The following is a 72,089-nucleotide window of genomic DNA, read 5'->3' as shown; positions in this document are numbered from 1 at the left end:
TAATACTGCTCCTATGTACAAGAATATAACTACTATAATACTACTCCTATGTATAAGAATATAACTACTATAATACTACTCCTATGTACAAGAATATAACTACTATAATACTACTCCTATGTACAAGAATATAACTACTATAATACTACTCCTATGTACAAGAATATAACTACTATAATACTACTCCTATGTACAAGAATATATCTACTATAATACTACTCCTATGTACAAGAATATAACTACTATAATACTACCTGCTATGAACAAGAATATAACTACTATAATACTACTCCTATGTACAAGAATATAACTACTATAATACCAATCCTATGTACAAGAATATAACTAGTATAATACTGTTCCTATGTACAAGAATATAACTACTATAATACTACTCCTATGTACAAGAATATAACTACAAAGAGAAAAAAAAATTATAAAGTAGCTCACCCTTGTCGTCCTTTATAGTATCAAGATTGGTGCACGACCCTATTCTCCTTGACTCACCGGAGTGAATTTGTACAAAATAGTTCTTTCAAAACCGCAGCTTTGATGTAAGGGTCCGCAACTCGGAGCTTTTAAAACAACTTCTTTATTTCATCTTCTTAAAAAATCAATTCGCCACCTTAGGCTGAGGCACACATTCATGGACAACACATAGTGAAGACAAAATAGACACTGGACATAGTGAATTTAAAAATCTCTATGAAACTGACGCGTTTCGGAACGTCCAAAGCGTTCCTTAATCATAGTGAAACTAGCCTATGAATACTACTATAATACTACTCCTATGTACAAGAATATAACTACTATAATACTACTCCTATGTACAAGAATATAACTACTATAATACTGCTCCTATATACAAGAATATAACTACTATAATACTGCTCCTATGTACAAGAATATAACTACTATAATACTACTCCTATGTACAAGAATATAACTACTATAATACTGCCTCCTATTTACAAGAATATAACTACAATAATACTACTCCTATGTACAAGAATATAACTACTATAATACTACTCCTATGTACAAGAATATAACTACTATAATACTACCTCCTATGTACAAGAATATAACTACTATAATACTACTCCTATGTACAAGAATATAACTACTATAATACTGCTCCAATGTACAAGAATATAACTACTATAATACTGCTCCTATGTACAAGAATATAACTACTATAATACTACCTCCTATGTACAAGAATATAACTACTATAATACTACTCCTATGTACAAGAATATAACTACTATAATACTACTCCTATGTACAAGAATATAACTACTATAATACTGCTCCTATGTACAAGAATATAACTACTATAATACTACCCCTATGTACAAGAATATAACTACTATAATACTACCCCTATGTACAAGAATATAACTACTATAATACTACTCCTATGTACAAGAATATAACTACTATAATACTACTCCTATGTACAAGAATATAACTACTATAATACTGCTCCTATGTACAAGAATATAACTACTATAATACTACTCCTATGTACAAGAATATAACTACTATAATACTACTCCTATGTACAAGAATATAACTACTATAATACTGCTCCTATGTACAAGAATATAACTACTATAATACTACCCCTATGTACAAGAATATAACTACTATAATACTACCTTCTATGTACAAGAATATAACTACTATAATACTACCTCCTATGTACAAGAATATAACTACTATAATACTACCCCTATGTACAAGAATATAACTACTATAATACTACTCCTATGAATCGTCTGAATCATCTCCATATATAACCTGAGTGTCCTTATTACACACCCTCAGTCTGTTTGGAGGAGATCACTTGACGGTCTAGTGTTTTCTGTTATCAGGCGGTATGTGGCTCCTGTATAGGTAAATAAATAGACAATCTTATGACTTTGTTATAAAGCTCAGGTGTTGTGTAACCCGGATATTGTGCACCGCAGACGATACATGTGATTGGAACATTGTGTATCTTATAATCACCTGGATCTTCAGGGTTTATAGATAGGAGCTGTTTGGTAAGTACTTGCATACTTGGCTTCACTCAGGCTCACTCTGTGTTACAAGGGTCAGAGGATATTGAGTTGATGGATCCCTTTAGAAGTGGATGATCTCCTGCAGGAACAGAGGATCGGCTGTGTAACATCCATCAGACTTCATACTACGGGTGAGTCGCGTGGTCCTAATACACACTAGATAGTCTGTCGGTCATACTGGTGGGTCAGACAACTTTTGTGTATGGGCATCTGAAACATGACTATAGATGGGCATGGTGGAGGATCAAGTAATGGTCTATAGGTGGTCATGGTAGAGGATTAGATAATGATCTACAGATGGGTATGATGAAGGATCAGGTAATGGACTATAGATGGGCATGGTGGAAGATCAGGTAATGGACTATAGATGGGCATGGTGGAAGATCAGGTAATGGTCTACAGATGGGCATGGTGATGGATCAGGTAATGCTCTACAGATGGGCATGATGAAGAATCAAGTAATGGTCTACAGATGGGTAGGGCAGAGGATCAGGTAATGGTCTACAGATGGGCATGGTGAAGGATCAGGTATTGGTTTACAGATGGGTATGGTGGAGAATCAGGTAATGGTCTATAGATGGGCATGGTGAAGGATCAGGTAATGGTCTACAGATGGGCATGGTGAAGGATCAGGTATTGGTTTACAGATGGGTATGGTGAAGAATCAGGTAATTGTCTACAGATGGGCATGGTGAAGGATCAGGTAATGGTCTACAGATGGGTATGATTAGGGATTAGGTAATGGTCTACAGATGGGTAGGGCAGAGGATCAGGTAATGGTCTACAGATGGGCATGATGAAGAATCAAGTAATGGTCTACAGATGGGTAGGGCAGAGGATCAGGTAATGGTCTACAGATGGGTATGGTGAAGAATCAAGTAATGATCTACAGATGGGCATGGTGAAGGATCAGGTAATGGTCTACAGATGGGTATGGTGAAGGACCAGATAATGGTCTACAGATGGGTATGGTGAAGGATCAGGTAATGATCTACAGATGGGTATGGTGAAGGATCACGTAATGGTCTACAGATGGGCATGGTGAAGGATCAGGTAATGGTCTACAGATGGGCATGGTGGAGAATCAGGTAATGGTCTATAGATGGGCATGGTGAAGGATCAGGTAATGGTCTACAGATGGGCATGGTGAAGGATCAGGTAATGGTCTACAGATGGGCATGGTGGAGAATCAGGTAATGGTCTATAGATGGGCATGGTGAAGGATCAGGTAATGGTCTACAGATGGGCATGGTGAAGGATCAGGTATTGGTTTACAGATGGGTATGGTGAAGAATCAGGTAATGGTCTACAGATGGGCATGGTGAAGGATCAGGTAATGGTCTACAGATGGGTATGGTGAAGGATCAGGTAATGGTCTACAGATGGGCATGGTGGAGAATCAGGTAATGGTCTACAGATGGGTATGGTGAAGGATCAGGTAATGGTCTACAGATGGGTATGGTGAAGGATCAGGTAATGGTCTATAGATGGGTATGGTGAAGAATCAGGTAATGGTCTACAGATGGGCATGGTGGAGGATCAAGTAATGGTCTACAGATGGGCATGGTAGAAGAATAGATAATGGACTACAGATGGGCAGGGTGAAGGATCAGGTAATGGTCTACAGATGGGTATGGTGGAGGATCAGGTAATGCTCTACAGGTGGGCATGGTGGAAGATCAGGTAATGGTCTACAGATGGGCATGGTGGAGGATCAGGTAATGCTCTACAGGTGGGCATGGTGGAAGATCAGGTAATGGTCTACAGATGGGCATGGTGGAGGATCAGGTAATGCTCTACAGATGGGCATGGTAGAAGATTAGATAATGGACTACAGATGGGCATGGTGGAGGATCAGGTAATGCTCTACAGATGGGTATGGTGGAGGATCAGGTAATGGACTACAGATGGGCATGGTGGAGGATCAGGTAATGGACTATAGATGGGCATGGTGGAGGATCAGGTAATGGTCTACAGATGAGCATGGTGGAGGATCAGGTAATGGTCTACAGATGGGCATGGTGGAGGATCAGGTAATGGTCTACAGATGGGCATGGTGGAGGATCAGGTAATGGACTACAGATGGGCATGATGGAGGATCAGGTAATGGACTACAGATGGGCATGGTGGAGGATCAGGTAATGGACTACAGATGGGCATGGTAGAAGATTAGATAATGGACTACAGATGGGCATGGTGGAGGATCAGGTAATGGTCTACAGATGGGCATGATGGAGGATCAGCTAATGGTCTACAGATGGGCATGATGGAGGATTAGGTGAAGGTCTGGGGACACCTACTATAAGAGTCAGCGACCATCATGAAGCTGAGTCGGTCAGATCCTGCACTGTACCATGTGACACCAGTACCAGGTGACCTCTGCCCTCTTGTAGATCATTCCTGGGGCAGCTGCAGAGTCATACGGTCAATATAAAGGTCATGTTGGACTTTGTACCTGCAGCCTGTGCACTGTCGGGCGGTATACAGCTGGTCACACCAGGCTTTCATCATGGTCCTGACTCCTTGCAGACTAATGGTGCAGCACTTACAGGACGTTTACATACCGCCCTATAGGTGTATATATAGACCTGTCACATATGTGGTAATGTCTCAGGACTACGGGATTAACACTTCACTTCCCACAATGCATTCATGTCCAGTATCAGCGCAATAGGTTGTGGTTGAGGTTTAAATAGGAACTAATTGTAATTTAACAACTGGAGGTCAGAATACAAAGGGTTAACTAATACTAATCCCCTAATACAGAGCCTGCCACCCCAACCCCCTCCTACCATTATAATACCGGGGTCTTCACGTCAGGCCCCTGTGTGCACCTCTACATCCCCTATAGATACACTGCTGATTTATATGCAGAGGCAATATCAGGACATGACCAGCAGGGGGCGCTCTCTCCTCCGTCCCTCTCCCTGTGTACGTGCTGCTATTTTTATGTTGTTAGGACTGATAAGTGCGGCAGGACATGTAGTGGAATGATAAGGCCGACAGCGGCATGTGTGGCTGACAGAGGCGGAGGCGGCTGCACAGAGCTGGCACTCCTACCAAATCTATGGAACTGGCGGGACCTGAGTCAGTAGTCCAGGGTGGCCCGGGGACTTTCTGCAACTCTCAGATTCAATTGCTGGTGGATAAACACAGTCACCACTAGGGGGAGCTCACTACATACAGATTATACAGTCACCACTAGGGGGAGCTCACTACACACAGATTATACAGTCACCACTAGGGGGAGATCACTACATACAGATTATACAGTCACCACTAGGGGGAGCTCACTACATACAGATTATACAGTCACCACTAGGGGGAGCTCACTACACACAGATTATACAGTCACCACTAGGGGGAGCTCACTACACACAGATTATACAGTCGCAACTAGGAGGAGCTCACTACATACAGATTATACAATCACCACTAGGGGAGCTCACTACATACAGATTATACAGTCACCACTAGGAGGAGCTCACTACATACAGATTATACAGTCACCACTAGGAGGAGCTCACTACATATAGATTATACAGTCACCACTAGGGGGAGCTCACTACCTACAGATTATACAGTCACCACTAGGGGGGAGCTCACTACATACAGATTATACAGTCACCACTAGAGGGAGCTCACTAGATACAGGTTATACAGTCACCACTAGGGGGAGTTCACTAGATACAGATTATACAGTCACCACTAGGGGGAGATCACTACATACAGATTATACAGTCACCACTAGGGGGAGCTCACTACACACAGATTATACAGTCACCACTAGGGGGAGCTCACTACATACAGATTATACAGTCACCACTAGGAGGAGCTCACTACATACAGATTATACAGTCACCACTAGGGGGAGCTCACTACACACAGATTATACAGTCACCACTAGGGGGAGCTCACTACATACAGATTATACAGTCACCACTAGGGGGAGCTCACTACACACAGATTATACAGTCACCACTAGGGGGAGCTCACTACACACAGATTATACAGTCGCAACTAGGAGGAGCTCACTACATACAGATTATACAATCACCACTAGGGGAGCTCACTACATACAGATTATACAGTCACCACTAGGAGGAGCTCACTACATACAGATTATACAGTCACCACTAGGAGGAGCTCACTACATATAGATTATACAGTCACCACTAGGGGGAGCTCACTACATACAGATTATACAGTCACCACTAGGAGGAGCTCACTACATACAGATTATACAGTCACCACTAGGAGGAGCTCACTACATACAGATTATACAGTCACCACTAGAGGGAGCTCACTAGATACAGGTTATACAGTCACCACTAGGGGGAGTTCACTAGATACAGATTATACAGTCACCACTAGAGGGAGCTCACTAGATACAGGTTATACAGTCACCACTAGGGGGAGTTCACTAGATACAGATTATACAGTCACCACTAGGGGGAGCTCACTACATACAGATTATACAGCCACCACTAGGAGGAGCTCACTACATACAGATTATACAGTCACCACTAGGGGGAGTTCACTACATACAGATTATACAGTCACCACTAGGGGGAGCTCACTACATACAGATTATACAGTCACCACTAGAGGGAGCTCACTACATACAGATTATACATCACCACTAGGGGGAGTTCACTACATACAGATTATACAGTCATCACTAGGGGGAGCTCACTACATACAGATTATACAGTCACCACTAGGAGGAGCTCACTACATACAGATTATACAGTCACCACTAGGGGGAGCTCGCTACATACAGATTATACAGATACCACTAGGAGGAGCTCACTACATACAGATTATACAGTCACCTCTAGGGAGAGCTCACTACATACAGATTATACATTCACCACTAGGAGGAGCTCACTACATACAGATTATACAGTCACCACTAGGAGGAGCTCACTACATACAGATTATACAGTCACCACTAGGGGAAGCTCACTACATACAGATTATACAGTCACCACTAGGAGGAGCTCACTACATACAGATTATACAGTCACCACTAGGGGGAGCTCACTACATACAGATTATACAGTCACCACTAGGAGGAGCTCACTACATACAGATTATACAGTCACCACTAGGGGGAGCTCGCTACATACAGATTATACAGTCACCTCTAGGGAGAGCTCACTACATACAGATTATACAGTCACCACTAGGGGGAGCTCACTACATACAGATTATACATCACCACTAGGGGGAGTTCACTACATACAGATTATACAGTCACCACTAGGAGGAGCTCACTACATACAGATTATACAGTCACCACTAGGAGGAGCTCACTACATATAGATTATACAGTCACCACTAGGGGGAGCTCACTACCTACAGATTATACAGTCACCACTAGGGGGGAGCTCACTACATACAGATTATACAGTCACCACTAGAGGGAGCTCACTAGATACAGGTTATACAGTCACCACTAGGGGGAGTTCACTAGATACAGATTATACAGTCACCACTAGGGGGAGATCACTACATACAGTATATACAGTCACCACTAGGGGGAGCTCACTACACACAGATTATACAGTCACCACTAGGGGGAGCTCACTACATACAGATTATACAGTCACCACTAGGGGGAGCTCACTACACACAGATTATACAGTCACCACTAGGGGGAGCTCACTACACACAGATTATACAGTCGCAACTAGGAGGAGCTCACTACATACAGATTATACAATCACCACTAGGGGAGCTCACTACATACAGATTATACAGTCACCACTAGGAGGAGCTTTGTACCTGCAGCCTGTGCACTGTCGGGCGGTATACAGCTGGTCACACCAGGCTTTCATCATGGTCCTGACTCCTTGCAGACTAATGGTGCAGCACTTACAGGACGTTTACATACCGCCCTATAGGTGTATATATAGACCTGTCACATATGTGGTAATGTCTCAGGACTACGGGATTAACACTTCACTTCCCACAATGCATTCATGTCCAGTATCAGCGCAATAGGTTGTGGTTGAGGTTTAAATAGGAACTAATTGTAATTTAACAACTGGAGGTCAGAATACAAAGGGTTAACTAATACTAATCCCCTAATACAGAGCCTGCCACCCCAACCCCCTCCTACCATTATAATACCGGGGTCTTCACGTCAGGCCCCTGTGTGCACCTCTACATCCCCTATAGATACACTGCTGATTTATATGCACCACTAGGAGGAGCTCACTACATACAGATTATACAGTCACCACTAGGGGAAGCTCACTACATACAGATTATACAGTCACCACTAGGAGGAGCTCACTACATACAGATTATACAGTCACCACTAGGAGGAGCTCACTACATACAGATTATACAGTCACCACTAGGGGAAGCTCACTACATACAGATTATACAGTCACCACTAGGAGGAGCTCACTACATACAGATTATACAGTCACCACTAAGGGGAGCTCACTACATACAGATTATACAGTCACCACTAGGAGGAGCTCACTACATACAGATTATACAGTCACCACTAGGGGGAGCTCGCTACATACAGATTATACAGTCACCTCTAGGGAGAGCTCACTACATACAGATTATACAGTCACCACTAGGGGGAGCTCACTACATACAGATTATACATCACCACTAGGGGGAGTTCACTACATACAGATTATACAGTCACCACTAGGAGGAGCTCACTACATACAGATTATACAGTCACCACTAGGAGGAGCTCACTACATATAGATTATACAGTCACCACTAGGGGGAGCTCACTACCTACAGATTATACAGTCACCACTAGGGGGGAGCTCACTACATACAGATTATACAGTCACCACTAGAGGGAGCTCACTAGATACAGGTTATACAGTCACCACTAGGGGGAGTTCACTAGATACAGATTATACAGTCACCACTAGGGGGAGATCACTACATACAGTATATACAGTCACCACTAGGGGGAGCTCACTACACACAGATTATACAGTCACCACTAGGGGGAGCTCACTACATACAGATTATACAGTCACCACTAGGGGGAGCTCACTACACACAGATTATACAGTCACCACTAGGGGGAGCTCACTACACACAGATTATACAGTCGCAACTAGGAGGAGCTCACTACATACAGATTATACAATCACCACTAGGGGAGCTCACTACATACAGATTATACAGTCACCACTAGGAGGAGCTCACTACATACAGATTATACAGTCACCACTAGGAGGAGCTCACTACATATAGATTATACAGTCACCACTAGGGGGAGCTCACTACATACAGATTATACAGTCACCACTAGGGGGGAGCTCACTACATACAGATTATACAGCCACCACTAGGGGGATCTCACTACATACAGATTATACAGTCACCACTAGGGGGGAGCTCACTACATACAGATTATACAGCCACCACTAGGGGGATCTCACTACATACAGATTATACAGTCACCACTAGAGGGAGCTCACTAGATACAGGTTATACAGTCACCACTAGGGGGAGTTCACTAGATACAGATTATACAGTCACCACTAGAGGGAGCTCACTAGATACAGGTTATACAGTCACCACTAGGGGGAGTTCACTAGATACAGATTATACAGTCACCACTAGAGGGAGCTCACTACATACAGATTATACAGCCACCACTAGGAGGAGCTCACTACATACAGATTATACAGTCACCACTAGGGGGAGTTCACTACATACAGATTATACAGTCACCACTAGGGGGAGCTCACTACATACAGATTATACAGTCACCACTAGAGGGAGCTCACTACATACAGATTATACATCACCACTAGGGGGAGTTCACTACATACAGATTATACAGTCATCACTAGGGGGAGCTCACTACATACAGATTATACAGTCACCACTAGGAGGAGCTCACTACATACAGATTATACAGTCACCACTAGGGGGAGCTCGCTACATACAGATTATACAGATACCACTAGGAGGAGCTCACTACATACAGATTATACAGTCACCTCTAGGGAGAGCTCACTACATACAGATTATACATTCACCACTAGGAGGAGCTCACTACATACAGATTATACAGTCACCACTAGGAGGAGCTCACTACATACAGATTATACAGTCACCACTAGGGGAAGCTCACTACATACAGATTATACAGTCACCACTAGGAGGAGCTCACTACATACAGATTATACAGTCACCACTAAGGGGAGCTCACTACATACAGATTATACAGTCACCACTAGGAGGAGCTCACTACATACAGATTATACAGTCACCACTAGGGGGAGCTCGCTACATACAGATTATACAGTCACCTCTAGGGAGAGCTCACTACATACAGATTATACAGTCACCACTAGGGGGAGCTCACTACATACATATTATACATCACCACTAGGGGGAGTTCACTACATACAGATTATACAGTCACCACTAGGGGGAGCTCACTACATACAGATTATACAGTCACCACTAGAGGGAGCTCACTACATACAGATTATACAGTCACCACTAGGAGGAGCTCACTACATACAGATTATACAGTCACCACTAGGGGGAGCTCACTACATACAGATTATACAGTCACCACTAGGAGGAGCTCACTACATACAGATTATACAGTCACCACTAGGGGGAGCTCACTACATACAGATTATACAGTCACCACTAGGGGGAGCTCACTACATACAGATTATACAGTCACCACTAGGAGGAGCTCACTACATACAGATTATACAGTCATCTCTAGGGGGAGCTCACTACATACAGATTATACAGTCACCACTAGGGGGAGGTCGCTACATACAGATTATACAGTCACCACTAGGAGGAGCTCACTACATACAGATTATACAGTCACCACTAGGAGGAGCTCACTACATACAGATTATACAGTCACAACTAGGGGGAGCTCACTACATACATATTATACAGTCACCACTAGGAGGAGCTCACTACATACAGATTATACAGTCACCACTAGGGGGAGCTCACTACATACAGATTATACAGTCACCACTAGGGGGAGTTCACTACATACAGATTATACAGTCACCACTAGGGGGAGCTCACTACATACAGATTATACAGTCACCACTAGGGGGAGCTCAATATATACAGATTATACAGTCACCACTAGGGGGAGTTCACTACATACAGATTATACAGTCACCACTAGGGGGAGCTCACTACATACATATTATACAGTCACCACTAGGAGGAGCTCACTACATACAGATTATACAGTCACCACTAGGGGGAGCTCACTACATACAGATTATACAGTCACCACTAGGGGGAGTTCACTACATACAGATTATACAGTCACCACTAGGGGGAGCTCACTACATACAGATTATACAGTCACCACTAGAGGGAGCTCACTACACACAGATTATACAGTCACCACTAGGGGGAGCTGACTACATACAGATTATACAGTCACCACTAGGGGGAGCTCACTACATACAGATTATACAGTCACCACTAGGGGGAGCTCAATATATACAGATTATACAGTCACCTCTAGGGGGAGCTCACTACTGACTTCAGTTTATAACTGTATACGGTAAACTGGAGGTTTGGAGCTCTGTATCAGAGAAATCTGATCATCGAGCATTATAAAGATTTAGGGTAAAGAGTATTAAAGGGTTACACTGAATACAGGGTCAGTAGTAACAGGGGCGGATCCAGGGCCGGGCGAGCCGGGCAACCGCCCGGGGCCCCGCGGCGCGGCCGGGACCTAACAAAATGGTCCCGGTCGGCATGTTCCGACTCCAACTGAGCTCAGCGTTAAAGCAGGAGCTGAGCTCACAGCTCCTGCTTTAAAGGCCTATGTATTCGGCTCATCGGCGGTAGGACGCCGATGAGCCGAATGCATAGGCGTTTAAAGCCGGAGCTGTCACAGCTCAGCTCCTGCTTTAACGCTGAGCTCCGGCCTCCGGCATTTGTAGCCGCGATGTGATGACGTCATCACATCGCAGCTACAATATGTGTATGAGGGAGAGAGCTGCGAGGGAACGAGGAATGGTGAGTGTGTGTGTGAGTGTGTGAGAACGGCATGACAGTGGGACAGATGGAGGGGGGAGAACAGCATGACACTGGGGCAGATGAAGGGGGGAAGAACAGCATGACACTGGGGCAGATGGAGGGGGGAGAATGGCATGACACTGGGGCAGATGAAGGGGGGAAGAACAGAATGACACTAGGGCAGATGGAGGGGGGAGAATGGCATGGCACTGGGGCAGATGAAGGGGGGAAGAACAGCATGACACTGGGGCAGATGGAGAGGGGAGAATGGCATGACACTGGGGCAGATGGAGGGGGAAGAATGGCATGACACTGGGGCAGATAGAGGGGGAGAGAACAGCATGACACTGGGGCAGATGAAGAGGGGGAGAGAACAGCATGACACTGGGGCAGATGGAGGGGGGAGAATGGCATGACACTGGGGCAGATGGAGGGGGGAGAATGGCATGACACTGGGGCAGATGGAGGGGGGAGAATTGCATGACACTGGGGCAGATAAAGGGGGAGAGAACAGCATGACACTGGGGCAGATGGAGGGGGGAGAATGGCACGACACTGGGGCAGATGGAGGGGGGAGAACGGCATGACACTGGGGTAGATGGAGGGGGGGAGAACGGCATGACACTGGGGCAGATGGAGGGGGGGGGGAGAACAGCATGACACTGGGGCAGATGGAGGGGGAGAACGGCATGACACTGGGGCAGATGGAGGGGGAGAACAGCATGACACTGGGGCAGATGGAGGGGGAGAACAGCATGACACTGGGGCAGATGGAGGGGGGGGGGAACAGCATGACACTGGGGCAGATGAAGGGGGGGAGAACAGCATGACACTGGGGCAGATGGAGGGGGAGAACGGCATGACACTGGGACAGAGACGGGGGGGAAATGAAACTGTGGGCAGATAAAGGGGGAGAATGGCATGAAACTGGGGACAGAGATAGAGGGGGGGGGACATGAAACTAGGGGTAGATGAAGGGTGTATATGAAAATGGGGGGGAGATATAATTTATGGGTGACTGTAGGAGGATTATACTGTGTGGAATCACATGAAAATTGAATGAGAATGGGTGGAGTCAACATAAAAGTGGGTGGGGCCTAATTTGCTGCGCGCGCCGCACGTTTTGTTCTCTCTTTCTAGTCTTCAACAGTTGGGAAGTACAGGTTAGAAGTGCGAGACCCCCAGTAAGTAGGGCCCCGCCAAAGTCAATTGCCCAGGGCCCCGCAAACCCTGGATCCGCCACTGAGTAGTAAAGAGGAATCCGTCCGGTCAGAGATGATTGTGGCCATGAACAGTGTGTCAGTAGTACTGGACATGCACTGCAGGGGGCAGAGTTCTGTATAATCGCCCCCTGCTGGTCGTCACCTCTCAACAGAAACTAATTGGTTTCTCATGTGAGTGTAACATAGAGAGAGAAACCAGAGAATCCACAGCATGCAATACACAAATACAGGACACAATACACAAGTACACAGGACACAAATACAGGACACAAGTACAGGACACAAGTACAGGACACAATATACAACTACACAATTCACAAAGACACAGGACACAACTAGACAATAAATAACTACACAGGACACAACTACACGATCCATTACACAAATACACAGGACACAAGTACACAACAGTGCTCAGGACTGTGCTTTGTTATGCAGGAGATAAGGGGCTGGTATGAGGAGGAGGAGGAGGAGGAGGAGGAGGAGGAGGTGTGTCGTGTCGCAGCGCTGGGAGTTCTTAGCTGTGTCACACTATTACACACTAGTTGAGCTGTTACATTGTTACGAGAGGAGCTGCTGTGTGAGCGCTCCGGACACTGCTCTGGACTCCTTCTGCAGACTCTCGGAGACTTTGTCCTCTTCAGGACCCTCTGGAGTGAGGTAGGTGAGGACTGAGGGACGGCGGAGACCATAGAAAGTCTATTAGAGGAGGAGGATGATAGACGGACAGAGGTAGGGGAACTACAACCCCCAGCAGGACAGGCTCAGACCAGAAGGAGAGTCCAAGTTGTAGGGCAGAGGGGTGAACATGGAAGGGACACAATATACAGATAGACTGGAATTGTCTGTATAAACCTTCAGCTAGAGCTGAGTACAACGCTACAGAATATGGTGGTGCTATATAATAATTGGAATAGTATGGACGTGATATCTGGAGGGTAATGGGCCAATCTATAATCCAGATTATCTATCTATCTATCTATCTATCTCCTATCTATCTATCATCTATCTATCTATCTATCTATCTATCTATCTCCTATCTATCTATCTATCTATCTCCTATCTATCTATCTATCTATCTATCTATCTATCTATCATCTATCTATCTATCTATCTATCTCCTATCTATCATCTATCTATCTATCTATCTATCTATCTATCTATCTATCTATCTATCTATCTCCTATCTATCTATCTATCTATCTATCTATCTCCTATCTATCTATCTATCTATCTATCTATCTATCTATCTATCATCTATCTATCTATCTATCTATCTATCTATCTATCTATCTCCTATCTATCTATCATCTATCTATCTATCTATCTATCTATCTATCTATCTATCTCCTATCTATCTATCTATCTATCTATCTATCTATCTATCTATCTCCTATCTATCTATCATCTATCTATCTATCTATCTATCTATCTATCTATCTATCTATCTCCTATCTATCTATCTATCTATCTATCTATCTCCTATCTATCTATCTATCTATCTATCTATCTATCTATCTATCTATCTATCATCTATCTATCTATCTATCTATCTCCTATCTATCTATCTATCTATCTATCTCCTATCTATCTATCTATCTATCTATCTATCTATCTATCTATCTATCATCTATCTATCTATCTATCTATCTATCTATCTCCTATCTATCATCTATCTATCTATCTATCTATCTATCTATCTATCTATCTATCTATCTCCTATCTATCTATCTATCTATCTATCTATCTATCTATCTATCTCCTATCTATCTATCTCCTATCTATCTATCTATCTATCTATCTATCTATCTATCTATCTCCTATCTATCTATCTATCTATCTATCTATCTATCTATCTATCTATCTAATCTATCCGAGTTCTTCTCGGGCGTCCCTGGTGATGATGTTTCTCACCTTCCTCTTCCTCGCTGTGTTTCTTCTTTGCAGTCACTTCCCATGTGGATCTTTCTATGTAGTGCGGTATTGTTCTTGTTCTAGTCTTCAGTAGTTTGGTGTGTGCGGTGTTATTTAGTGTGCTGTATTCGTGTGATTACATTACAGTCCCATACTACCTGTAGCTATATCCTTTCACAAGGGCAGGGAATTAACCTAAAGCCTATGGAAATGGGGCTGGGGTGGTCGAGTCCTGGTAACCCGTGTCCAAGGTGAAGTACTAGAGCTTGTTGTACAGCACACATAATACTGCCATACAGTGCAAACGTAATAGAGCTATGTGCAACACAGACAATACCACTATATAGTGCACAGATACTATTACTATATACAACTAACATAAGACTGCCATATAGTATACAGATAATATTACTTATACAATTAACAAAATACTGCCATAGAGTACAAAAGTAATACAGCTAAGTACGAACGCACGTAATACCACCGTATATTGCTCAGATGCTATTATTTATGACAACTGACATATTGACATTATACTGCCATATAGTGCACAGGTAATATTACTATATACAACTGACATTATACCATCATAGTGCACAGATAATATTTCTATATACAACTCACATAATACCGCCATATATTACAAAGATAATACTGCTAATACATCTCACATAATACAGCTATACAGTGAAAGATAATATTGCCATATACAACTCACATCACATCACCATATAGTACAAAAGCAATATTGCTATGTAAAACTCACATAATACCGCTATATATTGTAAATATAATATTGCGATTTATTTTTCTTACATAATACTGCCATATAGTGCCCTTGTAATATTTATTTTCCATCTATCACAATTTGCAGGACTGATATTACTCCCTTAAAGAGCTATAATACCGCCCTATAGTACCCACATTATACCACCATATACTTTCCACATAATACTTCCCAATAGAATCCGCATAATACCTCCATACAGTATCCATATAATGCCACCCTTTAGTCCCCACATAATTCTACTATATATACTTCCGACATAATACCGCCCTATAGTTCCCACATTATGCCACAATGTATTTCCCACATAATACCGCCCTATAGTTCCTACATTATACTACCATACACTGCTAAATATTACTAGAAGTTTTCGACCCCCTAAACCCGTCCCTGTGAGCGGGCCCCTCTTTCTAACACTATACGGTTGTATAAACTACTAGCAGATGTGCGCCCTTCTCATGGGGCTGACGTGCCGCCTGTGCGGATGTAATTACGCCCCTGTAATCAATATTTCGCCGCGCCATTGTTCTCTCGGATGTGTTTAGAGGCATCTTTCATATGTTTACTGGTAAAACGTCTGGGGGGGGGGGACGTCCGCCATGTTGATGTTAATCACGACGAAACCCTGAATAAGGCCATTGATGGGCGAGTGGCGGCTCTGCCTGTGTAATGGCCGCCCCTCTTTGTACCTTTGATCCCAGTCTGGCATTCATTAGCCCGGGACTCGCTGGTCTGGGCCGGGGATCGGCTGACAGAACACGACAACAGTGTGTAAGGGGAAGTGAGTGGAGATGTAAAGCAGAACCCCAACCCCTCCCCTGGCCTGAGGCCCCGGGGCCCTAAATAATCTGATGTTGTTACCTGAGAACCTTCCCTGGCATGTGCTAGGAACAAGGCGAGCTGCAGTGTAAAGCAGGGTGGACCAGGCCGCAGGGGGGTAATCGGCCATTTCCCGGGTCCAGCCATGTTTGGGGTTGTCGTCACGTTGTGAAATGTTATCTATAATGCCCCGTGGGAGTTTAGGGACATATGGCGTCTGACACCTATAGCGACATCAGGTGACATGTGACCCTCCGCAGATCCTCATTGGTGATGGACCAAAACAGCGTTGTAACCCAACTCGGCCCTGTCCGTTTACCTCGAGGGCCGAAACCCCATTAATGTTCCAAATCTAAACTCTTACACCTGTACAAAGTGTTCGAACCTCCTCCCGTATTGTGTATTCAGCTCCTATGCAGGGCTATGCCTCTCTATAGTAACTGACGACAGTGAAAATGTCATATCGGCCAATGTCCTATTTTTCTCTGCCGCCATCTTGGCCCTGACCCCGCACAGTCGAGCCTCTTTCCTCCGGTTGTCGCCAGCACTTCTCGCCCTCTCCGGCCTCTTTTGTCCTGGTTTTCCTCGCTGTTTTCCCCTCTTTTTATGATCGCGCCGCCCCCCGCAGTAAATCACAATGGAGGCTTTTCAGCTCCGGCCACATGAATGGCCAACTGTGAAATTGTGTGAAAAGGCGAAGTGTTGAGTCCTCACCGCCATCGCCACGCCGCGGCCCCGGCATAAAGCATTCCCATAAAAGTCACTTAGGGTTTTTATCTCTCTCTCTCGGGCCATGGTAGGAAGATTGTGCGGGGAGATGGAGGGCGACGCTCTGCGAGTCTGCTCAGTTGTCCGTCAGAGACTCGCACGGGACTGATATACGGCACAATGGCGGCACACCTGGGGGCGGTCACATGACTTCTGTCCTGGGTCTCATTCACATAAACGTATCATGGAAACTTCTAGAACTTTATAATATTGGGGAGTATTCAGGGACCAGCCTGTGTTACTGATAGCAACCAACCGCAGCGCAACTTTATTGATCAAATGGGCAACAAAGATGGCTGCCCATTCATGATCTCTGTTGCTGTCAGTGACTGGAACCTGCTTGTTCTCCCGAAACATACAAAAGGGGGTGACCTCCTGGCATAGTGGGCGACGGGTCATATCATATGTCACAAAAATGGGGTGATATTGGTAAAATCATTGCCTGCCCCAGGAAGAGACGTTTTTGGGCGGGGGTTTGCCTTAACCCCTCTCCTTTTTAAGATGGAACAAACTGAATTTGTCAGGACTGTTTTTACAGATTCTTCACCAATTTGAGTTTATTGACAAGTATGAACAGGCCCCAAATAGGACATAAGGCCAGCATGGACAATCCCTTTAAGAATGTACTACCCCTTTAAATAAAAGGCAAACCGAAACTAATTTACTAACCTGTCTCTGTCGCCCGTTGCAACCAATCACTGCTAAGCTTTCGTTTTATACCCTCCTCTTTAAAGATGAAAGCTGCGCTGTGATTGGTTGTTCGGGGCAATGTAATAAATAAATCTGCCCCATGTTTTATGTCGTACGAGGCCTAAAGTGGGCGGAGCATGACATGGGGAGTCTGGCTCATCTTGTGTCATGCTCCGCCCCTTTGTCATGCACGCGGCAGTCAGTTTTGATGTGGAGTGTTCCTTTAAGGACTTGCAGGGTTACGCGAGGCGGCGACAGGTGACAGACATCATGGTCTATGCAAAAACATAAAGTGAAACATGGAAATCGGCTTCGCCCTGTGACTAGTCAAATCTCTGACAGGAATCGTCGCCCTCCGTCCGGTCACATGAAGAACCTGTTTCCAGACAAGTCTTCTCATGACATATATATATATATATATATATATATATATATATATATATATATATATATATACACTCCTCCTCGCCCTCTTCCTGGCACATGAGCGCTTATCACGGAAGTGCAGGCTTGTGGTGAAACTGTCACTTGTACTGACAACTGACAACCCTGTGAAGACCTTCTGAAATCAGTGCCGTGGCCAATGGACAGATTCTTCCCCCCACCTCGGGGTCACGTCCACATTAGGCCACTGCTCCTGTCATGTGACCCCAGATCGCCATGTTGTCCTGTTGTCTCACTATGACCCCGGGATGTTGCAACTGTGACTTTGGTGCAAAATATCTGCCCCATTTTCTTACGGCTACAACTCTGTTCACTTAGTCGCAGGACAACATGGCGATCTTGGGTCACATGACAGGAGTGGCCCCGTGACCCTAGTTCAGGGGCTGGCGACCTTTGACACTTCAGCTACTGTAAAACTACAACTCCCAGCATGCTCCATTCACAACAACTGGAGTACTGAAGGTCCCGACCCCGGCTCTAGCATGTAGAGGGATAAGGGATTTGTCTAAGGGCCCCCGCCACCTCGGGGCCACACGCTCAGTTTACATGAGACATTCTTATGTCCTTCACATTGGCTCTGTGCAGGGAATTATTGTGCAAAACAAATGTGAAACCAAAACTGCTATTAGGCTGGGGTCTGGAATTCCCCTTTAAGTCAGCCGGGACTTGCCGATTTCATAGCCCTGTGGTCACCATGCTATTCAGGAGACCCCCGTCTTACAGTTGTGGATGGAGTTCCCCTTTAATTCGGACATATCCATGCCCCTGCCCCGTCCCTTTAATATTACTGTGATAATTAGAGGGCAAATTTCACCCTGATAAGAGGAATACGGTAATACTCACACACCCATGGCTGACTCCTGGGCCAAAGGTGCCTGCCGCACTGCTCAGTGGCGGTCATCCGGCTGTCACTCATGTCAGCTGACACGTCGTAAACGGAACATTTGTTGCGGAATTATCTGCATTTTTTACCCCTGAGTACTACTACACCCAGTATAATCTGACACTGTGAGCACTTGACGCTGGATTTCCCAGTGACAACCTCTAATCACAGCCATCACCATGCTCACAGAGTTGTCACCCAGCTCTCCGCATAGCCTGAGAGCCATAGAAGACTACTTTGTTGTGCAGAGTTACAAATCCAGCTTTTCTGGCGGTGTGTCAGTCTACACTGTTGTTCTGGCATTCTATTCATGAACCAGGGGGCCTAGGATGAGCAGTGCTGCAGCTCTCTGGTGCAGAGAAGGGCATTGTGCGAGGACAGAGACGTGTTGGCGGTGCGTGACTTGTGACCGCGCTAAATTGGACAATGAGATTAGGAACTAGAAATGAGATAAGCCGCGGAATCAGGAAGTTATTTCTAGATAAAGTGGTAGGAGGGGGCGAGGGGGCGGGCGAGGGGGTGAGTGAGGGTCCTCCAGCTGCAGAGAGCCACCCCATGTCCAGGTGACATCGGCTGTGATACTACAACTCCCAGCATGTCCGTCAGTCCTTTTCAGGATCTCCCCTGCGGTCAGTGACTGGTCACCTGTACAGACATGAGCTGGGGGTTTGGATGGCGGGGGTCCGTGCTGGTAGGGGCAGGATGTTGGTGGTATTAGTGAGTACACAGATGTGGATGTGACCCCCTCCCCGATGGCGTCCTGCGGTTTTCCACTTGCGGTCATTCCTGGCTGTGTTTATCATACAAGGTGATTGTTTATCTCCTGTGTGGAGGAAGAACATGGCAGGAATGACGCGATGACATCATCAGATTGACCGCACGGTATCGCTGAGGTCAGCGCTGTCTCTCTCACATTCTCACCACACTGCTCTCCTGAAATCCTCTGTGCTGCTGTGCTCTCTGCTCTCAGTTTATGACATCCCACTCTTCTCCATTCACTTCCTTCCTTATGAACTCTATCCTCATTCACACCACATGAGTGGACAGATCACAAGCTCCCAGCAGATCAGCACACGCCTCTCCTGAAATCCTCTGTGCTGCTGGGGTCCACGGTCCTCTCACCTACATGCCCTTCAGGTTACCTCCGTTCACTTCCCGTCACATGCAGCCCTGTCCTTCCTAACATCATCACATGTGACAACCTCCCACACTAACCGCCTCTCCTGAAATACTCTGCACTGCTGTGACCTCTGCTTCTCCACCTGACTGCTATGTGTAGGGCCCTTCTGCACCTGAGCTGGACATATGACCCGGGGCCGGGGTGCAGGCTTGCCATGTACTGTACTGGATGGCAGGCGGTCCTGTCAGGCTGTCACTGGCGGGCGGTCACATTGTCGCTGCCCTTCCTTGAAAGGTTTCCATGAATAATATTTGCTTAGAGCTGCGGTATTTGGGCAGGGGGGGGGAGGGATGTAGTGCGGTGCTTGGCCCTGTAAAGCTAACCTGGACGGGCAGGGGAGGGCCCCGGGGGCCACACTGGATGGCACCAGGAGCCAGGTCAGGGCTGCCTGTCTGCTTTCTAAGATGCCATTTGGCCCCTGCCCGTAGCCCCTCAAGGGGCCCGCGACTCCTACAAGGTTTGTTCTCAGTAGTTAAAGGAGTTGTACAGGATTACAAGAACATGGATTCTTTCTTCCAAAAATAGCACCACCCCTGTCCGCAGGCTGTGTCTGGTATTGCATGTCTTTTCAAGTGAAGTAAGTGGGGCTGAGCTGCAATACCAGACACAACCTTGAGACATGTGGCGCGCTAAAGCAGACGTGTTTTTCCAATGTACTGATGTATCCCATGTATTTGCCATGCAGGAGCCTAGGAAAGATGAGTGAGAACTGTAATGGCACATCCTTACTGGGCCCTATGATTCAGGGGCCCCCTCAGCCGCCCTGGATTAAACAGGACAGGAAAATTATGTTATGTGGGGAAGGGAGAGGGTAACAATAACCGTGAAGCCTGCAGCCGCCATGACGCACGTGTCCCCCTCATGGGTTTGGTGAGATGTTGTATATTATTAGGATGTTGGGCGCTGTTCACACACATACCAGACCAGGACAGTATTGGTGTCACCGGAGGGTGGCATGGCCTCCGCCTCCGCCTTATACACATGTAATAACAGGGCTGGCACCAGGTTATTATTAGCTGTAGTCTACGGACACCGCCATTACCAGCCGGTCCCTCGCCATTGTTGTCATTCCTCCCTGGGTTACCACATATCCGCCGTGCCCAGATACAATCTGTCCTCCACTGTATACACTGACTACCTGTATACACTGCCTACCTGTATACACTGCCTACCTGTATACACTGCCTACCTGTATACACTGACTACCTGTATACACTGCCTACCTGTATACACTGACTACCTGTATACACTGCCTACCTGTATACACTGCCTACCTGTATACACTGCCTACCTGTATACACTGACTACCTGTATACACTGACTACCTGTATACACTGGCTACCTGTATACACTGACTACCTGTATACACTGACTACCTGTATACACTGGCTACCTGTATACACTGCCTACCTGTATACACTGCCTACCTGTATACACTGACTACCTGTATACACTGCCTACCTGTATACACTGCCTACCTGTATACACTGCCTACCTGTATACACTGACTACCTGTATACACTGCCTACCTGTATACACTGGCTACCTGTATACACTGGCTACCTGTATACACTGACTACCTGTATACCCTGACTACCTGTATACACTGACTACCTGTATACACTGGCTACCTGTATACACTGACTACCTGTATACACTGCCTACCTGTATACACTGGCTACCTGTATACACTGCCTACCTGTATACACTGACTACCTGTATACACTGCCTACCTGTATACACTGACTACCTGTATACACTGCCTACCTGTATACACTGCCTACCTGTATACACTGCCTACCTGTATACACTGGCTACCTGTATACACTGCCTACCTGTATACACTGGCTACCTGTATACACTGACTACCTGTATACACTGCCTACCTGTATACACTGACTACCTGTATACACTGCCTACCTGTATACACTGCCTACCTGTATACACTGGCTACCTGTATACACTGCCTACCTGTATACACTGGCTACCTGTATACACTGACTACCTGTATACACTGCCTACCTGTATACACTGCCTACCTGTATACACTGGCTACCTGTATACACTGCCTACCTGTATACACTGGCTACCTGTATACACTGGCTACCTGTATACACTGACTACCTGTATACACTGCCTACCTGTATACACTGACTACCTGTATACACTGACTACCTGTATACACTGCCTACCTGTATACACTGCCTACCTGTATACACTGCCTACCTGTATACACTGCCTACCTGTATACACTGACTACCTGTATACACTGCCTACCTGTATACACTGGCTACCTGTATACACTGCCTACCTGTATACACTGGCTACCTGTATACACTGGCTACCTGTATACACTGGCTACCTGTATACACTGCCTACCTGTATACACTGGCTACCTGTATACACTGGCTACCTGTATACACTGGCTACCTGTATACACTGCCTACCTGTATACACTGGCTACCTGTATACACTGACTACCTGTATACACTGCCTACCTGTATACACTGGCTACCTGTATACACTGGCTACCTGTATACACTGGCTACCTGTATACACTGCCTACCTGTATACACTGGCTACCTGTATACACTGACTACCTGTATACACTGGCTACCTGTATACACTGGCTACCTGTATACACTGACTACCTGTATACACTGACTACCTGTATACACTGCCTACCTGTATACACTGACTACCTGTATACACTGACTACCTGTATACACTGCCTACCTGTATACACTGACTACCTGTATACACTGACTACCTGTATACACTGGCTACCTGTATACACTGCCTACCTGTATACACTGGCTACCTGTATACACTGACTACCTGTATACACTGCCTACCTGTATACACTGACTACCTGTATACACTGACTACCTGTATACACTGCCTACCTGTATACACTGCCTACCTGTATACACTGACTACCTGTATACACTGACTACCTGTATACACTGACTACCTGTATACACTGACTACCTGTATACACTGCCTACCTGTATACACTGACTACCTGTATACACTGACTACCTGTATACACTGGCTACCTGTATACACTGACTACCTGTATACACTGCCTACCTGTATACACTGACTACCTGTATACACTGACTACCTGTATACACTGGCTACCTGTATACACTGACTACCTGTATACACTGCCTACCTGTATACACTGGCTACCTGTATACACTGCCTACCTGTATACACTGACTACCTGTATACACTGACTACCTGTATACACTGGCTACCTGTATACACTGACTACCTGTATACACTGCCTACCTGTATACACTGACTACCTGTATACACTGCCTACCTGTATACACTGACTACCTGTATACACTGACTACCTGTATACACTGCCTACCTGTATACACTGACTACCTGTATACACTGACTACCTGTATACACTGGCTACCTGTATACACTGCCTACCTGTATACACTGGCTACCTGTATACACTGACTACCTGTATACACTGCCTACCTGTATACACTGCCTACCTGTATACACTGACTACCTGTATACACTGACTACCTGTATACACTGCCTACCTGTATACACTGACTACCTGTATACACTGACTACCTGTATACACTGGCTACCTGTATACACTGACTACCTGTATACACTGCCTACCTGTATACACTGCCTACCTGTATACACTGGCCACACCTCTTCCAGCTCCCCTTGTATTCTGCAGCCTGGGGTTTTGTTGCCTAGCAAGTACCTACTTCCTGTCAGGGTGACCACCATGTCACTGCATGTAACGTCTTCCTTACAGGTAGTCACAGGAAGTTGTATCCTCTATAATTGATGTGTTACCAGGACACAGAGAGAACAGAGGGAGCGCACATGAGGACGGACCCCCAATATCCATCAGAGGGGCAGATTGTGCCACTTATCAGGGTCTTTTCCACCTCACCTTTCCCTGCTAAACTGACATTTTCTCTGAGCTCTGATGAATCCATCTTGGTCTTCCAAGACGGATCTACTTTCTTGTGTCTATAGAAGTCTATGGAGGGAGGAGGAGCCCAGTAGAGACAGTCAGGGATCTAGAGGTAGAGAATGGCGCGGGTGCTGTATGTCCACGATATGCCGGCCAGGCGGCACGGGGGCTCAGTGGTTAGCATTGCAGCCTTGCAGCTCTGGAGTCCTGGGTTCAAATCCTGCCAAGGGCACCATCTGCAAGGAGTTTATATGTTCTCCCTGTGTTTGCATGGGTTTACTCCTACACACCAAAGACTTACTGATAAGGAATGTAGATTGTAACAATATCTGTACAGCGCTGCGGAATATGATGGCGCTATATAAGTAAGCATAATAAATAATAAACCCTTATACCTATTCCCTGGCCTGTCCTTGTATTACACCCTTCCCCCCCCTGTATGGCTCACTAGTAACACAGGCCTTGTGTGATTGGTGCAGACATGGGCTCACCACTATGCGTGTGCAGGGGCTCCTGGCACCTAATGGGTTAACCCCAGTAGATGGCGCCGTAGCCAAGAGCGCCCAGTGCAAACAGGTAGAACAAACACTGGCCCAGAGTCAATGCCAAGGACATCACCGGGAAGCGGAGGACACCCCCCCCCCACTGACCTGTGTCCATAGCCGAGGGAGATCTATCTACAGTATTATCTATCTATCTATCTATCTATCTATCTATCTATCTATCTATCTATCTATCTACAGTATTATCTATCTATCTATCTATCTATCTATCTATCTATCTATCTATCTATCTATCTATCTATCTATCTATCTATCTATCTACAGTATTATCTATCTATCTATCTATCTATCTATCTATCTATCTATCTATCTATCTATCTATCTATCTACAGTATTATCTATCTATCTATCTATCTATCTATCTATCTATCTATCTATCTATCTATCTATCTATCTACAGTATTATCTATCTATCTATCTATCTATCTATCTATCTATCTATCTATCTATCTATCTATCTACAGTATTATCTATCTATCTATCTATCTATCTATCTATCTATCTATCTATCTATCTACAGTATTATCTATCTATCTATCTATCTATCTATCTATCTATCTATCTATCTATCTACAGTATTATCTATCTATCTCCTATCTATCTATCTATCTATCTATCTATCTATCTATCTATCTATCTATCTATCTACAGTATTATCTATCTATCTATCTATCTATCTATCTATCTATCTATCTATCTATCTATCTACAGTATTATCTATCTATCTATCTATCTATCTATCTATCTATCTATCTATCTATCTATCTATCTATCTATCTACAGTATTATCTATCTATCTATCTATCTATCTATCTATCTATCTATCTATCTATCTATCTATCTATCTACAGTATTATCTATCTATCTATCTATCTATCTATCTATCTATCTACAGTATTATCTATCTATCTCCTATCTATCTATCTATCTATCTATCTATCTATCTATCTATCTCCTATCTATCTATCTATCTATCTATCTATCTACAGTATTATCTATCTATCTATCTCCTATCTATCTATCTATCTATCTATCTATCTATCTATCTCCTATCTATCTATCTATCTATCTATCTATCTATCTATCTCCTATCTATCTATCTATCTATCTATCTATCTATCTATCCATCTCCTATCTATTTATCTATCTATCTATCTATCTATCTATCTATCTATCTATCTATCCATCTCCTATCTATCTATCTATCTATCTATCTATCTATCTATCTATCCATCTCCTATCTATCTATCTATCTATCTATCTATCTATCTATCTATCTATCTATGTCCTATCTATCTGATATATTTTGGTCCTGTTCCTCTGCGCTCTCGCTTTCTCTCCGGGGATTCTGCGTCATTTACATGTTATTAAACAATCGGAGGCGGATAATACTTCCTGTTCTTACGAAACTCCTGGATCTGCATCTACTGCTCGGATGTTCTCGTGCGGACTTTCTCCGCCGTCAGTCTTCTGTGTATTAGAGTACTGTGCAGCGTCTGTCGTACACGTAGCTAAAGCGGCTTAGCTGCAGATGTAGCAGAGCTGAGCTTGTCACTTGGTATCAGTTTGGTTATATTATATCTCAGTATCCCCTCCTGTGTCAGTCATGGAGGTCTGGGAAGCTGAGCTATGTGTCGCTGTATGACATAGTGACCTGCGATCTTCATTCCCTGCCTATAAGTGACTGCAGCATCATACAGCTCCCCATAGCTCAGCTCCCAGGATCCAGGCGAACACACTGGGGTCACCTGCACCGACACCCGGGTACTGAGCCTTCATTTGGAGTCAGCCTTGAATTATCCTACCTGAAAGGGTTAAACAACAAATTTAGCTCTGCTACATCCTCGTGTAGACACCTATTCACACACACACACGTGTTGGGACAGGCATGAAATTAAATAATAGCATTGTTTGACCTGGGAAATTAATAGGAGTAACACCCAGCGAGTGAGCGAGTCGCGGCGACACCCCCAGGCTGGGACATGGGAGAATTTTATTACAATCCATCCCATGACGGCTACAACCTGGGCTGCAAGTTACGCCAAGCTGGTCGAGCAGCTTCGGTACTAACCCAGGAACCGCGGCAGATGTAGCAGAGCTGAAGTAGTTGCATTCAAAAACATATAATGGAGGAGCAGGCACCACGGTGGGCTAGTTGTGGCCGCCGTATCAGTAGTCACCCAGAGACAAACGTAATGAAGTAGGTGAAAGTGGAACCAAATGACAAACTCATCTCACAGGTAACTAGCAGGAGTGAGGGGTGTGCGGAGCCCCCAACACCACCCCCTCCCCAGACAGTAAATGTGGATGTGCACATTAAGCCTCATTAAGCGCTAACAATAAGAGGTGATTCCGGAAAAATCCGGGGATAAGCCATCATGTTTCCTTAATGCTTCATTAGAGACTTATTCAGGGACTTACCGATTCACTGCTCGGGGTAAATTTGGGAGGGGATGATAGATTCTATACTATAGAGGAAAGCATGGTGAATATAGTGAGATGGAAATATCTATCTCTCCATGTTATTAGCAGTATGGCCTCTGGTGGGGTGATACAGGAGCCCATGGCGGTCCCCGAGACTCATCATCCATTAACCCCAGTAATGCTGCCCTATGATAGGAGAATCCGTCTGACGGAGGAGACGAACCTGCACTATAGTTACTGTGGAGATAAGCGGCTGCGTGGGGTTGGGGCGGCTGCTGATCCCTCTTATATAACATGTCAGATCACAGGTGTTACATGTGGTATTATTAGGTGACTTGTTCCGCAGATATTTTCCATCCCTGAGGGCTCCTCATTGTCCCGTCCCTTTGTCACTCAGTAGAACTATCCAGGATGTCGCGCTGTATTGTGATCTCCGCTCCTGCTCTGCAGCTGTCGTCCCCTGGTGAGCACAATACAGTGGCTGGGGAGGGGGCAACTAAATGGGGGTAAGGGGGCTAAATACTTAATGTGTAGGACACAGGTAGCAGTGCATTGTAGCACATGTAATATCTATCTATCTATCTATCTATCTCCTATCTATCTATCTATCTATCTATCTATCTATCTATCTATCTCCTATCTATCTATCTATCTATCTATCTATCTATCTATCTATCATCTATCTATCTATCTATCTATCTATCTATCTATCTATCTATCTCCTATCTATCTATCTCCTATCTATCTATCTATCATCTATCTATCTATCTATCTATCTATCTATCTATCTATCTATCATCTATCTATCTATCTATCTATCTATCTCCTATCTATCTATCTATCTATCTATCTATCTATCTATCTCTCTCCTATCTATCTATCTATCTATCTATCTATCTATCTCCTATCTATCTATCTATCTATCTATCTATCTATCTATCTATCTCCTATCTATCTATCTATCTATCTATCTATCTATCTATCTCTCTCCTATCTATCTATCTATCTATCTATCTATCTTCTATCTATCTATCTATCTATCTATCTATCTATCTATCTATCTATCTCCTATCTATCTATCTATCTATCTATCTATCTATCTATCTATCTATCCATCCATCCATCCATGTGACTTGTTTGGGCTCTATGATGGAAAGTCCTGACTTTCCCAGCACTCCCAGCAGTATTTCCAGATATTTTGGTCACAGATACCCTCAGACTCGGGGAGTTTCCGAGCAGATCTCCGTCATCTTCCCCCACCATCTCCGCCCACAGTTTACAGTAGTGAAAGTTCCAGATAGAACATGTGCTGTGACAGCAGAACCGACGCCAAGACCTGAAGCCTCGGAGTAATGGTGAGGGCGTCCTGTCTGGACTTCTATTGCACAACATGACCTGGGAGACTCGCCTGTAATATCTGGATGTTCTGAATGAAACATCCAAGGAGCCTCCAGGAGACGGCACTGACTCCTTGTGGTGAGAAGCCAGTAGTCAGTAAACAAACTGTGAGAAAGTCCACAGAGGAGAACATGGGAAATAACCAAAATACTCCACCAAGGGATCAGTTCCCATGTTCTCGAGAAAGTTAGTGCTCATCGATATGGATCTGGATTACTAGTCCGGTGTGTCTGGAAATGTATATCGGTGTCAGAGTCAGACCGGTGCTCCTGGGGCCCAACATCCAACAACTCCTTAGACATAGACCATAGTCCCCCTCAGATTTAGGTGTCTTCTGCTGACCATTATGGTCTTAGAGTTTGGACCCTTTGGTGGTCCAGTCCGACACCATCATTGGTGAGCCCGGGGTACTGCGACATGCTCTGGACTCTGCTGGGCCTGTCCATAATATTCCTTGCACCTTTTGCTTCTCTCGTTGCTCAGTTTTGACTCCACAACCATCTCCACATCTTGAGGTGCCCTCTAACCCTTGTCTTCTCTTTTAGCGTTCACATCTTGGTAACTCATGGTTGTCGGATGTCCTGGAAAGCTGTTGGGGCAACCAGAGCTTGAAATCTGTCTGGAGTCAGCCGGACACAAAACCAAGTCCATGCCCCCCGAGCGGAAGGAGGAATGTGGATGGGAGCCCCGTGTGGAGGAGCTGGAAGGAGACTCCATGTCCTCGGAAGGAGGGAGGGTGACGGACAGTACTACGGACGATGAGGAGACCAGCAGTACAGAGAGTGCACACACACAGGTGAGGTCTAGTCTGGTCATGAGTGGTCGGACCAGGGCAGGAGTAGATATAGGGCCGAGGTGGATATTGTCTACACCTTCAGGTCAGGGTTATAAGAAGGAGCTAAGGATTTGACATCGCACCTACCAGAATATGGAGATCTCTAAATTTGTTGGACTGAAGGCGTACTGTCCCTTTAAGAAAGTCCTTAGCCAGATCTGTAGGTCCTTCCAAGGGCCTGAGACAGGACATTGCCCATAAGTGTCTGACTGACGGCTCCCGATGGGACACACAGGATCATGTACAGTCCGGCTGTAGCTGCTGGAAACGGCAGAGATTTCCTCCTGCACAGGGGTAAGTGGCCGTCCTGCTCCTATAACTCTATACATAAGCTATAGGAAGGTGAGATAGGAGATGCTGTTTGTCCTTATATAGCAGGGGCACAGACAATGTGACCGATCCATCAGCTTAGATACGCTCACCCTAGTGCTGCACACTGCCAAAAATGACAGAAATTTGGCTGTAACCCTCACAAGTGTGAACAGAGCCTATAAGTGACCATTGTGTCCCCCATAACACGGGGGCAATCGGACAGTATGAGGACGGCAGCAAACAGCCCCCGTATCTCAGCTTCCTAGACTATGATAGAGGTATATACTGTATATAGCTGTCTAACAGCCCAGACTGAGCGATTCCCCCTCGTATAGCAGAATCCGCTGTGTAGCACCCGCGTTTGGCAGTAAAAGACGGCAAAGGTAATAAAACCGCTCCCAGTGCTGCGAAACGTGGAATAATGACAGGTGTTGCCCAAAACGTCAATCACATTGGCTGCAACGCACAGAGGAACTTGTTACATCACCACCTGGGGGTAATAGCTCAGTGCAGGGGTTCATATCCGTATACCTGGTGGTCTGCAACAGTGAAGGGGTTAAAATCAGTACACCTAATACCAGTATATCGATTGGTCTAGGGCAGTGAGGGGAGTTAATGGCAGTATACCTGGTGTTCTAGGGCAGTGAGGGGAGTTAATGACAGTATACCTGGTGGCCTAGGGCGGTGAAGGGGTTAAAATCAGTACACCTAATACCAGTATATCGATTGGTCTAGGGCAGTGAGGGGAGTTAATGACAGTATACCTGGTGGCCTAGGGCAGTGAGGGGAGTTAATGGCAGTATCCCTGGTGGTCTAGGGCAGTGAGGGGAGTTAATGACAGTATACCTGGTGGCCTAGGACAGTGAGGGGAGTTAATGGCAGTATCCCTGGTGGTCTAGGGCAGTGAGGGGAGTTAATGACAGTATACCTGGTGGCCTAGGGCAGTGAGGGGAGTTAATGGCAGTATCCCTGGTGGTCTAGGGCAGTGAGGGGAGTTAATGACAGTATACCTGGTGGCCTAGGGCAGTGAGGGGAGTTAATGGCAGTATCCCTGGTGGTCTAGGGCAGTGAGGGGAGTTAATGACAGTATACCTGGTGGCCTAGGGCGGTGAAGGGGTTAAAATCAGTACACCTAATACCAGTATATCGATTGGTCTAGGGCAGTGAGGGGAGTTAATGACAGTATCCCTGGTGGCCTAGGGCGGTGAAGGGGTTAATTCCGGTATCCCTTGTGGTCTAGGGTGTTGAAGAGGTTGATGCAGTGATTACAGGGTTAATGCTACATACCTAGGGCCCCGTGGTTACTTACCTCTCGGGGTTGCGGTTTGGCCACGTAGTGGACATAGAGGGCGCTGCAGCTATAACTGTAGGGCCACAATGAAGATTGACATATGGGCCTTGTAATGGTTCCGTTGTTTGCACCCAGCTTTCCCAGAGACACTTGAATAGTCAGATCTCTTACTTTTTCGGAGGGGTTCACTTAATTTCGTCCTTGGGCCCCGTCATCTTCCGGTCTCCTGTAATGGATCTGGCGAGTGTCGTGCGCTGGCTCTCTGCCCAGAGTCACATTTCTGGCGATGGTGATGACTTGTCAAATCTCACATTGTATGTCACGTTATGTGAGTCACCGACCGAGGTGACAGCGCACGATCGCCAGCCGCAAGTGACAGCAGACAGAAGGCATGGCCGGGGCCGAGGGGCAGATCCGCACATTGTATCACCCCCTCCATTATAACACAGTCATTAACCATTCCTGGGGCAGATTGATTAGAATTATCTGTAACAAAAACTCTCACAGTTGCCCATGAGGTAAATGGCCCCCAGATCCTCGGCCACGTCCATTTGTGCCCATTTGTCCCTTCAGTCATGAATTATCCACCTCTGTAGTGGCTCAGTAATGGCCGACATCCGGCCGCCATGTTTTATGGATCCACTTTACAACTAATGGAGCAGCTGTTGCCAAAAATTCTAGTCACCGTCTTCAATTCCCTGGACATGCGGCCTGTACGATTGCTTTACACTCACATAATGGGGGTCATTCACTACGAGGGTAAATATTCACACTGGACATTCGCTATTATCAGGGGTCGTGACCTCCGTAATGTTCTCCCCAGGGCGCGGTCCTGCCACCGGCCAATGCTTGGGGACTCAGATTCAGTTGTTTTGTCTATGTAGCAGAGCTGAGCGTGTCATTTGCCATTGTGTTATATATGACTGCTGGTAAGCTTACTACAACCCTGCTATCGTGTCCAATGACAACCTCAGCTCTGCTACATCTGTACATTGTGGATACTACAGTATAGGTTGGTGACGGTCCCTTCCCCTCTGACCCCCGGGTAGGGCTGTTATTCTATTACATCTTTGTTATAGTTAGATGACAACCTCAGCTCTGCTACATCTGTACATTGTGTACACTACAGTATAGGTTGGTGACGGTCCCTTCCCCTCTGACCCCTGTTATTCTATTACATCTTTGTTATAGTTAGATGACAACCTCAGCTCTGCTACATCTGTGTATCATACACCCCCTGAATTCTGGGATTTTTTATGGGATTTCTGGATATTTCCTTGTCCGGATGACTAACACACGTCATGTCAGAGTAGCGGGCGCGCGTCTGTTCCGTGTAGATACCGCAGACGTTTACCCCGCGCCCCCTTACTGTATACACCGCAGTGTAAGTCATCTTTAGTGCAGCGTTGTGACAGTGACGAGACCCAGAGGAAGAATATTATGGCGTGGCTGTAACAATGTATCCAGCGTACATGTATCCACCCAGCTTTTCTAGGTGACTTCCAATATGACCGTCTCATGTCTGTGTCCCCCCCTCAGCACGAGGAGTTAGCTGGAAACCCAGTACAGAGGCGTCTGGAGGCCGAGCAGATGAAGGTCATGTCCAGAATCTCCCAACTGGAGCAGGAGATCCGGGAGCTGCAACTGCAGAGGCGAGAGCTGAAAATTGAGGTAACCCCCAGTGCCCCCCGACATACACACAGCCACCCAGCTTTCCCAGATTCCTAGTTAGGATATAAACCCCACTCCCATGTCATGCAATAATGAGGAATATTTGCCGCTTCAGATTATGGGTTGCCACCCAGCTTTCCCAGGAGCAGATATGACCCTTCCATTATTTGATATAATAGTTCAGCTTTTGTATACATCAGGGGTAATTCCTGATCCGGTCACGTCCAATGATCCATCTTTCCTCTGCGTCACCCCAGCATCTTGACAAACTAGTATTTCCAGCCTGCGCGCCCTCGGGGAGGAGGAACCGAAACCAGGGGAGGCAGCGGATGGCACCGCCGCCTGGGAAAATCAGTCATCAGTCTGGGAGACGGATCATGTCACATGAACTCTGCGACCCCCAGCGCCGTCAGATATTGGAGGACGCTGGTGCAGAAACATGGCCGCCTGCTCCGCCACCGCCGTGTCCTCCGTCCCAAAGAGATCAGTCTATGTATCATGGAACGTTCCGCAACTTTCCAATACACTTTGTGAATCAATATCTCACTGTTTAAGATTTCTGCTTGCTGTCAGTGAATGGAAATAATATGCAGTTTGTTACAATGGATCAGTGCAGGGAAGGTCCAAGCAGGAGCAATGGTCACATGACTGCAGTGTCCAGCTCAGAGAGGGCAGTTTGCACTGATTTATTGTAAGAAGTTTCATTTATTGACAGCAAGCAGAGATCTTAGATATAATACAGAACTAATATGCAAAGTATATAAGTGTTCACCAGATAGAGCGGCAGTTTGTGCTCCAGAGCTGCTCTTCCTCCTGTAACCTGAGACAGGTATTATCAGGTATTCTGGGGTAAGGAACAGAGTCTCCCAGTCACCCACCTATATACACAGTCTCCAGGTCACCCACCTATATACACAGGCTCCTGGTGACCCACCTATATACACAGTCTCCAGGTCACCCATCTATATAAACAGTCTCCAGGTCACCCACCTATATACACAGTCTCCAGGTCACCCACCTATAAACACAGGCTCCAGGTCACCCACCTATATACACAGTCTCCAGGTCACCCACCTATAGACACAGGCTCCAGGTCACCCACCTATATACACAGTCTCCAGGTCACCCACCTATATACACAGTCTCCAGGTCACCCACCTATATACACAGTCTCCAGGTCACCCACCTATATACACAGTCTCCAGGTCACCCACCTATAGACACAGGCTCCAGGTCACCCACCTATATACACAGTCTCCAGGTCACCCACCTATATACACAGGCTCCAGGTCACCCACCTATATACACAGTCTCCAGGTCACCCACCTATATACACAGTCTCCAGGTCACCCACCTATATACACAGTCTCCAGGCCACCCATCTATATACACAGTCTCCAGGTCACCCACCTATATACACAGGCTCCCGATCCCCCACCTATATACACAGTCTCCCGGTCACCCACCTATATACACAGTCTCCAGGTCACCCACCTATATACACAGTCTCCAGGTCACCCACCTATATACACAGTCTCCAGGTCACCCACCTATATACACAGGCTCCCGATCCCCCACCTATATACACAGTCTCCAGGTCACCCACCTATATACACAGTCTCCCAGTCACCCACCTATATACACAGGCTCCAGGTCACCCACCTATATACACAGTCTCCAGGTCACCCACCTATATACACAGTCTCCAGGTCACCCACCTATATACACAGTCTCCAGGTCACCCACCTATATACACAGTCTCCAGGTCACCCACCTATATACACAGTCTCCAGGTCACCCACCTATATACACAGGCTCCAGGTCACCCACCTATATACACAGTCTCCAGGTCACCCACCTATATACACAGGCTCCAGGTCACCCACCTATATACACAGGCTCCAGGTCACCCACCTATATACACAGGCTCCAGGTCACCCACCTATATACACAGGCTCCCGATCCCCCACCTATATACACAGTCTCCCGGTCACCCACCTATATACACAGTCTCCAGGTCACCCACCTATATACACAGTCTCCAGGTCACCCACCTATATACACAGTCTCCAGGTCACCCACCTATATACACAGTCTCCAGGTCACCCACTTATATACACAGTCTCCAGGTCACCCACCTATATACACAGGCTCCAGGTCACCCACTTATATACACAGTCTCCAGGTCACCCACCTATATACACAGTCTCCTGGTGACCCACCTATATACACAGTCTCCAGGTCACCCACCTATATACACAGGCTCCAGGTCACCCACTTATATACACAGTCTCCAGGTCACCCACCTATATACACAGTCTCCTGGTGACCCACCTATATACACAGTCTCCTGGTGACCCACCTATATACACAGTCTCCAGGTCACCCACCTATATACACAGGCTCCAGGTCACCCACTTATATACACAGTCTCCAGGTCACCCACCTATATACACAGTCTCCTGGTGACCCACCTATATACACAGGCTCCAGGTCACCCACTTATATACACAGTCTCCAGGTCACCCACCTATATACACAGGCTCCCAGTCACCCACTTATATACACAGTCTCCCAGTCACCCACCTATATACACAGTCTCCAGGTCACCCACCTATATACACAGTCTCCAGGTCACCCACCTATATACACAGTCTCCCAGTCACCCACCTATATACACAGTCTCCAGGTCACCCACCTATATACACAGTCTCCAGGTCACCCACTTATATACACAGTCTCCAGGTCACCCACCTATATACACAGTCTCCAGGTCACCCACCTATATACACAGTCTCCAGGTCACCCACCTATATACACAGGCTCCAGGTCACCCACTTATATACACAGTCTCCCAGTCACCCACCTATATACACAGTCTCCAGGTCACCCACTTATATACACAGTCTCCAGGTCACCCACCTATATACACAGTCTCCAGGTCACCCACCTATATACACAGTCTCCAGGTCACCCACCTATATACACAGTCTCCAGGTCACCCACCTATATACACAGTCTCCAGGTCACCCACTTATATACACAGGCTCCAAGTCACCCACCTATATACACAGGCTCCCAGTCACCCACCTATATACACAGTCTCCAGGTCACCCACCTATATACACAGTCTCCAGGTCACCCACCTATATACACAGTCTCCAGGTCACCCACCTATATACACAGGCTCCAGGTCACCCACCTATATACACAGTCTCCAGGTCACCCAACTATATACACAGTCTCCAGGTCACCCACCTATATACACAGTCTCCAGGTCACCCACCTATATACACAGGCTCCAGGTCACCCACCTATATACACAGGCTCCAGGTCACCCACCTATATACACAGGCTCCAGGTCACCCACCTATATACACAGTCTCCAGGTCACCCACCTATATACACAGTCTCCAGGTCACCCACCTATATACACAGTCTCCAGGTCACCCACCTATATACACAGTCTCCAGGTCACCCACCTATATACACAGGCTCCAGGTCACCCACCTATATACACAGTCTCCTGGTGACCCACCTATATACACAGTCTCCAGGTCACCCATCTATATAAACAGTCTCCAGGTCACCCACCTATATACACAGTCTCCAGGTCACCCACCTATATACACAGGCTCCAGGTCACCCACTTATATACACAGGCTCCAGGTCACCCACCTATATACACAGTCTCCCGGTCACCCACCTATATACACAGTCTCCAGGTCACCCACCTATATACACAGTCTCCTGGTGACCCACCTATATACACAGTCTCCAGGTCACCCATCTATATACACAGTCTCCAGGTCACCCACCTATATACACAGTCTCCAGGTCACCCACTTATATACACAGTCTCCAGGTCACCCACCTATATACACAGTCTCCAGGTCACCCACCTATATACACAGTCTCCAGGTCACCCACCTATATACACAGTCTCCAGGTCACCCACCTATATACACAGTCTCCAGGTCACCCACCTATATACACAGTCTCCAGGTCACCCACTTATATACACAGTCTCCAGGTCACCCATCTATATACACAGTCTCCAGGTCACCCACCTATATACACAGTCTCCAGGTCACCCACTTATATACACAGTCTCCAGGTCACCCATCTATATACACAGTCTCCAGGTCACCCACCTATATACACAGGCTCCCAGTCACCCACCTATATACACAGTCTCCAGGTCACCCACCTATATACACAGTCTCCAGGTCACCCACCTATATACACAGTCTCCAGGTCACCCACCTATATACACAGGCTCCAGGTCACCCACCTATATACACAGTCTCCTGGTGACCCACCTATATACACAGTCTCCAGGTCACCCATCTATATAAACAGTCTCCAGGTCACCCACCTATATACACAGTCTCCAGGTCACCCACCTATATACACAGTCTCCAGGTCACCCACCTATATACACAGTCTCCCAGTCACCCACCTATATACACAGTCTCCAGGTCACCCACCTATATACACAGTCTCCTGGTGACCCACCTATATACACAGTCTCCAGGTCACCCATCTATATACACAGTCTCCAGGTCACCCACCTATATACACAGTCTCCAGGTCACCCACTTATATACACAGTCTCCAGGTCACCCACCTATATACACAGTCTCCAGGTCACCCACCTATATACACAGTCTCCAGGTCACCCACCTATATACACAGTCTCCAGGTCACCCACCTATATACACAGTCTCCAGGTCACCCACCTATATACACAGTCTCCAGGTCACCCACTTATATACACAGTCTCCAGGTCACCCATCTATATACACAGTCTCCAGGTCACCCACTTATATACACAGTCTCCAGGTCACCCATCTATATACACAGTCTCCAGGTCACCCACCTATATACACAGTCTCCAGGTCACCCACCTATATACACAGTCTCCAGGTCACCCACTTATATACACAGTCTCCAGGTCACCCATCTATATACACAGTCTCCAGGTCACCCACCTATATACACAGTCTCCAGGTCACCCACCTATATACACAGTCTCCAGGTCACCCACCTATATACACAGGCTCCCGATCCCCCACCTATATACACAGTCTCCAGGTCACCCACCTATATACACAGTCTCCCAGTCACCCACCTATATACACAGGCTCCAGGTCACCCACCTATATACACAGTCTCCAGGTCACCCACCTATATACACAGTCTCCAGGTCACCCACCTATATACACAGTCTCCCGGTCACCCACCTATATACACAGTCTCCAGGTCACCCATCTATATACACAGGCTCCAGGTCACCCACCTATATACACAGTCTCCCGGTCACCCACCTATATACACAGTCTCCAGGTCACCCACCTATATACACAGTCTCCAGGTCACCCACCTATATACACAGGCTCCAGGTCACCCACCTATATACACAGGCTCCAGGTCACCCACCTATATACACAGGCTCCAGGTCACCCACCTATATACACAGGCTCCCGATCCCCCACCTATATACACAGTCTCCCGGTCACCCACCTGTATACACAGGCTCCAGGTCACCCACCTATATACACAGGCTCCCGATCCCCCACCTATATACACAGTCTCCCGGTCACCCACCTGTATACACAGTCTCCAGGTCACCCACCTATATACACAGTCTCCAGGTCACCCACCTATATACACAGTCTCCAGGTCACCCACCTATATACACAGTCTCCAGGTCACCCACTTATATACACAGTCTCCAGGTCACCCACCTATATACACAGTCTCCAGGTCACCCACCTATATACACAGTCTCCTGGTGACCCACCTATATACACAGTCTCCAGGTCACCCACCTATATACACAGGCTCCAGGTCACCCACTTATATACACAGGCTCCAGGTCACCCACTCATATACACAGTCTCCAGGTCACCCACCTATATACACAGTCTCCTGGTGACCCACCTATATACACAGTCTCCTGGTGACCCACCTATATACACAGTCTCCAGGTCACCCACCTATATACACAGGCTCCAGGTCACCCACTTATATACACAGTCTCCAGGTCACCCACCTATATACACAGTCTCCTGGTGACCCACCTATATACACAGGCTCCAGGTCACCCACTTATATACACAGTCTCCAGGTCACCCACCTATATACACAGGCTCCCAGTCACCCACCTATATACACAGTCTCCAGGTCACCCACCTATATACACAGTCTCCAGGTCACCCACCTATATACACAGTCTCCAGGTCACCCACCTATATACACAGTCTCCCAGTCACCCACCTATATACACAGTCTCCAGGTCACCCACCTATATACACAGTCTCCAGGTCACCCACTTATATACACAGTCTCCAGGTCACCCACCTATATACACAGTCTCCAGGTCACCCACCTATATACACAGTCTCCAGGTCACCCACCTATATACACAGGCTCCAGGTCACCCACCTATATACACAGTCTCCCAGTCACCCACTTATATACACAGTCTCCCGGTCACCCACCTATATACACAGTCTCCAGGTCACCCACTTATATACACAGTCTCCAGGTCACCCACCTATATACACAGTCTCCAGGTCACCCACCTATATACACAGTCTCCAGGTCACCCACCTATATACACAGGCTCCCAGTCACCCACCTATATACACAGTCTCCAGGTCACCCACCTATATACACAGTCTCCAGGTCACCCACCTATATACACAGGCTCCAGGTCACCCACCTATATACACAGTCTCCAGGTCACCCACCTATATACACAGTCTCCAGGTCACCCACCTATATACACAGTCTCCAGGTCACCCACCTATATACACAGTCTCCAGGTCACCCACCTATATACACAGGCTCCAGGTCACCCACCTATATACACAGGCTCCAGGTCACCCACCTATATACACAGGCTCCAGGTCACCCACCTATATACACAGTCTCCAGGTCACCCACCTATATACACAGTCTCCAGGTCACCCACCTATATACACAGTCTCCAGGTCACCCACCTATATACACAGTCTCCAGGTCACCCACCTATATACACAGGCTCCAGGTCACCCACCTATATACACAGTCTCCTGGTGACCCACCTATATACACAGTCTCCAGGTCACCCATCTATATAAACAGTCTCCAGGTCACCCACCTATATACACAGTCTCCAGGTCACCCACCTATATACACAGGCTCCAGGTCACCCACCTATATACACAGTCTCCCGGTCACCCACCTATATACACAGTCTCCAGGTCACCCACCTATATACACAGTCTCCTGGTGACCCACCTATATACACAGTCTCCAGGTCACCCATCTATATACACAGTCTCCAGGTCACCCACCTATATACACAGTCTCCAGGTCACCCACTTATATACACAGTCTCCAGGTCACCCACCTATATACACAGTCTCCAGGTCACCCACCTATATACACAGTCTCCAGGTCACCCATCTATATACACAGTCTCCAGGTCACCCACTTATATACACAGTCTCCAGGTCACCCATCTATATACACAGTCTCCAGGTCACCCACCTATATACACAGTCTCCAGGTCACCCACTTATATACACAGTCTCCAGGTCACCCATCTATATACACAGTCTCCAGGTCACCCACCTATATACACAGGCTCCCAGTCACCCACCTATATACACAGTCTCCAGGTCACCCACCTATATACACAGTCTCCAGGTCACCCACCTATATACACAGTCTCCAGGTCACCCACCTATATACACAGGCTCCAGGTCACCCACCTATATACACAGTCTCCTGGTGACCCACCTATATACACAGTCTCCAGGTCACCCATCTATATAAACAGTCTCCAGGTCACCCACCTATATACACAGTCTCCAGGTCACCCACCTATATACACAGTCTCCAGGTCACCCACCTATATACACAGTCTCCCAGTCACCCACCTATATACACAGTCTCCAGGTCACCCACCTATATACACAGTCTCCTGGTGACCCACCTATATACACAGTCTCCAGGTCACCCACCTATATACACAGTCTCCAGGTCACCCACTTATATACACAGTCTCCAGGTCACCCACCTATATACACAGTCTCCAGGTCACCCACCTATATACACAGTCTCCAGGTCACCCACCTATATACACAGTCTCCAGGTCACCCACCTATATACACAGTCTCCAGGTCACCCACCTATATACACAGTCTCCAGGTCACCCACTTATATACACAGTCTCCAGGTCACCCATCTATATACACAGTCTCCAGGTCACCCACTTATATACACAGTCTCCAGGTCACCCATCTATATACACAGTCTCCAGGTCACCCATCTATATACACAGTCTCCAGGTCACCCACTTATATACACAGTCTCCAGGTCACCCATCTATATACACAGTCTCCAGGTCACCCACCTATATACACAGTCTCCAGGTCACCCACCTATATACACAGTCTCCAGGTCACCCACCTATATACACAGTCTCCAGGTCACCCACCTATATACACAGTCTCCAGGTCACCCACTTATATACACAGTCTCCAGGTCACCCACTTATATACACAGTCTCCCAGTCACCCACCTATATACACAGTCTCCAGGTCACCCACCTATATACACAGTCTCCAGGTCACCCACTTATATACACAGTCTCCCAGTCACCCACTTATATACACAGTCTCCCGGTCACCCACTTATATACACAGTCTCCAGGTCACCCACCTATATACACAGGCTCCAGGTCACCCACTTATATACACAGTCTCCCAGTCACCCACTTATATACACAGTCTCCCGGTCACCCACCTATATACACAGTCTCCAGGTCACCCACCTATATACACAGGCTCCCAGTCACCCACCTATATACACAGTCTCCAGGTCACCCACCTATATACACAGTCTCCCAGTCACCCACCTATATACACAGTCTCCCAGTCACCCACCTATATACACAGTCTCCAGGTCACCCACCTATATACACAGTCTCCCAGTCACCCACTTATATACACAGTCTCCCAGTCACCCACTTATATACACAGTCTCCCGGTCACCCACTTATATACACAGTCTCCAGGTCACCCACCTATATACACAGTCTCCAGGTCACCCACCTATATACACAGGCTCCCAGTCACCCACCTATATACACAGTCTCCAGGTCACCCACCTATATACACAGTCTCCAGGTCACCCACCTATATACACAGTCTCCAGGTCAGCCACCTATATACACAGGCTCCCAGTCACCCACCTATATACACAGTCTCCAGGTCACCCACCTATATACACAGTCTCCAGGTCACCCACCTATATACACAGTCTCCAGGTCACCCACTTATATACACAGGCTCCAAGTCACCCACCTATATACACAGGCTCCCAGTCACCCACCTATATACACAGTCTCCAGGTCACCCACCTATATACACAGTCTCCTGGTGACCCACCTATATACACAGGCTCCAGGTCACCCACTTATATACACAGTCTCCAGGTCACCCACCTATATACACAGGCTCCCAGTCACCCACTTATATACACAGGCTCCCGGTCACCCACTTATATACTCAATCTCTATCATGCATACACTCTGGAGTCACCCAGCTTTTCCATAAGCTGACCAGTGCTGCAGTGATCTATCCCCTGTGTATGCTCCTGGGTATATAGCCGGCCTGCTTGCCCCTCCTGAGAGTATACGGGATGTATACAGCAGGTGCACACTACTGAGCGGGTGTTGTGTGTCAGGGTAACAATAGGGCGGCTCATCACATCTAGACACTGGCTCTTTGTGCGACAGGACACGGCGTTCTGAGCGGTCTTGTCCCTAGTACATTGTATGTTTTGGGATGAGGAAACCATCAGCAGTGGAGCCCGTCCGTCCAGGCCGGGGGAGGGGTGTGCGGGGCTCACTATGAATCACTATGATAAAGCAGAGTAACTTCGGAGGAACAGTTTGTGGTTAGAGGGCGGCTGAGGACGAGTCACAGATAGGTACAGCAGATATGGCCCATATAGTAGACATCACCCAGTACCTATAATGTGACCCCACAGTTACGAGTATTCAGTATCACGTCTGCTTTTTCACTATTGCAGTCCTGGTGCCTATAACTGACCAGAATGACACAAGTGAGTGTAAGCTCCTGGGCAAAATGTCTCAGATCATTGACCTGGATGGTGAAAAGGGAAATACAGAATAATTCAGGAAAAAAAATCCTAAAAAGGTCAAATAATAGTGCCATATAGTGCACAAATCACTGTGCTCATATAATAGTGCTATATAGCGTTCATATAATAGTGTTCATATAATAGTGCCATATAGTGCACAAAGAATAGTGTCATATAGTGCTCATATAATAGTGCCATATAGTGCACAAATCACTGTGCTCATATAATAGTGCCATATAGCGTTCATATGATAGTGCTCATATAATAGTGCCATATAGTGCACAAAGAATAGTGTCATATAGTGCTCATATAATAGTGCCATATAGTGCACAAATCACTGTGCTCATATAATAGTGCCATATAGCGTTCATATGATAGTGCTCATATAATAGTGCCATATAGTGCACAAAGAATAGTGTCATATAGTGTTCATATAATATTGCCATATACACTCACCGGCCACTTTATTAGGTACACCATGCTAGTAACGGGTTGGACCCCCTTTTGCCTTCAGAACTGCCTCAATTCTTCGTGGCATAGATACAACAAGGTGCTGGAAGCATTCCTCAGAGATTTTGGTCCATATTGACATGATGGCATCACACAGTTGCAGTCGCAGATTTGTCGGCTGCACATCCATGATGCGAATCTCCCGTTCCACCACATCCCAAAGATGCTCCTCTATTGGATTGAGATCTGGTGACTGTGGAGGCCATTGGAGTACAGTGAACTCATTGTCATGTTCAAGAAACCAGTCTGAGATGATTCCAGCTTTATGACATGGCATTGCATTATCCTGCTGAAAGTAGCCATCAGATGTTGGGTACATTGTGCTCATAAAGGGATGGACATGGTCAGCAACAATACTCAGGTAGGCTTTGGCGTTGCAACGATGCTCAATTGGTACCAAGGGGCCCAAAGAGTGCCAAGAAAATATTCCCCACACCATGACACCACCACCACCAGCCTGAACCGTTACCGATACAAGGCAGGATGGATCCATGCTTTCATGTTGTTGACGCCAAATTCTGACCCTACCATCCGAATGTCGCAGCAGAAATCGAGACTCATCAGACCAGGCAACGTTTTTCCAATCTTCCATTGTCCAATTTCGATGAGCTTGTGCAAATTGTAGCCTCAGTTTCCTGTTCTTAGCTGAAAAGAGTGGCACCCGGTGTGGTCTTCTGCTGCTGTAGCCCATCTGTAGCCTCAAAGTTGGACGTACTGTGCGGCGTTCAGAGATGCTCTTCTGGCTACCTTGGGTGTAACGGGTGGCTATTTGAGTCACTGTTGCCTTTCTATCAGCTCGAACCAGTCTGGCCATTCTCCTCTGACCTCTGGCATCAACAACGCATTTCCGCCCCCCACAGAACTGCCGCTCACTGGATGTTTTTTCTTTTTCGGACCATTCTCTGTAAACCCTAGAGATGGTTGTGCGTGAAAATCCCAGTAGATCAGCAGTTTCTGAAATACTCAGACCAGCCCTTCTGGCACCAACAACCATGCCACGTTCAAAGGCACTCAAATCACCTTTCTTCCCCATACTGATGTTCGGTTTGAACTGCAGGAGATTGTCTTGACCATGTCTACATGCCTAAATGCACTGAGTTGCCGCCATGTGATTGGCTGATTAGAAATTAAGTGTTAACGAGCAGTTGAACAGGTGTACCTAATAAAGTGGCCGGTGAGTGTAGTGCACAAATAATACTGAGTATAAATAACAATGCCATATAGTGTTCATATAATAGTGCCATATAGTGTTCATATAATAGTGCTCATATAATCGTGTCATATAGTGCTCATATAATAGTGCCATATAGTATTCATATAATAGTGCCATATAGTGTTCATATAATAGTGCCATATAGTGTTCATATAATATTGCCATATAGTGCACAAATCACTGTGCTCATATAATAGTGCCATATAGCGTTCATATAATAGTGCTCATATAATCGTGTCATATAGTGCTCATATAATAGTGCCATATAGTATTCATATAATAGTGCCATATAGTGTTCATATAATAGTGCCATATAGTGTTCATATAATAGTGCCATATAGTGCACAAATCACTGTGCTCATATAATAGTGCTATATAGCGTTCATATAATAGTGTTCATATAATAGTGTCATATAGTGCACAAAGAATAGTGTCATATAGTGCTCATATAATAGTGCCATATAGTGCACAAATCACTGTGCTCATATAATAGTGCCATATAGCGTTCATATGATAGTGCTCATATAATAGTGCCATATAGTATTCATATAATAGTGCCATATAGTGTTCATATAATAGTGCCATATAGTGTTCATATAATATTGCCATATAGTGCACAAATCACTGTGCTCATATAATAGTGCCATATAGCGTTCATATAATAGTGCTCATATAATAGTGTCATATAGTGCTCATATAATAGTGCCATATAGCGTTCATATAATAGTGCTCATATTATAGTGTCATATAGCGTTCATATAATAGTGCTCATATAATAGTGCTTATATAATAGTGCCATATGGTGCACAAACCACAGTGCTCATATAATAGTGCCATATAGCGTTCATATAATAGTGCTCATATAATAGTGCTTATATAATAGTGCCATATAGTGCACAAACCACAGTGCTCATATAATAGTGCCATATAGTGTTCACAAATCACTGTGCTCATATAATAGTGCCATATAGTGCTCATATAATAGTGCCATATAGTGTACATATATTAGTGCTCATATAATAGTGGTATGTAGTGCTCAAATAATGGTACAAATAACAGTAATAGATTATCTAAGGCAGAATGCTATTCTATGGCTAAATGAGACAATTGTTTATAGCCTAAATAACACTGCCATATAGTAGCCATATAACAATACTACACAATGCTCGTGCAATAAAGTCCATAAAGTAACAAAATAAATACCCCCATAGGGCACTCATATACACACCGCTGTCTAGTGACTGTCTAGTGACAGTATTATATACTGAATAAATAATACCAACATATAGTGCTCATATAACACCACCACCAGCCATAAAGCCAATACAATGACAAAATAAATAATACCACCATACAGTGCTCAAATACACAGTGCTATAGAGAGCCTGGTAAGAGGGACATTCACTGACCAACTGAGAATATTATACAGTGACTAAAGTCACCACCTATAAAGACTACACGGGACCAAAATAATACCGCCATACAGTGTTCAAATAGCAGTGCCGGGGCCTTGGTACTACCTCTGCTTTATCAGCTACTGTGCTGTCCCTGCAGGTGGAGATGGAGCTGGCTCTACTAGAGGGGGAGCTGAGGACCGAGAGGAAGGAGATGGATAAAGATGAGGAGACCATAAGACACCTGCAAGATCAGCTGCGGGACACCGAGAGGAGGTGGCAGGAGGAGAAGGAGAAGGTAGGTGGCCATAGGTTACTGCAGGTGGTCTGTAGGTGGTTCTACCGCGGTCACCAGGTCACGCGGTCACTCACTGAGGATTATGTTCTGTCCTTTACCTTCAGGATAAACTGCAGTTACAGAATGAGAAGAAGAAAGTGAAAGAACTGGAGAAGAAGATCTCCGAGTGTCGTGGCCAGCTGGTCAACCAGCCCGAGAGTCACCACGAGCAGCTCAGGAAGCAGATCCAGGAGGTGAGCGGAGAGCGGGCCCTAAAGAGGACACAGAGGAGGGGCCGGTGGGGACATGATGGTGTAGTCTATTAGACAGCGTGTAGGAGGACTACAAAGAGGGTCTCTGTCTCTGGAGGACCCGACATGTCCATATAGAAGATACCGTAGTCACAGGGCCATCTGATAGAGATTGGGCTATAAAGAGGGGTTTGTGGGAACAGTGAGCTACTTGGGTGTCTGGTTTAGGAAACCCATTCCCAAATACTTTATTACTCCCCTGTTTGGGAGCCTCGCTATAAACCAGAGTGGAGATGTCTACAGAGTGTCTCCATGTCTGGAAGTCCCAGTGTGTTGGTTTGTGTGTAATACATTATTTCACCTGCGGAGGTGCTGCAGGGAGATGAAGCACTTGCTCTCAGGTTCCTCCACAGGTGACAGCCTATTTCAGGGGTTTCCACCCCAAGACGCCCAGTCACCTGCCGTTCTTTTTTGGGGATGTTACTATTTCCAGCCTCTTCCCGTTGGGCAGACTCCGGCACCATAAGTGAGGCTTTGTGCTCTATACACTATATTGGGTGCAGGACCTGCGTGGGCCGGGGTTGTCAATGTTTGGTTTACCTGCGGAGGATGTTATTGCATGGGCGGGTTTATAGATGAGCCTTTGTCTCCCAGATGACAGAGATGATGGAGAGCGCAGTCAAGTCCTTTGAAGACCTGGAGTTTCAGCAGCTGGAGAAGGAGAGCAGCCGGGAAGAGGAGCGAGAAGCCTCGTACCGACAGATCACCCAGAGCCTGGCCCAGAAACAGAACGAGCTGAACAAGAGGAAGGTAAGAGCGCTGCGTAACTCTGCTACATCACTAATCGCACCTGACTGGATGGATCTGCCACTGAGGTGAACTTATATGTGTAGATATCCCGGGTACTCCGTCACTAGCTGTGGTGTATGTGTAGATATCCCGGGTACTCCGTCACTAGCTGCGGTGTATGTGTAGATATCCCGGGTACTCTGTCACTGGCTGCGGTGTATGTGTAGATATCCCGGGTACTCCGTCACTAGCTGCGGTGTATGTGTAGATATCCCGGGTACTCCGTCACTGGCTGCGGTGTATGTGTAGATATCCCGGGTACTCATTCACTTGCTGCGGTGTATGTGTAGATATCCCGGGTACTCCGTCACTGGCTGCGGTGTATGTGTAGATATCCCGGGTACTCCATCACTGGCTGCGGTGTATGTGTAGATATCCTGGGTACTCCGTCACTGGCTGCGGTGTATGTGTAGATATCCCAGGTACGCCGTCACTGGCTGCGGTGTATGTGTAGATATCCTGGGTACTCCGTCACTGGCTGCGGTGTATGTGTAGATATCCCGGGTACTCCGTCACTAGCTGCGGTGTATGTGTAGATATCCCGGGTACTCCGTCACTGGCTGCGGTGTATGTGTAGATATCCCGGGTACTCTGTCACTGGCTGCGGTGTATGTGTAGATATCCCGGGTACTCCGTCACTGGCTGCGGTGTATGTGTAGATATCCCGGGTACTCCGTCACTGGCTGCGGTGTATGTGTAGATATCCCGGGTACTCCGTCACTAGCTGCGGTGTATGTGTAGATATCCCGGGTACTCCGTCACTAGCTGCGGTGTATGTGTAGATATCCCGGGTACTCCGTCACTAGCTGCGGTGTATGTGTAGATATCCCGGGTACTCTGTCACTAGCTGCGGTGTATGTGTAGATATCCCGGGTACTCTGTCACTAGCTGCGGTGTATGTGTAGATATCCCGGGTACTCCGTCACTGGCTGCGGTGTATGTGTAGATATCCCGGGTACTCCGTCACTGGCTGCGGTGTATGTGTAGATATCACGGGTACTCCGTCACTGGCTGCGGTGTATGTGTAGATATCCCGGGTACTCCGTCACTAGCTGCGGTGTATGTGTAGATATCCCGGGTACTCCGTCACTGGCTGCGGTGTATGTGTAGATATCCCGGGTACTCCGTCACTGGCTGCGGTGTATGTGTAGATATCCCGGGTACTCCGTCACTGGCTGCGGTGTATGTGTAGATATCCCGGGTACTCCGTCACTGGCTGCGGTGTATGTGTAGATATCCCGGGTACTCCGTCACTGGCTGCGGTGTATGTGTAGATATCCCGGGTACTCCGTCACTGGCTGCGGTGTATGTGTAGATATCCCGGGTACTCTGTCACTGGCTGCGGTGTATGTGTAGATATCCCGGGTACTCTGTCACTGGCTGCGGTGTATGTGTAGATATCCCGGGTACTCCGTCACTGGCTGCGGTGTATGTGTAGATATCCCGGGTACTCCGTCACTGGCTGCGGTGTATGTGTAGATATCCTGGGTACTCTGTCACTGGCTGTGGTGTATGTGTAGATATCCCGGGTACTCCGTCACTGGCTGTGGTGTATGTGTAGATATCCCGGGTACTCCGTCACTGGCTGCGGTGTATGTGTAGATATCCCGGGTACTCCGTCACTGGCTGTGGTGTATGTGTAGATATCTCGGGTACTCCGTCACTGGCTGCGGTGTATGTGTAGATATCCCGGGTACTCCGTCACTGGCTGCGGTGTATGTGTAGATATCCCGGGTACTCCGTCACTGGCTGCGGTGTATGTGTAGATATCCCGGGTACTCCGTCACTGGCTGCGGTGTATGTGTAGATATCCCGGGTACTCCGTCACTAGCTGTGGTGTATGTATAGATATCACGGGTACTCTGTCACTAGCTGTGGTGTATGTGTAGATATCCCGGGTACTCTGTCACTAGCTGTGGTGTATGTGTAGATATCCCGGGTACTCTGTCACTGGCTGCGGTGTATGTGTAGATATCACGGGTACTCCGTCACTAGCTGCGGTGTATGTGTAGATATCCCGGGTACTCCGTCACTGGCTGCGGTGTATGTGTAGATATCCCGGGTACTCTGTCACTGGCTGCGGTGTATGTGTAGATATCCCGGGTACTCCGTCACTAGCTGTGGTGTATGTGTAGATATCCCGGGTACTCTGTCACTAGCTGTGGTGTATGTGTAGATATCACGGGTACTCTGTCACTAGCTGTGGTGTATGTGTAGATATCCCGGGTACTCTGTCACTAGCTGTGGTGTATGTGTAGATATCACGGGTACTCCGTCACTAGCTACAGTGTATGTATAGATATCCTGGGTACTCCATCACTGGCTGCGGTGTATGTGTAGATATCCCGGGTACTCTGTCACTGGCTGCGGTGTATGTGTAGATATCACGGGTACTCCGTCACTAGCTGCGGTGTATGTGTAGATATCCCGGGTACTCCGTCACTGGCTGCGGTGTATGTGTAGATATCCCGGGTACTCTGTCACTGGCTGCGGTGTATGTGTAGATATCCCGGGTACTCCGTCACTAGCTGTGGTGTATGTGTAGATATCCCGGGTACTCCGTCACTAGCTGTGGTGTATGTGTAGATATCCCGGGTACTCTGTCACTGGCTGCGGTGTATGTGTAGATATCCCGGGTACTCCGTCACTAGCTGTGGTGTATGTGTAGATATCACGGGTACTCTGTCACTGGCTGCGGTGTATGTGTAGATATCCCGGGTTCTCCGTCACTAGCTGTGGTGTATGTGTAGATATCACGGGTACTCCGTCACTGGCTGTGGTGTATGTGTAGATATCCCGGGTACTCCGTCACTGGCTGCGGTGTATGTGTAGATATCACGGGTACTCTGTCACTAGCTGTGGTGTATGTGTAGATATCCCGGGTACTCTGTCACTAGCTGTGGTGTATGTGTAGATATCATGGGTACTCCGTCACTAGCTGCAGTGTATGTGTAGATATCCCGGGTACTCTGTCACTGGCTGCGGTGTATGTGTAGATATCACGGGTACTCCGTCACTAGCTGCGGTGTATGTGTAGATATCCCGGGTACTCCGTCACTGGCTGTGGTGTATGTGTAGATATCCCGGGTACTCTGTCACTGGCTGCGGTGTATGTGTAGATATCCCGGGTACTCTGTCACTGGCTGCGGTGTATGTGTAGATATCCTGGGTACTCCGTCACTGTCTGCGGTGTATGTGTAGATATCCCGGGTACTCCGTCACTAGCTGTGGTGTATGTGTAGATATCCCGGGTACTCCGTCACTTGCTGTGGTGTATGTATAGATATCACGGGTACTCTGTCACTAGCTGTGGTGTATGTGTAGATATCCCGGGTACTCTGTCACTAGCTGCAGTGTATGTGTAGATATCCCGGGTACTCTGTCACTGGCTGCGGTGTATGTGTAGATATCACGGGTACTCCGTCACTAGCTGCGGTGTATGTGTAGATATCCCGGGTACTCTGTCACTAGCTGTGGTGTATGTGTAGATATCACGGGTACTCCGTCACTAGCTGCAGTGTATGTGTAGATATCCCGGGTACTCTGTCACTGGCTGCGGTGTATGTGTAGATATCCCGGGTACTCTGTCACTAGCTGCGGTGTATGTGTAGATATCCCGGGTACTCTGTCACTGGCTGCGGTGTATGTGTAGATATCCCGGGTACTCTGTCACTGGCTGCGGTGTATGTATAGATATCACGGGTACTCTGTCACTAGCTGCGGTGTATGTGTAGATATCCCGGGTACTCCGTCACTGGCTGCGGTGTATGTGTAGATATCCCGGGTACTCCGTCACTGGCTGCGGTGTATGTGTAGATATCCCGGGTACTCTGTCACTGGCTGCGGTGTATGTGTAGATATCCTGGGTACTCCGTCACTGTCTGCGGTGTATGTGTAGATATCCCGGGTACTCCGTCACTAGCTGTGGTGTATGTGTAGATATCCCGGGTACTCCGTCACTAGCTGTGGTGTATGTATAGATATCACGGGTACTCTGTCACTAGCTGTGGTGTATGTGTAGATATCCCGGGTACTCCGTCACTAGCTGTGGTGTATGTGTAGATATCACGGGTACTCCGTCACTAGCTGCAGTGTATGTGTAGATATCCCGGGTACTCTGTCACTGGCTGCGGTGTATGTGTAGATATCCCGGGTACTCTGTCACTAGCTGTGGTGTATGTGTAGATATCATGGGTACTCCGTCACTAGCTGCAGTGTATGTGTAGATATCCCGGGTACTCTGTCACTGGCTGCGGTGTATGTGTAGATATCACGGGTACTCCGTCACTAGCTGCGGTGTATGTGTAGATATCCCGGGTACTCCGTCACTGGCTGCGGTGTATGTGTAGATATCCCGGGTACTCTGTCACTGGCTGCGGTGTATGTGTAGATATCCCGGGTACTCTGTCACTGGCTGCGGTGTATGTGTAGATATCCTGGGTACTCCGTCACTGTCTGCGGTGTATGTGTAGATATCCCGGGTACTCCGTCACTTGCTGTGGTGTATGTATAGATATCACGGGTACTCTGTCACTAGCTGTGGTGTATGTGTAGATATCCCGGGTACTCTGTCACTAGCTGTGGTGTATGTGTAGATATCACGGGTACTCCGTCACTAGCTGCAGTGTATGTGTAGATATCCCGGGTACTCTGTCACTGGCTGCGGTGTATGTGTAGATATCACGGGTACTCCGTCACTAGCTGCGGTGTATGTGTAGATATCCCGGGTACTCTGTCACTAGCTGTGGTGTATGTGTAGATATCACGGGTACTCCGTCACTAGCTGCAGTGTATGTGTAGATATCCCGGGTACTCTGTCACTGGCTGCGGTGTATGTGTAGATATCCCGGGTACTCTGTCACTAGCTGCGGTGTATGTGTAGATATCCCGGGTACTCTGTCACTGGCTGCGGTGTATGTGTAGATATCCCGGGTACTCTGTCACTGGCTGCGGTGTATGTATAGATATCACGGGTACTCTGTCACTAGCTGCGGTGTATGTGTAGATATCCCGGGTACTCCGTCACTGGCTGCGGTGTATGTGTAGATATCCCGGGTACTCCGTCACTGGCTGCGGTGTATGTGTAGATATCCCGGGTACTCTGTCACTGGCTGCGGTGTATGTGTAGATATCCTGGGTACTCCGTCACTGTCTGCGGTGTATGTGTAGATATCCCGGGTACTCCGTCACTAGCTGTGGTGTATGTGTAGATATCCCGGGTACTCCGTCACTAGCTGTGGTGTATGTATAGATATCACGGGTACTCTGTCACTAGCTGTGGTGTATGTGTAGATATCCCGGGTACTCCGTCACTAGCTGTGGTGTATGTGTAGATATCACGGGTACTCCGTCACTAGCTGCAGTGTATGTGTAGATATCCCGGGTACTCTGTCACTGGCTGCGGTGTATGTGTAGATATCCCGGGTACTCTGTCACTAGCTGCGGTGTATGTGTAGATATCCTGGGTACTCCGTCACTGGCTGCGGTGTATGTGTAGATATCCCGGGTACTCCGTCACTAGCTGCGGTGTATGTGTAGATATCCCGGGTACTCTGTCACTGGCTGCGGTGTATGTGTAGATATCCCGGGTACTCCGTCACTAGCTGCGGTGTATGTGTAGATATCCCGGGTACTCTGTCACTAGCTGCAGTGTATGTGTAGATATCCCGGGTACTCTGTCACTGGCTGCGGTGTATGTGTAGATATCCCGGGTACTCCGTCACTGGCTGCGGTGTATGTGTAGATAACCCGGGTACTCCGTCACTGGCTGCGGTGTATGTGTAGATATCCCGGGTACTCCGTCACTAGCTGCGGTGTATGTGTAGATATCCCGGGTACTCCGTCACTGGCTGTGGTGTATGTGTAGATATCCCGGGTACTCTGTCACTGGCTGCGGTGTATGTGTAGATATCCCGGGTACTCTGTCACTGGCTGCGGTGTATGTATAGATATCACGGGTACTCTGTCACTAGCTGCGGTGTATGTGTAGATATCCCGGGTACTCCGTCACTGGCTGCGGTGTATGTGTAGATATCCCGGGTACTCCGTCACTGGCTGCGGTGTATGTGTAGATATCCCGGGTACTCTGTCACTGGCTGCGGTGTATGTGTAGATATCCTGGGTACTCCGTCACTGTCTGCGGTGTATGTGTAGATATCCCGGGTACTCCGTCACTAGCTGTGGTGTATGTGTAGATATCCCGGGTACTCCGTCACTAGCTGTGGTGTATGTATAGATATCACGGGTACTCTGTCACTAGCTGTGGTGTATGTGTAGATATCCCGGGTACTCCGTCACTAGCTGTGGTGTATGTGTAGATATCACGGGTACTCCGTCACTAGCTGCAGTGTATGTGTAGATATCCCGGGTACTCTGTCACTGGCTGCGGTGTATGTGTAGATATCCCGGGTACTCCGTCACTGGCTGCGGTGTATGTGTAGATATCCCGGGTACTCTGTCACTAGCTGCAGTGTATGTGTAGATATCCCGGGTACTCTGTCACTGGCTGCGGTGTACCGCTATATGCTTTACATATGTGCACATGTAGGTCTGAAATCTTTCTGGGTAAGCGTGACTCAGGAGCAAGCATGTCTTCTTGTCTTACAGGACAAAGTGCTGCGACTGGAGGAGCAAGTGCGCAACGCAGAGGAGCAAGCGCAGACCGAGCGACTGAGAATCAGCGAGGAGAACACGCGGGTCTTCCAGTCTTTGAATAAGGTAAATAGACATGGGGGCGGGGTCTAACCCCTGGGATATCTGCTTGGAGTTCCTGTAGAGGTCACGCCGGTGCACTGCCGAACCATTCAATCCATTCTCAGTCCCATAAAGCAGCAGCACAATCTGGGGGTGCGGGGTACATTCCGGTGAATTGGGGGAGGGGGGGGGAGTCTCGCTACTAACTAGACACTTATCAATTAGGTAATCAGTTGACACTTTGTCACAATCCCTTTAATGCAGTGCAATGACCAGGACACTAGATGGCGCACAACATGCTCGACTCTGAGGCACTGAATACTAAACCTGTGCCTGCCTGCAGCCTCCACCAGGGGGAGCTCCCTGCACACTGGTAATACCTTCATGGTGTGTAGGGAGCTCCCCCTAGTGGTGGCTGCAGGCAGGCACAGGTTTAGTATTCTGCGCTATCTCTGCAGGGGATTTGGAGCTGTGTGTCAGAAGACTGCTATAAGGACATGTTATGTGGCTGTGCGGCGGCCATGACACGTGTGATACTCTGTGCGTGTCCTGACTAAGGGAGGTCACTGACACCTTATTATAGGATGGATATAATTATAGCTATCAGGGATAGTATACACCCTGCAGTATATATAGACATCCAGCAGGCCCGGCGTATAGCACGGGGGAGGATGATATCAGTCTGGTCTCTTAAAGGGGTTCTACACTATAAACAATCCCAATCGCCTGTAATCTGTGGAGGGTCCTGCACTGCCCCCACAGGAACAATGAAGTATTACACAGCTCGCATAGAGATCAGTGTGCAGTGCATGTAGTGCGGGGTCGTGTCGGGTCCTCCAGTGAGAGAGATGCTCTTTGTAGCCCCACTATGATATGGAGGAACTCTAACCTCATGGAGTCCATTACTTTCCAGGAGAAGGATCGGCTGCTCGCTCTGACGGCACTGAGTGGGCCGAGCTCTGAGCAACAGGACGGGAAGGAGGGCGCCCCCAAAAAGGTAAGAGAGAGAGGAGCCTTCTGTATGTCACACGTCATTCTGATCCCTGTCATATCTCCCTGCCCCCCATTTTTCATGGACACACCCCCTCTGTCCCCCTACTCTCTCTGTCGTACACCCCAACCTCTCTGCCCCCCACTTCCCTGTTTCTTATGCTTCCCATCTCCACCTCCCCCTCCCATGCCCCCTGTTCTTATTCCCCCTCCTCCCCCTCTCATGCCCCCTGTTCTTATTCCCCCTCCTCCCCCTCTCATGCCCCCTGTTCCTATGCCCCCTCCTCCCCCTCTCATGCCCCCTGTTCTTATTCCCCCTCCTCCCCCTCTCATGCCCCCTGTTCTTATGCCCCCTCCTCCCCCTCTCATGCCCCCTGTTCTTATTCCCCCTCCTCCCCCTCTCATGCCACCTGTTCTTATGCCCCCTCCTCCCCCTCTCATGCCCCCTGTTCTTATTCCCCCTCCTCCCCCTCTCATGCCCCCTGGTTCCTATGCCCCCTCCTCCCCCTCTCATGCCCCCTGTTCTTATGCCCCCTCCTCCCCCTCTCATGCCCGCTGTTCTTATTCCCCCTCCTCCCCCTCTCATGCCCCCTGTTCTTATGCCCCCTCCTCCCCCTCTCATGCCCCCTGTTCTTATTCCCCCTCCTCCCCCTCTCATGCCCCCTGTTCTTATGCCCCCTCCTCCCCCTCTCATGCCCCCTGTTCTTATTCCCCCTCCTCCCCCTCTCATGCCCCCTGTTCTTATTCCCCCTCCTCCCCCTCTCATGCCCCCTGGTTCTTATGCCCCCTCCTCCCCCTCTCATGCCCCCTGTTCTTATGCCCCCTCCTCCCCCTCTCATGCCCCCTGTTCTTATGCCCCCTCCTCCCCCTCTCATGCCCCCTGTTCTTATTCCCCCTCCTCCCCCTCTCATGCCCCCTGTTCTTATTCCCCCTCCTCCCCCTCTCATGCCCCCTGGTTCTTATGCCCCCTCCTCCCCCTCTCATGCCCCCTGTTCTTATGCCCCCTCCTCCCCCTCTCATGCCCCCTGTTCTTATTCCCCCTCCTCCCCCTCTCATGCCCCCTGGTTCTTATGCCCCCTCCTCCCCCTCTCATGCCCCCTGTTCTTATGCCCCCTCCTCCCCCTCTCATGCCCCCTGTTCTTATGCCCCCTCCTCCCCCTCCCATGCCCCCTGTTCTTATTCCCCCTCCTCCCCCTCTCATGCCCCCTGGTTCTTATGCTCCCTCCTCCCCCTCCCATGCCCCCTGTTCTTATTCCCCCTCCTCCCCCTCTCATGCCCCCTGTTCCTATGCCCCCTCCTCCCCCTCTCATGCCCCCTGTTCTTATTCCCCCTCCTCCCCCTCTCATGCCCCCTGTTCTTTTGCCCCCTCCTCCCCCTCTCATGCCCCCTGTTCTTATGCCCCCTCCTCCCCCTCTCATGCCCCCTGTTCTTATGCCCCCTCCTCCCCCTCTCATGCCCCCTGTTCTTATGCCCCCTCCTCCCCCTCCCATGCCCCCTGTTCTTATTCCCCCTCCTCCCCCTCTCATGCCCCCTGTTCTTATGCCCCCTCCTCCCCCTCTCATGCCCCCTGTTCTTATTCCCCCTCCTCCCCCTCTCATGCCCCCTGTTCTTATGCCCCCTCCTCCCCCTCTCATGCCCCCTGTTCTTATTCCCCCTCCTCCCCCTCTCATGCCCCCTGTTCTTATGCCCCCTCCTCCCCCTCTCATGCCCCCTGTTCTTATGCCCCCTCCTCCCCCTCTCATGCCCCCTGTTCTTATTCCCCCTCCTCCCCCTCTCATGCCCCCTGTTCTTATTCCCCCTCCTCCCCCTCTCATGCCCCCTGTTCTTATGCCCCCTCCTCCCCCTCTCATGCCCCCTGTTCTTATTCCCCCTCCTCCCCCTCTCATGCCCCCTGTTCTTATTCCCCCTCCTCCCCCTCTCATGCCCCCTGGTTCTTATGCCCCCTCCTCCCCCTCTCATGCCCCCTGTTCTTATGCCCCCTCCTCCCCCTCTCATGCCCCCTGTTCTTATTCCCCCTCCTCCCCCTCTCATGCCCCCTGGTTCTTATGCCCCCTCCTCCCCCTCTCATGCCCCCTGTTCTTATGCCCCCTCCTCCCCCTCTCATGCCCCCTGTTCTTATTCCCCCTCCTCCCCCTCTCATGCCCCCTGGTTCTTATGCCCCCTCCTCCCCCTCTCATGCCCCCTGTTCTTATGCCCCCTCCTCCCCCTCTCATGCCCCCTGTTCTTATTCCCCCTCCTCCCCCTCTCATGCCCCCTGTTCTTATGCCCCCTCCTCCCCCTCTCATGCCCCCTGTTCTTATTCCCCCTCCTCCCCCTCTCATGCCCCCTGTTCTTTTGCCCCCTCCTCCCCCTCTCATGCCCCCTGTTCTTATGCCCCCTCCTCCCCCTCTCATGCCCCCTGTTCTTATGCCCCCTCCTCCCCCTCTCATGCCCCCTGGTTCCTATGCCCCCTCCTCCCCCTCTTCTGCCCCCCCCCCGTCACCCCTCTTTGTACTTGGGCTCTTACTTTCTTCACCTTTGAGACCCTTCTCTTCTTTTAAGGACTGTCATACACTGGCGCTCACCTCCAAGCATGAACCTCACATGTCCATGCGCAAAATAAAAGTGAGTACCCCGCCCCCCCCCGGGGGCGTGTGTGTGAGCCTCTGTATGCATAGATCTCATATATATATATATATATATATATATATATATATATATATATATATATACTTGTGTCCTCCCCTCCCCCATCAAAAATAATCAAACTGGATCAACATGGAAATTTCCGCCACTTTGCTCTCTATACAATTGCCCATTGTTCCTGGCAGCACGCCGCTGCCCCCTGCTGGCGGACTTCAGTATTGCGGGTTTGTTTTCTTTCTACTTTCCGTCCTTTTCTTTTCCTTGTGCTCAATAATAATCCCGCCTATCGATTTCACTGGTGATCAGTGAGAGACACAGCGCCACTCCCGTCCACAGGTTGTGTCTGGTATTACAACTCAGCTCCAATGACGTGACTAGGACTAGCCGATTAGATGTGGAGTCCTGACATTTACTTCTATTGTCCACTAGGGGCTCCAGAGAACCTCCAGCCTGCCCCGGAGACGAGGAAATGCGCCATTTGTCCGACAGTCTGACCGCCCAGTGTCGCTACACGGAAACAGTAAGTGGCGACATTGTCATATAACTGTAGCAAACCCTCAGCTGCGAGAGGTCTCATGTGTTTCCATGCTTACAGACTACAATGTACCCCGTGCAGTCTGATCCTGCAGTATAATGCTGACCACTCAGGGTATGTTTGTAGTCTGTAACCTAGGTCAGTATGAATGGAGTGACCCTCACACCCCTGCTCTTGCAGCCTGTCTGGAGAGCGCCGGCCTGGCCCTGCACCTTGCCGTCTCCTCCAGCAGTTCTGGCGGGAAGATCGCCTTAGCCATCAGCCCCAACCTACAGATCGCAAGGAACCGCAATCTAGAAGAGAGGAGATCGTGTGGGGGGAGACTTCAGAGCAGCGCTCCGAGGCTGCCGCTGACATACAGGTAGGTACACTGACACCCGCTGTCCTCCCCATCCCCCGGGTCATTCTATACAATATATACATGTGGCTTCATCCTCCACAGGCCCATACCAAAAATAGCAGAGATGGAACGTCAGCTCCTCGAGGCCATGGCAGAAAAAGAGCGCCTCCTGAAGGCCAGGGTGAGTAGTGATCTATGTCTGGGGTGAATCTGCTTCGGGGTCTCCACTGGATGGGCCCCATTATAGTCAGTGTGGTCTGAGGGGCTCCGGTGTAACTGCTGCTCTGTCATTGTGTCATTTGCCTGCTGCAGCGTTTCGGCAGTTCTTAAGTTTTTCTGCCGCTGAACTTGTTCCTTGCACTGTGCCCGTGATTGTTCTAGCATCTCAGCAGCTCGCTGGGACACCATATAATGAGCGGGTTGTTGGCACCGATGATCCCCGTCAGCTCCGCTTGAGGAGAACTCTGTGACTTCTGGCTCCTTCATAGATCTCATTGTTTACGACAAATTATATTTCCAATTTCCCGCCATGTTTAATATTAGCAAACTGCCAATGTGGAGTAAAGGGGTTTTCCCCTCCAGTGTGTCAGCACTGCCTGGAGCAGATCAGATAATATGCAGATGCTTGTACACAATGGACTCAGTGTTATCTGTGTGTTTACATAGAGAGATAACAGACCTGGGACCTGAGATAAGCGGCTGCAGGAGCAGTGTAATATAGTATGTGACCATAAATCCAGAACAGTAGTGAAGCCATGTCATGTACCGGGATACAAAGTAGCCGATGTTACTCCAGGTTACAGAGTATCTATGGGACATGTAATATAGTATGTGACCATAAATCCAGAACAGTAGTGAAGCCATGTCATGTACCCGGATACAAAGTAGCCGATGTTACTCCAGGTTACAGAGTATCTATGGGACATGTAATATAGTATGTGACCATAAATCCAGAACAGTAGTGAAGCCATGTCATGTACCCGGATACAAAGTAGCCGATGTTACTCCAGGTTACAGAGTATCTATGGGACATGTAATATAGTATGTGACCATAAATCCAGAACAGTAGTGAAGCCATGTCATGTACCCGGATACAAAGTAGCCGATGTTACTCCAGGTTACAGAGTATCTATGGGACATGTAATATAGTATGTGACCATAAATCCAGAACAGTAGTGAAGCCATGTCATTTACCGGGATACAAAGTAGCCGATGTTACTCCAGGTTACAGAGTATCTATGGGACAAATCTCATCCAAATCTGTTCAGCTGTTATTGACTGATCGAGTAACAAACATCCAAAGTGTCACATATATAGTATTAGTAGGATATATATATATACCGTCACATGTATAATAGTAGTAGGATAGGATCTCTCTGTATATAATAACTTTATCTATTATCTAATATACATCATGTATTTAGCATCTCTCTGTATGTAATAACTTCTTCCATCCTGTTACTTATATACATAATACTTGTACATAAACCCTACGACTTGTTACAATACAGGAGAAGAATCTATTGTAGAATCTATTTGTTCTGGCGTCTTGTTGGGCTCTCCCCCCCACTACCCCCTCCCCGCCGTATCTTCTGTATGATCAGTCTCCTCCTGCCCCATAGACACAGCTGTGCGGGGCTGAGCTTTACAGCAGCCGCCTGACCTGGCAGTCACATGACACATGTCACACTGACTGAGCTTCTGCTTTCTGGAGGCGACTCCTGGACAGAGCGGTGAGAGGCGGAGGAGAGAAGCTGCGAGGACGGCGGTATGGGGTGTAGTGGAGCTGAGTGTGTGTGTGCCCCTTGTGTAGTGCGGCTGTGTGTGTGCCCCCCAGTTATAGAGTAGCAGTGTGTGTATTATAGTATTGTACAAAGCAGGATCAGAAGTGACAAGGACTGTGGGGCATGGAGTGCCAGCTGTGTGTGTGCCCCTGGGCATAGTGTGTAGTAGAGCTGTGTGTGTGCCCCTGGGCATAGTGTGTAGTAGAGCTGTGTGTGTGCCCCTGGGCATAGTGTGTAGTAGAGCTGTGTGTGTGCCCCTGGGCATAGTGTGTAGTAGAGCTGTGTGTGTGCCCCTGGGCATAGTGTGTAGTAGAGCTGTGTGTGTGCCCCTGGGCATAGCATGTAGTAGAGCTGTGTTTGTGCCCAGTACTGGGTGTAGTGCAGCTATATGTGTGCCCGGGTAATGGGTGTAGTACAGCTGTGTATGTGCCCAGCACTGGGTGTAGTAGAGCTGTGTGTGCCTGGGCAATGGGTGTAGTAGAGCTGTGTGTGTCCCCCCCTGGGTATAGCGTGTAGTAGAGCTGTGTGTGCCCAGCACTGGGTGTAGTGGAGCTGTGTGTGCCTGGGCAATGGGTGTAGTGGAGCTGTGTGTGTCCCCCCCTGGGTATAGCGTGTAGTAGAGCTGTGTGTGCCTGGGCAATGGGTGTAGTAGAGCTGTGTGTGTGCCTGGGCACTGGGTATAGTAGAGCTGTGTTTGTGTCTAGGCACTGGGTGTAGTAGAGATATGTGTATGAATGGGCGCTAGGTGTAGTAGAGCTGTGTGTGTGCCCGACATTGGGTTTAGCAGAGCTGTGTGTGTGCCCGGGTGCTGAGTCTAGTAGAGCTGTGTGTGTGCCCGGGTGCTGAGTCTAGTAGAGCTATGTGTGTGCCCAGCACTGGGTATAGCAGAGCTATGTGTGTGCCCGGGTGCTGAGTCTAGTAGAGCTGTGTGTGTGCCCAGCACTGGGTATAGCAGAGCTGTGTGTGCCTGGGCCTTGGGTGTAGCAGAGCTGTGTGTGTGCCCGGGTGCTGAGTCTAGTAGACTGTGTGTGTGCCCAGCACTGGGTATAGCAGAGCTGTGTGTGCCTGGGCCTTGGGTGTAGCAGAGCTGTGTGTGTGCCCGGGTGCTGAGTCTAGTAGACTGTGTGTGTGCCCAGCACTGGGTATAGCAGAGCTGTGTGTGCCTGGGCCTTGGGTGTAGCAGAGCTGTGTGTGTGTGTAATATATTATATTATACAGGGGGTTAAGCCCTCAGTACATATTATAGCCTCCTGGGACCGGCCTCTCTCTCTGCTGCTCCCCGGCGAGCTGGGTCCTCGCCCGAGCTGACAAACTAGTTTTTCATGTTTGCTCTAAGTCTCTGCACACACAGCAGATAAGAGAAACAAAGAATATCCCGTAAATTACAAAAAACATCCGGAAAATAGAAACCTGGGAGTCGCCGTCCTCCGCTGTCAGGTGCTTACACATTAGTCATATCTGTCCCCGGGAAAGCTGGGTGACAACCTGACCCCTTTCCTATAAATCTCTCTTGTCATGTAGGAACTAGGGGTAAATATATTACTATATAACTATGATGGCATGTCTCTCAGGGGTCTGGGAAAGCTGGGTGACAAACTAAGGCATTGGGATGGTAAAACTCCTGTCTGTATATAAACAATATGGCGGCCACGACCAGATGAGAGGTCATGTGACCTCATTGTGACAACGACCTGCGACCAAACAACCTGCGAGTTTGGATTTTTTGGGAATGTCGCATTACGGTCGTGTTACGTCACATGACACAACAGCGAGGTCACGTTCGCCATCATCACTTGTAATGATCGCAACGCCTCATCATAGTCACCCCAGGTAAACGCCACGCAGCAAATGGTGCCGAATGGCAAACTCAGCTCTGCTACATCTCCATGTAATGTCAGCAAATAGAAACCAGGTTTGTGGGTATTGGACGGCACTGGGACGAGTAAACCGTGTCGCTGCGTGCAGAGTTTCGGAGGATAATGCTTCTTATTCTTGGAGCGGCCATTGTTGTTCTAGGGCGGAGTCCGCAGCATAAAGTCTGATTGTTCTTGTCGTGAGACGGAGGCCAAGCGTGACAACGTCTCACAATGCACCGCCTGTGCTGGCGCAGACACCTGCGTGTCCTCGCACCGTTCACACCTCAGGTTGTTTTCCCCTCCTCCAGCAGGAGGCGCCGCCGAGCACCCGCTGACCGCCCCTTCTCTTTGCTTTATCCCAGGAGGAGAAGAGAGCGGCGCAAGAAATGACGAAACGTCTAGAAGCAGAACAAAACCATGTGAAGGAAGAAACGTCTGCCCCCAACCCCCCCATAGTGCAGGCGGCCGTACCGGACACCGCAGCAGAGCCGGTAAGTACACACGCCCTGGGGTGTAGGCACCTCCCCTTTAACTCTCCTATCGTCCATATTAAATGTTCAGCAACTTTTCCTTTAATGATCGCAGTTGTTAAGTTTTATACTCCAGTCACATCCAAAGCTGCGGTTAGAATCCTGCTCTCCTGAGCCGCTGCAGCTGATCTGCCCTCTTAGAGGAAATCCCACACCCGACATTCACGGCCCCCACATAGACCCTAGGGGGGATTACAGTCACGTAGGGTACAGAGAACATTCTAGATGTAGGTTCATGGCTCAGCATCCCCCGGCCTGGTGTGCCGGTTCTTATACTGCGCTCTCTCCTCCTCGCAGCCGTCTCTGGATCTCCGCTCCTATCTAGAAGCTTCGGGTCACAGTGTAGAGACCTGTTCACACGTCCGGGTCAGCGCCATGTGCTGCAAGGGATACCTGGTGAAGATGGGCGGCCGCATCAAGACCTGGAAGAAGCGCTGGTTTGTGTTTGACCGTCAGAAGAGGAGACTGGCGTACTATGCAGGTACCTGGAGTGTAGATAGAGGGCGCTACAGGCTATAGAATGGATATATATGTATAGAATAACGTGTGTGATATATGTATATAATAATGTGTGTATAATGGGTATGTGTATATATAATAATGTGTGTGTATAATGGATATGTGTATATAATAATGTGTGTATAATGGATATATGTATATAATAATGTGTGTATAATGGGTATGTGTATATATAATAATGTGTGTGTATAATGGATATGTGTATATAATAATGTGTGTGTATAATGGATATGTGTATATAATAATGTGTGTGTATAATGAATATGTATATATAATGTGTGTGTATAATGGATATGTGTATATAATAATGTGTGTGTATAATGGATATATGTATAGAATAATGTGTGTGTATAATGGATATGTGTATAGAATAATGTGTGTGTATAATGGATATGTGTATAGAATAATGGGTGTATATAATGGATATATGTATAGAATAATGTGTGTGTATAATGTATGTATATAATATTGTGTGTGTATAATGGATATATGGATATAATAATGTGTGTGTATAATGGATATGTGTATATAATAATGGGTGTATATAATGGATATGTGTATAGAATAATGTGTGTGTATAATGGATATATGTATAGAATAATGGGTGTGTATAATGTATGTATATAATATTGTGTGTGTATAATGGATATATGGATATAATAATGTGTGTGTATAATGGATATGTATATAATAATGTGTGTGTATAATGGATATATGTATATAATAGTGTGTGTGTATAATGGATATATGTATATAATAATGTGTGTGTATAATGGATATATGTATAGAGTAATGTGTGTGTATAATGGATATGTGTATATAATAATGTGTGTGTATAATGGATATGTGTATATAATAGTGTGTGTGTATAATGGATATATGTATAGAGTAATGTGTGTGTATAATGGATATGTGTATAGAATAATGTGTGTGTATAATGGATATGTATATAATAATGTGTGTGTATAATGGATATATGTATATAATAGTGTGTGTGTATAATGGATATATGTATATAATAGTGTGTGTGTATAATGGATATATGTATAGAATAATGGGTGTGTATAATGGATGTGTGTATATAATAATGTGTGTGTATAATGGATATATGTATATAATAGTGTGTGTGTATAATGGATATATGTATAGAATAATGGGTGTGTATAATGGATGTGTGTATATAATAATGTGTGTGTATAATGGATATATGTATATAATAGTGTGTGTGTATAATGGATATATGTATAGAATAATGGGTGTGTATAATGTATGTATATAATATTGTGTGTGTATAATGGATATGTGTATATAATAACGTGTGTATATAATGGGTTTGCAGATAAAGAGGAGCAGAAGCTGAAGGGGGTCATCTACTTCCAGGCCATAGAGGAGGTCTACTACGACCACTTACGCAGCGCTTTTAAGGTGAGTGAGGAATATGGGATATTATTGTATGTGATGTAATGGCGCCCCCTGCTGTAAGGTACATGAGGACTGGATGAGCTCAGGGGCCATATATATATGCTTGGTTAGTTACAGGGCCCCAACCACAGCATTCCCAGTATAACAGCATAATGGCATTCATAGTGTTCCCTCCATATAGTACTAGTCAGAGTGCCCCCTAATATAGTGCCAATCACAGTGTCCCCACATCTAACACCAGTCAGAGTGCCGTTCAGAGTGTCCCTTCCATAGAGTGCCGCTCAGTGTCCCCTCCATAGAGTGCCGCTCAGAGTGTCCCTTCCATAGAGTGCCGCTCAGTGTCCCTTCCATAGAGTGCCGCTCAGTGTCCCCTCCATAGAGTGCCGCTCAGTGTCCCCTCCATAGAGTGCCGCTCACAGTGTCCCCTCCATAGAGTGCCGCTCACAGTGTCCCTTCCATAGAGTGCCGCTCAGAGTGTCCCCGCCATAGAGTGCCGCTCAGTGTCCCCTCCATAGAGTGCCGCTCACAGTGTCCCCTCCATAGAGTGCCGCTCACAGTGTCCCCTCCATAGAGTACCGCTCAGAGTGTCCCCTCCATAGAGTGCCGCTCACAGTGTCCCCTCCATAGAGTGCCGCTCAGTGTCCCCTCCATAGAGTGCCGCTCACAGTGTCCCCTCCATAGAGTGCCGCTCACAGTGTCCCCTCCATAGAGTACCGCTCAGAGTGTCCCCTCCATAGAGTGCCGCTCAGTGTCCCCTCCATAGAGTACCGCTCAGAGTGTCCCCTCCATAGAGTGCCGCTCACAGTGTCCCCTCCATAGAGTGCCGCTCAGAGTGTCCCCTCCATAGAGTGCCGCTCAGAGTGTCCCCTCCATAGAGTACCGCTCACAGTGTCCCCTCCATAGAGTACCGCTCAGTGTCCCCTCCATAGAGTACCGCTCAGAGTGTCCCCGCCATAGAGTGCCGCTCAGAGTGTCCCCTCCATAGAGTGCCGCTCACAATGTCCCCACCATAGAGTACCATTCACAGTGTCCTCGCCATAGAGTTCTGTTCAGAGTGTCCCCGCCATAGAGTGCCGCTCAGAGTGTCCCCTCCATAGAGTGCCGCTCACAATGTCCCCTCCATAGAGTGCCGCTCAGAGTGTCCTCACCATAGAGTTCTGCTCAGAGTGTCCCCACTATAGAGTGCCGCTCAGTGTGTCCCCTCCATAGAGTACCGCTCAGAGTGTCTCCTTCATAGAGTACCGCTCACAGTGTCTCCTTCATAGAGTGCCGCTCAGAGTGTCCCCTCCATAGAGTACCGCTCACAGTGTCCCCACCATAGAGTACCGCTCAGAGTGTCCCCACTATAGAGTGCCGCTCACAGTGTCCCCTCCATAGAGTGCCGCTCACAGTGTCCCCTCCATAGAGTACCGCTCAGAGTGTCCCCGCTATAGAGTGCTGCTCACAGTGTCCCCGCCATAGAGTGCCGCTCACAGTGTCTCCTCCATAGAGTGCTGCTCAGAGTGTCCCCTCCATAGAGTGCTGCTCAGAGTGTCCCCTCCATAGAGTGCTGCTCAGAGTGTCCCCTCCATAGAGTGCTGCTCACAATGTCCCCTCCATAGAGTACCGCTCAGAGTGTCCCCTCCATAGAGTACCGCCCATAGTGTCCCCATAGTGGTTCCCTCCAGAGTGCCCCTTCTTCTCCCCATATTCACTACGCGCTCTTTCCTTTTTGCTTCCAGAGCCCGCACCCCAAACTGACATTTTGTTTGAAGACCTTTGAGCGTCTCTTTTGTATGGTGGCCCCGACCCCGGAGGCCATGAGGATATGGATGGACGTTATGGTGACGGCGGCTGAGGAGAACTCGCGGTACTGAGAACATTTGGGACTTGTGCCAAAGGAAAAGGGGAAGGACAGAGTTATAAAAAGAAGGAACTTGTGAGAAATATGGCTGACGCCACGGCGGAGAAGACAAAGTGTCCTGTACGAAGCATGTGACCGGAGAGCGGACGCTGTACGGGGCATTCCCGGGGCACGCAGGTTTACGTACAGACGTCGCCCTCTGCTACCTTTTCCTGTAAACTTGTGTTTGACCCGGCCTGGATGTAATATAATGGCAGTAAAAGCTCCGCAGGCGAGTCGGGCCTCTACGTCTGTGAAGTGATATATCTATATACTATATACCTACTGTATACACCCAGGGATCCTACATACATGACCAAACATGGCGAATACCACTGTATTGTACGTTACTATGTGAATAACTCCAAAGGGTATATGGCGGCCAATGAGAATGGCGTAGTGACCTGTACGGATACCCAAGAACCTGAGGTAAAGAATGGTTGCCATGTTGGGCGGTGGGCTATGGCGTCGGATCTTCTGGAAGATCATCAATGGAAAACCGCCAAATACATGCGGACGGGAGATATTCTAAACATGGCGCAAATCAGGGAAATCGGACTACGGCCAGATGTCCTCGCCAGCAGATATTGGGACTGTCTATAGGAGGACATGGCCTGGAGGCGTCTATGGGGTACAAGTGTCCTGCGTGGGGGATACGTCCTCATCAAACTCCTCCTAAAAACGTATGGACGGCCTTGGTTTGTGTAAAGATGGAACTGAAGTTGATAATACAATGTAGCATGCAGGGGCCCCACCTAAAAAAGGGGCCCCAGAACATGTATAAGTCAAATTTCCATTTTGTGCAACGTTTTTAATTCCATTTTGCTGCTAAAAGACATTTATAAATAAAGTTGGACGGTTGACATTGTGCCTTAGCCTTAGCTGGCCTCCTCACCCATAGCAACCAATCAGAGCTCAGCTTTCAAGTCAGAACCTGCTGTGGAGCTGTGAGAGCTGCGCTGTGATTGGCCGCTATAGGCAACAAGGCCAGCTTCACTTTTAGACAGTTATGAGGCGACGGACATTTTGTGGCCTGATTCAAGATGACAAAATGGCCGCCTTCCCAATGTTTGTGGCCTCCGGTACATAAAACGGTACAATTTTGTTGTTTTTTTGGTGATTTTTTTCTTTTTCGTGAGTGTAACTCGCCCCCGACCTCTGTTGTATTTACTTACATGGGTTTTTGTGATACAATAAGATTTATTTTTTCCAAATTCCCAAAAATCCACAAACTTTTTGTTTTCCACACATTTGCTCAGGAATGATTGTAAATGTGCCGCGTGTGTGTCAGGATTGTGCCGCGCTACACAGATCTCAGGGGTGCAAAGAGCTTATTCCTGCCCCTCGTATTGGAGTGGGGGATGGGCATCTGACTACCTCCGGCCTCCATGACACGCCGGTCAGACACCGACTCCCTCTTACCACTTGTAAAGCACAATAGGATTGTTTAGATTTCTTTTGTGCAGTTTTTTCACTCACCAGTTTTTTTTCATACGTACGCCATGAGGTGGTATTATAGACTTGTATATAGTTTGTATATTTAGGGGATCGTCTCTGCGGTGAAAGGGTTAATGCTACACTTCTTCTGAACGTCACATTTATTTTATTTATTCTACTCCTAAATAAAAAATGTTGGATGCCGAGTGTGCATGTGTGGAGAATATTCTATGGGATTCTTACCTGGGGTATCTTAGGGAGCGCATGTCGTGAGGGTCTCGCCTGAGGGATCAGAGGGGGTCCGACACCCTGACACTGTTACCGGACAGGTCATATATATCACACCAGTCGGAGTCCGACACCCGGTAACTGATACCGGACAGGTCATCTATATCACATCAGTCGGGGTCAGACACCCGGGCACTGTAACAGGACAGGTCATCTATATCACATCAGTCGGGATCTGAAACCCGGGAACTGAGACCGGACAAGTCATATACAGTCCTATGAAAAAGTTAGTGCCCCCCTATTAATCTTAATCCTTGTTAGTTGTAAATATTTTGGTGTTTGCCATGTCAGTCTGATCTATCTAATAACTGATGGGCACAGTAATATTTCAGGAGTGAAATGAGGTTTATTGTACTAACAGAAAATGCGCAATATGCATTACACCAAAATGTGACCGGTGCAAAAGTCTGGGCACCCCAACAGAAAAGTGCCAGTAATATTTAGTAGATCCTCCTTTTGCCTCTAGTCGCTTCCTGGAGCTGTTAATCAGTTCCTGGATCCTGGATGAAGGTATTTTGGACCATTCCTCTTTACAATTCGCGTTCAGTTCAGTTTGATGGTGGCCGAGCATGGACAGCCCGCTCTCAAATGATCTGAAAACAAAGATTGTTCCACATAGTTGTTCAGGGGAAGGATACAAAAAGTTGTCTCAGAGATTTAACCTGTCAGTTTTTCAGGCATTCATGCAGAGGAACAATTACAATGTTCTGGAATGGCCATCCCAGTCCCCAGACCTGAATATCATTGAACATCTGTGGGATGATTGGAAGCGGGCTGTCCATGCTCGGCCACCATCAAACTGAACTGAACGCGAATTGTAAAGAGGAATGGTCCAAAATACCTTCATCCAGGATCCAGGAACTGATTAACAGCTACAGGAAGCGACTAGAGGATGTTATCTTTGCAAAAGGAGGATCTACTAAATATTACTGGCACTGTTCTATTGAGGTGCCCAGACTTTTGCACCGGTCACATTTTGGTGTAATGCATATTGCACATTTTCTGTTAGTACAATAAACCTCATTCCAATCCTGAAATATTACTGTGTCCATCAGTTATTAGATAGATCAGACTGACATGGCAAACACCAAAATATTTACAACTAACAATGATTAAGATTAATAGGGGGGCACAAACTTTTTCATAGGACTGTATATCACATCAGTCGGGGTCCAACACCGGTCATACGTTGTAAGACCCATCAGACAGTGTGTGCAAGTGCCCTACAGGCCCAAAAACTTAATTTATAATTATTAAAAAATAAGAATTAAAATTTCATTATTTCCTATATATATATATATATATATATATATATATATATATATATATATATATATATATATAAAAAAATAAACAAAATTGAAATAAAATAAGATAAAAAAAATCCAAAAGTATATTATATGAAAGTGTCACATAATAGTAAGAAACAACGTCTCCTGCAAAACACAGTCAGACTCTGGTCACCCTTATGAATCCATGACTCTGGTGGACCTTATAAGTCTATGACTCTGGTGGACCTTATGAATCTATGACTCTGGTGGACCTTATGAATCTATGACTCTGGTGGGCCTTATGAATCCATGACTCTGGTGGACCTTATGAATCTTTGACTCTGGTGGACCTTATGAATCTATGACTCTGGTGGACCTTATGAATCTTTGACTCTGGTGGACCTTATGAATCTATGACTCTGGTGGACCTTATGAATCTATGACTCTGGTGGACCTTATGAATCTATGACTCTGGTGGACCTTATGAATCTATGACTCTGGTGGACCTTATGAATACTTAACTCTGGTGGACCTTATGAATCTATGACTCTGGTGGACCTTATGAATCCTTAACTCTGGGGGACCTTATGAATCTATGACTCTGGTGGACCTTATGAATCTATGACTCTGGTGGGCTTTATGAATCTATGACTCTGGTAGACCTTATGAATCTATGCCTGTGGTGGACCTTATGAATCCTTGACTCTGGTGGACCTTATGAATCTATGACTCTGGTGGGCTTTATGAATTATGGCTCTGATGAACCTTATGAATCTATGACTCTGGTAGACCTTATGAATCTATGACTCTGGTGGACCTTATGAATCCATGACTCTGATGAACCTTATGAATCTATGACTCTGGTGGACCTTATGAATCTATGATTCTGGTGGACCTTATGAATCTATGACTCTAGTGGCCCTTATGAATCCATGACTCTGGTGGACCTTATGAATCCATGACTCTGGGGGACGTTATGAATCCATGACTCTGGTGGACCTTATGAATCCATGTGTCTGGTGGACCTTATGAATCTATGACTCTGGTGGACCTTATGAATCTATGACTCTGGTGGACCTTATGAATCTATAACTCTGGTGGACCTTATGAATCTATGACTCTGGTGGACCTTATGAATCTATGACTCTCGTGGACCTTATGAATCCTTGACTCTAGTGGGCTTTATGAATCCTTGACTCTGGTGGACCTTATGAATCTATGACTCTGGTGGACCTTATGAATCCTTGACTCTAGTGGGCTTTATGAATCTATGACTCTGGTGGACCTTATTAATCTATGACTCTGGTGGACCTTATGAATCTATGACTCTGGTGGACCTTATGAATCTATGACTCTGGTGGACCATATGAATCTATGACTCTGGTGGACCTTATGAATCTATGACTCTGGTGGACCTTATGAATCTATGACTCTGGTGGACCTTATGAATCTATGATTTTGGTGGACCTTATGAATCTATGACTCTGGTGGACCTTATGAATCTATGACTCTGGTGGACCTTATGAATCTATGACTCTGGTGGACCTTATGAATCTATGATTTTGGTGGACCTTATGAATCTATGACTCTGGTGGACCTTAAGAATCTATGACTCTGGTGGACCTTATGAATCTATGACTCTGGTGGACCTTATGAATCTATGACTCTGGTGGGCCTTATGAATCCATGACTCTGGTGGACCTTATGAATCTTTGACTCTGGTGGACCTTATGAATCTATGACTCAGGTGGACCTTATGAATCTATGACTCAGGTGGACCTTATGAATCTATGACTCTGGTGGACCTTATGAATCTATGACTCTGGTGGACCTTATGAATCCTTAACTCTGGTGGACCTTATGAATCTATGACTCTGGTGGACCTTATGAATCCTTAACTCTGGTGGACCTTATGAATCTATGACTCTGGTGGACCTTATGAATCCTTAACTCTGGGGGACCTTATGAATCTATGACTCTGGTGGACCTTATGAA

At 47.3% G+C, this 72,089-nt stretch overlaps 1 protein-coding gene across 2 annotated transcripts; it reads left to right on the top strand.

The window, feature by feature from the left end:
• The first annotated feature begins 13,917 nt into the window (after positions 1–13,917).
• On the top strand, positions 13,918–68,735 carry PHLDB3 (pleckstrin homology like domain family B member 3). 2 transcript variants are annotated; one of them, XM_075277986.1, is made up of 16 exons: positions 13,918–13,981; positions 29,701–29,951; positions 33,133–33,264; positions 46,706–46,843; positions 46,948–47,076; positions 47,728–47,883; positions 54,529–54,639; positions 55,529–55,612; positions 58,147–58,209; positions 58,660–58,750; positions 58,946–59,126; positions 59,208–59,286; positions 63,108–63,236; positions 63,573–63,756; positions 65,134–65,219; positions 66,938–68,735. In XM_075277986.1, exons 2-16 carry the CDS (start codon positions 29,721–29,723, stop codon positions 67,070–67,072), a joined length of 1,929 nt encoding a protein of 642 aa, XP_075134087.1. In that variant the 5' UTR covers positions 13,918–13,981; positions 29,701–29,720; the 3' UTR covers positions 67,073–68,735. The 2 variants fall into 2 exon arrangements, with proteins under 2 accessions (XP_075134087.1, XP_075134088.1); XM_075277987.1 differs by lacking the exon at positions 58,147–58,209.
• The last annotated feature ends 3,354 nt before the right edge of the window (positions 68,736–72,089 follow it).

Source organism: Leptodactylus fuscus, chromosome 6, assembly GCF_031893055.1.
Source record: "Leptodactylus fuscus isolate aLepFus1 chromosome 6, aLepFus1.hap2, whole genome shotgun sequence".
In the NCBI taxonomy this organism is placed as follows: domain Eukaryota; kingdom Metazoa; phylum Chordata; class Amphibia; order Anura; family Leptodactylidae; genus Leptodactylus; species Leptodactylus fuscus.
Note: the sequence above shows the minus strand (reverse complement) of the source record. Positions and strands in the feature narration are given on the sequence as shown.

Bases quoted from the DNA above. Each gene is read 5' to 3' on its own strand.
- PHLDB3 (XM_075277986.1), top strand. From the start codon at position 29,721: ATGGTTGTCGGATGTCCTGGAAAGCTGTTGGGGCAACCAGAGCTTGAA. The intron at 29,952-33,132 runs GTGAGGTCTAGT...TCCCCCCCTCAG, and splicing joins CAGAGAGTGCACACACACAG to CACGAGGAGTTAGCTGGAAA. The intron at 65,220-66,937 runs GTGAGTGAGGAA...TTTTGCTTCCAG, and splicing joins ACTTACGCAGCGCTTTTAAG to AGCCCGCACCCCAAACTGAC.